The sequence below is a fragment of the Nicotiana sylvestris genome, chromosome 3 (genome assembly GCF_000393655.2).
Source record: "Nicotiana sylvestris chromosome 3, ASM39365v2, whole genome shotgun sequence".
Lineage (NCBI taxonomy): Eukaryota > Viridiplantae > Streptophyta > Magnoliopsida > Solanales > Solanaceae > Nicotiana > Nicotiana sylvestris.
Genome location: NC_091059.1, coordinates 11,130,432 through 11,202,520, shown reverse-complemented (window position 1 = coordinate 11,202,520; position 72,089 = coordinate 11,130,432). Strand labels below are relative to the sequence as shown.

The 72,089-nt window shown below is 38.5% G+C and overlaps 3 protein-coding genes across 3 annotated transcripts in view; 1 reads left to right on the top strand and 2 right to left on the bottom strand.

The window, feature by feature from the left end:
- The first annotated feature begins 25,047 nt into the window (after positions 1–25,047).
- LOC104223654 (dynamin-2A-like) lies at positions 25,048–39,524 on the top strand. The gene is made up of 22 exons (XM_009775125.2): positions 25,048–25,445; positions 27,168–27,218; positions 27,344–27,464; positions 27,611–27,700; positions 27,791–27,852; positions 27,933–28,047; positions 28,199–28,541; positions 29,557–29,704; positions 30,430–30,531; positions 30,639–30,758; positions 32,587–32,670; positions 32,782–32,909; positions 33,975–34,059; positions 34,274–34,412; positions 34,880–34,956; positions 35,374–35,430; positions 36,912–37,065; positions 37,152–37,300; positions 37,522–37,635; positions 37,725–37,792; positions 38,292–38,461; positions 38,959–39,524. The coding sequence occupies exons 1-22, from the start codon at positions 25,308–25,310 to the stop codon at positions 39,192–39,194; spliced, it is 2,751 nt and encodes a 916-aa protein (XP_009773427.1). The 5' UTR covers positions 25,048–25,307; the 3' UTR covers positions 39,195–39,524.
- Positions 39,525–69,197: 29,673 nt separating this feature from the next.
- On the bottom strand, positions 69,198–69,779 carry LOC138887040 (uncharacterized). The gene has a single exon (XM_070168752.1). It carries the CDS (start codon positions 69,777–69,779, stop codon positions 69,198–69,200), a length of 582 nt encoding a protein of 193 aa, XP_070024853.1.
- A 984-nt stretch (positions 69,780–70,763) lies between these two features.
- Positions 70,764–72,089, bottom strand: part of LOC104223653 (glucuronoxylan 4-O-methyltransferase 3-like) — a 1,495-nt gene continuing 169 nt past the window's right edge. Inside the window, exon 1 of the mRNA XM_009775124.2 lies at positions 70,764–72,089. This exon is cut by the window's right edge and continues 169 nt beyond it. Coding sequence (XP_009773426.1) covers positions 71,180–72,082 — 903 coding nt within the window. The 5' untranslated portion in view covers positions 72,083–72,089 and the 3' untranslated portion in view covers positions 70,764–71,179.

Here is a 72,089-nt window from a genome sequence, read left to right as displayed (position 1 = left end):
TGCTATGGCACCGGCAGAAAAACCCGGAAAGTTTTCCGGTATTGACTTCAAACGTTGGCAAATGAAGATGCTCTTCTATCTTACTACGTTGAGTTTGCAACGTTTCATCAAGGAGGATCCTCCGGTCATGGCTAAAAATACTCCGGATGATGAACGACTTGTTGTAACTGAAGCATGGAAACATTCTGATTTCTTGTGCAAAAACTACATATTGAGTTGTTTGGAAGACGGCTTGTACAATGTCTATAGTGTCATGGAAACTTCAAAAGCATTATGGAATGCACTTGAGAAGAAGTACAAGACTGAGGATGCCGGACTTAAGAATTCGTGGCTGCAAGGTTTTTGGATTTCAAGATGATTGACACTAGGTCCGTCATAACTCAAGTCCAAGAATTACAAGTCATTGTGCATGACCTCCTTGCTGAAGGTATGACCCGAATCAATAATTTTATTAATAAGATTTATCTTATTATTAATTATGAATTTGTTATTGAAGGTATGGTCATAAATGAGGCCTTTCAAGTCGCTGCTTTCATTGAAAAGTTACCTCCGTTGTGGAAGGATTTTAAGAACTATCTTAAACACAAGCGGAAGGAGATGACACTAGAAGACTTGATTGTTCGTCTGAGGATAGAAGAAGACAACAAAAATGCTAAAAAGAAGTCACGTGGAAACTCGACAATAATGGGGGCAAACGTTGTTGAGGAGGCGCCACAAAATAAGAAGAGGAAGAAGGCTTCCGGACCAAAGAATTACCCAAGCAGGAAAAAGTTCAAGGGTAATTGCCACAACTGTGGAAGATCTGGGCATAAGGCCGTGGATTGTCGTGCGCCCAAGAATGATAAGAAGAAAAAGAATCAAGCTAACATGGTTGAAGATGAAATGGAGGACTTATGTGTCATGTTGTCTGAATGCAATTTGGTAGGAAATCCAAAAGAATGGTGGATAGATTCTGGAGCCACTCGCCATGTTTGTGCTAACAAGGAGTTATTTTCTTCTTATGCCCCCGCAGGACCCGACGAGACAATCTTCATGGGAAATTCATCTACGGCCAAAATTGAAGGAGTTGGCAAGATTGCGTTGAAGATGACGTCGGGAAAAATAGTGACTCTAAATCAAGTCCTCCATGTTCCAGAAATTCGCAAGAATCTTGTGTCTACCTCACTTCTTGTCAAGAATGGATTCAAATGTATTTTTGTTTCTAATAGTGTTGTACTTAGTAAGAACGATGTATATGTAGGAAAAGGTTACCTAAATGAGGGCCTTTTTAAGCTAAATGTAATAGCAGTTCCTATCAATAAAGTGAATGTTTCTTCTTACTTACTTGAGTCAAACACTTTATGGCATTCGCGTTTAGGTCACGTAAACTTCAAAACATTGCGGAAGATGATAAATCTAGAAGTATTGCCAAAATTTGATTGCATTAATTCCAAATGTCAAATATGTGTGGAATCAAAGTATGCTAAGCATCCTTATAAGTCCGTTGAAAGGAATTCAAGTCCTTTAGACTTAATTCACACAGATATTTGCGACATGAAGTCAACACCATCTCGCGGTGGGAAAAAGTATTTTATTACTTTTATTGACGATAGCACGAGATACTGCTATGTTTATTTACTTAATAGTAAAGATGAGGCAATTAATGCTTTCAAGCAATACAAGAGTGAAGTTGAAACGCAACTAAACAAAAAGATCAAAATGATAAGAAGTGATAGGGGTGGCGAATATGAATCTCCTTTTGAAGAAATTTGTTTGGAAAATGGCATTATTCACCAAACAACTGCCCCTTACTCTCCACAATCTAATGGAATTGCGGAGAGGAAGAATCGAACATTGAAGGAGATGATGAATGCATTGCTAATAAGTTCTGGCTTACCACCGAACTTGTGGGGGGAAGCTATACTTACAGCTAACCGGATAATCAATCGTGTACCTCATAGTAAAACACAGTCCATTCCTTATGAAAAGTGGAAAGGAAGGAAGCCTAGCTTGAAATACTTCAAAGTGTGGGGGTGTTTAGCTAAGGTACAAGTTCCTAAACCTAAAAGGGTTAAGATAGGTCCAAAAACGGTTGATTGTGTGTTTATTGGATATGTAACCAATAGCAAGGCATATCGTTTTCTGGTTCATAAATCAGAAAATCCTGAGATTCACATTAATACGATAATAGAATCAGATAATGCTGAATTCTTTGAAACTATTTATCCGTATAAAAAGGAAAGTGAAGTGACCTGCCAAAAGTCAAAACGACCTCGGGAGGAAATAACAGATGGTATGCCTAATGAAGAAAATCCAAGAAGAAGTAAACGTCAAAGGATATCTACTTCATTCGGTCCAGATTTTCTGACTTTTCTGTTAGAAAATGAGCCTCGTACCTTCAAGGAAGCAATGTCTTCCTCAGAAGCACAATATTGGAAAGAAGCTGTCAATAGTGAAATAGAATCCATATTGAGCAACCATACCTGGGAATTGGTTGATCTTCCTCCAGGTAACAAAACGTTGGGTTCTAAATGGATTTTCAAGAAGAAAATGAAGGACGATGGTACTATTGACAAATACAAGGCAAGACTTGTTGTCAAAGGATTTAGACAACGAGAAGGTCTTGACTATTTTGACACATACTCGCCGGTAACAAGAATTACATCTATTCGGATGCTAATAGCGTTAGCCGCCTTGTATGGTCTTCAAATCCATCAAATGGATGTAAAAACAGCCTTCTTAAATGGTGATCTTGAGGAAGAAATTTACATGAACCAACCTGAAGGGGTTTGTGGTTCCGGGAAAAGAAAAAAAGGTGTGTAGACTTGTTAAGTCTCTTTATGGACTAAAACAAGCACCCAAGCAATGGCATGTGAAATTTGACCAAACAATGTTGTCAAATGGTTTTAAGATTAATGAATGTGATAAATGTGTTTACATTAAGAACGTTCCAAATCATATAGTCATTGTTTGCTTATATGTTGATGATATGCTAATAATGAGCAAAGACATTGCCGACATTCAAGCTACTAAGCGTATGCTTGCTAGTAAGTTTGATATGAAAGACTTAGGAGTTGCCGATGTAATTCTAGGAATTAAAATCCAGAGGACTCCTCAAGGTCTAGCTTTGTCTCAATCACATTACGTGAAAATGGTACTTGAAAAATTCAAACACTTGGAATTTAGAAGTGCAAGGACTCCAATTGACTTAAACCATCATCTTATGAAGAATAAAGGCGAAAGTACGTCTCAATTGGAGTATGCTCGTGTGTTGGGAAGTCTAATGTACATCATGAACTGTACACGACCCGATATAGCTTGTGCAATAAGTAAACTTAGTCGATTCACAAGTAATCCCAACAAGCATCACTGGGTGGCTATGAAACGAGTTCTGGGATATTTGGAGTATACCCAAGACTACGCTTTGCACTACAATAAATATCCTGCGGTTATTGAAGGATATAGTGATGCTAATTGGATAACCGGCTCATCAGAAACAAAGTCCACAAGTGGATATGTGTTTACTGTTGGTGGAGGAGCAGTATCTTGGAAGTCTTCCAAACAGACATGTATCGCTCGCTCTACAATGGAATCAGAGTTTATAGCATTGGATAAAGCCGGTGAAGAAGCTGAATGGCTTCGGAATTTTTTAGAAGACATTCCGTTCTGGCCAAAACCTTTGGCTCCTATTTGCATACATTGCGATAGTGAGGCTGCAATAGGACGGGCAGGGAGCGTTATGTATAACGGAAAGTCTCGTCATATACGACGAAGACATAATACCGTTAGACAACTACTTTCTAGTGGAATTATCACTATTGATTATGTAAGATCAAAGGATAATGTTGCGGATCCACTTACAAAAGGCTTAACTAGAGAGGGATTTGAGAAATCATCTAAGGGAATGGGACTATGGCCGAAGACAAGTCAACATGGCGGTAACTCTACCTAGAATTTTGGTTGTTCCGAGATCTAGGTTCAAGGAGCTCAAACAAAGTTATGATTGACCGGTTCAACATTGTCAAAATAAAAACTTTGGTCCATTCTCGTGATAAAGACAATGTTCAGTAACAAGGATAGAACTTTATACGTTCTTTAATGATTACCTAAGTTTGATGAGGTATTTATCAAATAGTGTCAATCTAAAGGATTACACGTTTAGGAATCACCTATGTAAGTGTGAAGTAGAAGTTGCTTCAATGAGAATTCTGTAAGGCCAATTCTCTATGCACTTATGAAACCAGGCGGTGTTCATGGCTAAAACGAACACAACAATGAGAACCAAAAGACGGTTAAGGGTTGGTTGTGTGACATATGACTGTCTAGGTATACACTAAAGTTCGATGATTCAAAGATATCAAATCTATCGATTGACCGAGTATATCCGACATATGTTCACTACGGAAAGTTCAAAGGGAAACCTACTTATCCAGATGCAATTAATCCTTACTTGCAAAATCACATAGCTTTCATCTATGATCTTTCTTGATACAACCATTCCCATTCATGTGGGGGATTGTTGGACTTTAAGCCATTGGGCTTTAAAAGAGAAGAAGTGTGAATTGGAAATGGAGGGAAATAAAATGGAGGGAAAATGAAAATTTGAAGAAGTGAACTTTTATCTTGCATTTTGTCCCTCATTGGTGAGGGACAATCACATTTATGTACTTATATATAGATTCACTTCTTAAAGATCTTAAAAAGAGTTGAAGAGAATGAACCCTCGCGCCGTCGTCGTCGCTCGCTCGGCTCGGCTTCAGCTTCGGCTTCGGCTTCGGCTTCGGCTTCGGCTTCGGCTTCGGCTTCGGCTTTGGATTTGGATTTGGATTTGTCAAATGATCGATAAGATTATTTTTGGACAAAATTTATTTAATTATTTAATAATTAATTAAATGTCAAATCACTGCTGAACGTTCAGAGGGCCTCGCTGGCCGCGGTTCTTCCGCGACCGCGGTAGAATCGCGGCAGTCAGATTCAGAGAGGCTCTCTGGCCGCGATCGCGGTAGAACCGCGGAAGGCCGCATATTTTCTGAAAAGGCACCTTTCCAGACACCTCTTCTGATATTTGCCTATAAATTCTGAGGCAAGGCTGCATCTTCCTCATACAAAAAACACTCTAGAAGTTCTTTCTTTCTGAATATACTGCATCCTAATTCGCAGTCTCTCTCCCTCAAATTCGTAAGTGTATTTTTGCTCCGTTCTTTGAGTTCGTTGGTATCCTGCAGTTTGTATTGCCACTGTTGCAGGAAGGTTTATTCCGTTTTATCCTGGGAGGATTTAATCCATTACCTTGGCAACGTGTGAGGGGGTTAAAATTCCTTAAGGGAAGCACAAGAAAATTGTGGACTCGGAATATTTCTGATTCTTTACTATTTTATATATTTCTTTATTCTTCTAACATTTTTTCTTATTTTTGTTTCAACTCAGTAACGATCACAAGAACTTCTAACTAGGGGTGTACAAAGGAAACCGATAAATCGCACCAATCCGATAATCCGAGTCAAACCGAGAAAAAAAATCCGACTATAGTTTGATTTGATTTGGTTTGGTGTTGAAAAAAAAACCCGACCATAATTGGTTTGGTTTGGTTTTAACTAAAGAAAGTCAAACCGAAACCAAACCAACCCGACATTATATATATAGAAATTTTAGATATATTTAATATATAAATATACTTATTGTGATGTAATTTATAAATATTTCTTAAAAGAATTCATAATTTTATCTTTTGAGGTATTATTTCAAGATTGGACCTAGAACTTTTGAATGTTCCAATAAGTTTTATAGCCATTAACATTAGTAAATTAAATAGTGCTAACAAAGCCCAAACCAAAATCAAATCAATATTAATGCTAATAAAAGACATTCAATTCAATACTATTAACGAGAATGTATTGAATATCTATTTTTTGTTTTGTATTAATTTAGATAAAATGCATAACCTATTTTTATTTTTTCTTTAGCGTTTAGTCATGTAATTAATACTCCCTTATTAGTCTACTTATTTTAGCATGACTTAGTACTTTTAGATTATATTTATTTTTATTATGACTTTTTAATTAGCAATATTTATATTACATAATTTTATTGTTGAATATTTTAGGATAATGTCGTGACATATTTCATATTTTGTATTATTTTCTTGGAAAATACTTTATATAGTTGTATCTTACTAGGACTAAAGAAATATTTTGAGCACAATTTATATGTTTTGTTCTACGAAGATTTTACCAGAAAAAAAACCCGAAAAAATCCGAATAACCCGAAAATCCGAGAAAACCCGAGAAAAACCGAGAGTGAAAAACCCGAGTTTTATTGGTTTAGTTTGGTCTTTAGATTTAATAACCCAACACAATTGGTTTGGTTTGATAATTGTAAAATCCGAACCAACTCGACGTACACCCGTACTTCTAACCATAGACCAAGAGCAAGTATCCTAATATTTCTTTTTGCAGCCACAACTTTATCACATTTGGGCTAAAAGGAATGCACGCAGGTTTCAAGCTAAAAGAACAACAACAAAGTAAGCAGAGGATGAAATAGATTTTCATTCAGGTATATAGGTAAACTACTGATACCTAAGCAAATACCAATTTTGTCGAGTTCATCGTTTTATTTTTTTTAGAACTAACTCTTAAGTTCAAAAGAGTTTAGTTGTGCATGTTGTTATATTTGGTTAAATAATTTTTTAATTGACCAGAAAAAAATTAATTCAGGAGCTTAAAATATTAGAGATTGCAATAAAGAGTAATAAATAATTGTTAGCTTACAGCTTGTTTAGATGGTTGTTAGGTATTGTTTCATAATATATCGTATATTATTGTATTGTATTACTGTATCATTTTGATGTATACAATATTTAGATAATTGTATTTTTCGTCGTTTCATGATGTCATGTACCAACAATATGAAGAATAAACTTACAATATTATTAAAAAAAAAGTAAGGTATGAGGTAGAATTATTATATAAAATGTAGGGTAAAGGATAAAATAATATTATTTAATAATATGGAAGGGTAAGATGAGAGGAAAAATAAGGTAACGATGCAACCATACCAATTCAGTCATTCCATAAAGTGGCACTTTTCGTCGTTACATAATGACAAATTTAACGATTTGATATAATAAAATTTAAGTAACAATCAAAATAAATATAGTATTGTTTGCAATAACTTTGGGCAGAAAAATAAAACTGCAATCACAAAACAACTATAAAGAAAAAAGGATTTTATTGATAAACATTGCAGGTTACACTCTGTTTATCCCTTGATTCTTCCCTCTGATTTATTCTACGTGATTCGAGGGCCTTAGTGGTGTATTTCTCGAACGTAGAGTGATATGTATCTCCTTGATGTATTTGATGATCAAGAAGCATGTAGCGGCACTCCATTTGGATCTTGAATGTTGCTAGAAATTTGAGCAAGACATATTTGACATGTCTTTGATCTCTTAATGAATATTCCTAGAGTGTCATGGAATTTCGGAGATCTCATATTTGATCTCTTTGTGCATATTCCGAGAGTTTATGGAATTATTGAGATGGTCTTTGAAGGACATATGTAACCTTATTTATATGCATGAATTAGGGTTTGGGTGGAGTAGCCACCAAGTAACCCTAATAGACTCCTAATATTTCAAGAGTTGTTTTGAATTTAGGATTTATCTTGATCTGTTAAAATTTTAGTGTCAACAAATGCCCCATACTTCAAGGTTTGTCGAGATGCAGGCTTGCTGAAACTTGAAGACGAGACTTGAAGTACCCGACCCATCACAACAGATAATCTTGAAACCTAAAGTTTTTGATTTGCAGGGGGAAGAGATGAAGGGCAGAGATGGTCCCACTGGGCGTGCCAGAATTTGTAGACAATAAATTATGTCGAGAAAATAAAATCAAGACCGAAAAATATTGCAACAATCGTAGTATTTTATTTCAAATATTTGAGTGTACAATCTCTATGAATCCTCTAATTCTTCTTTTCAATAATAAATAAATTCAAGGGCCTTTGAGCTTGATCTTGAATTTTAATTTGATTTATCCGTCGCGAACACTTTTATTGTTGTCACGAATTTTATCATGAAGAAGTAGTCTTGATCTTGAACGCCTTGTATTTGATTTGACTTTGTTCTTGATCTTGAATACTTGAATTGTTCTTCGTTCTTGAACTTGAGTCATTTTGACACGTGACATGATCCTATTGGCTCTTTCGTTTGACTTGGCGCGCCACGTCATTTGACATGTGGCACCAAACTGGGTCTCTAGGAAGATGACATCTTGGGTTTGATAAAGTGTGATCATCACTTTAGCCCAATTAAATGGGTTAGCCCAATGGATTAAGACTCATTTATTTAATTCATATATATTGGACTTATATAATTAATTTATTTATATATTAACCCATAATATTTATTTGGACCAATATATCTTGAATTAAAAATATAGTCCAAATAATTTTATGAATTTAATTTTAATAAAATTTATATGCCTACAAGTATTTAAAGTAACAATAGGATACAATACCGCATGTAACAATCATACAAACAAGCCGTTAGTGAAGCTATAATGGGGATTCCAGTGAAGAAAAAATGGGTGGATGTGGTGGGAGAGAGAAGGAGGAAAGAGAATTTTTTTTTTTAAATTTAACCTAACTTCCTGAGCTTAGTTGATTCTTGAAATAGTAGCTCTGGATCAAGAGCTGGATGCTTACCTTATTATAATGAAAATTAAGATCACGGCAAGAGAGAACTAATGTCACATGATGGACAAGTGAAAATCATATTTGACACTTTTCTTTAATGGTGCTAAAAGAAAAATAAATGCCTCGCGCTATATATTTGAAATTAAAGTATAGTACAGTCAAGCCGCTATATCATAATACTATTTATTTCGATATTGTTTAGCTTTTATAGTAAATAGTTGTTATACACTTATAACAATATTTGACATCTAAATATTTTTCAGCTGAAATTTTTTTTTCTCCTTTTTAATGTTACGTGTAAAAGATACAAAAAATTATTCAAATTTAATCTTAAAATATATGCATATTTTACTAAATAAATATTAAAGAAAGCTAATATATTATTAATAAATTCATAACTTAATATAAAAAAATTTAAACTCTAATGCACATATTTTAAAGCTATTAGAAAAAATAAATTATTTCAAGATTGATGGAAGAATTTTATAATTATTGCTTGTTTCGTAGATTCTATTATTTTACTAGCGATATAACGCTTAAATTGGCAAAGATTTATGTCCAAACTTTCAGCAAAAGGGTGTTCGCAACAAATTTCGTAGTATGGAAAATAAACTGCAACAAAAATAATAGGGATAATGGCCTAAATGGCACCTATACTTGTCCCACTTTGTCATGCCGGTCCCCAAACTTAATAATTTGCCAATTGAACACTTACACTCCTACAATATGACACAAGGCCGTCTGTGCGCATAATACAATCTCTTACACGTAGGACGCCACGTCAAGAAAATTAAACCACGTAGGCTCCAAGTCATTTATTATGGCCACATAGGAAAATAAAACAAGAAATAATTATTATCCCCCCAAACCCAAAATTTCCCCTCATTTTACACTTATCTGCTTAGTTAGGGCTTGGAAAGTATGAACCACTTATGTCTCTCCTCTCTTCTTCGTCATCTTTGCCGGAATTTTTATGTCCAAAGCCCACTTAAAACCTGTCTGCTTCTGCTTTTACCGGGCTACTAGTTTTTTTTTTTGAAAATGGAGGAAAATCAATGACGGAACAGAGAGGGGCTCGGCTCGAGGAAAATCAATGGCGGAATGGAGAGGAGCTCAAATCTAAGAAATCAATGGCAAAATAGAGAAGGGCAGTAATTATATAATTTAATTTGTCTTTTTGTCATGTTGGTAGATTTATGTGCCCCAGTATAATCCTTTTTTCACTAAATACAAAATAAAATAGTAAGGAAAGAACACAACTGCAGATTTACGACTCCTTGTTCTTTTGAAAATGGAGGAAAAGAGCCTGTAAGTGGCCAGAGAGGCACATTTGGAAATTGGTCAGCATCCACACACTATGTGTAAGCCAAAATTTGCATATTGGAAAAATAGAATAAAGTAGAGAAACAGCCAAAATTTGAGCCGAGGGTCTCCTGGAAACAGCCTCTCTACCTTTCGGGGTAGGGGTAAGGTCTGCGTACATATTACCCTCCCCAGACCCCACTTGTGGAATTATACTGGGTTGTTGTTGGTGTTGTTGTTGTAGAATAAAGTAGAGAAAATACTGGTTAGAAAATAGGTTGGTGAGCTATTTAAAAAAGGTGGGGGCGGCTTGGATCTATAACATTGAAGTCAAGGCAAGAGATTAGAGATATTGCCACGACTGCAAACATCGGTTGCTGAAGAAAAAATTATCACCACAGCCTCAGATTTTTGCTACAATTATTATTAATTCTTATTTTAATTATTTCTGGTTCAAAATGTTCATATTCATCCTCATTATCCGCATGAATTACACTCACTTTGTCCAACTCAATCATTATTTTGTCACATGTGTTTGGTCAATGGTCAGAGGGGTTTAAATAATAGGCTTTGATCAAGTTAAAGTGTTTGGATGACAAATTGTTAAGTTTGGGGACCGACATGACAAAGTGGGACAGGTATAAGTGCCATTTAGGCCATTCTGCCAAAATAATATTAAGAAAAAGAGATTTTATTGATAAAATAATGCGGGTACAATTCTATTTGTTCCCTTGATTCTCCTCTATGAAATTTTCCGTGATTCGAGGGCTTGAGAAGCGTCTTTCTCGAATGTAAGACGATGCAAACCTCCTTGTGACGTATTTAATCGCCAAGAACGTCGAGCAGTACTTTGTTGTTTCGGTTTGATCTCCGGGAAGAACTCCGTTGACCACTCCTTTGTAGAAGAACTTTGCACTTGATGATTGATCTCTATTTGCGGATGCCTTCACCAATTGCGGAATGCTCTCCTCCAACTCTGAATGTCCACTAGAGAGTTATGTAACCCCTCTATTTATAATGGTAAAGGATGGACAGTCCAGCTACATATGAACTCTCTTGCTTGATTCTAATTGGTTCATGTGAGTCATCAAACTTATCATATAAGCTATGTGATAAGCTTGCTTGTGATTGGCCAAGACATGTCATTTTTGACACTTGACAACTCTTGATTGGTCACTGTTTTAGACTAGGATAGCCACATCATTTCACACGTTGTGTCATCTTGTTGGCTTTGAGTTGACTGGACATGTCATGTCACTTGACACATGGCATGAGCCTGGGCTTAAAATGAAATGGATCTTGGGCTTGAAATTGATAAAACAGACTAATTTAATTTGTAAAGTCCAAATTAATTATTTAATCCAATTGAATTTAATTCAAATTTTGTATGAATTAGACCCAATAAATTTGATATGTCTACAAATGTCCCATACTTCAAGATTGTCAAAGCGTTGACTCGTTGAACCTTAGACGAGGCTTGAAGTACTTGTGACAATAATTACACCACATCTTTTCATCTGAAGTATTTGAGCACTTAGATAAGCAGTAACCTTTTTTTGTGTGAAAAGACGTTACATGACCTAAGCTAAGAATTCCAAATCCACGTAAAAGAAAAAATACACAGTTAACTTGAACAAAATTTTGCTTAAATAAAACAACCCTTTGAATAAGAAGAATATAATCTTTAGATACAAAGTCCATGTAGAAATTGATTACCGCTTCCTCTTGCACTTAGAATTGTGAGAGTAGTAAACTTAGCAAGATGGTAATTTGAGTCCATCTAAAATTCAATTGCTTCAATCGTCCTTTTAACTCTATAAATAGACAGGAGTTGACCCTTAAAACACATGAACAGAAAAGGATCATCATGACTTCCGAGCCGTAAAAACTTATTCTCACCGGGTGTTTACACCAAACCAATAGATACATGATATGTGTCTTGCATATGACTTCAATCATTTAATCATAGTAAATTATATGCATTCTCATCTAATTAAATTAATTAACTATGGTGAGTTAATATAGTTTGGTGTAAACACGCAAGAAACCTGCATTTCTCGAAATATCTGGCTAAATATCTGTCAAATTATTTGACATCTTTCGTTGCTTCCTTATGCTTCCTGCGCCTTACTGCCCCTAACGTACTATTCTGTTATTTATTTCCTTGTAGATTTTCCTACTAAACAACAGCATATTACTCAGAGCCATGGACGAGCCCGCAACACATTGATTACAGAGAAATGTTGCAATTGCATTGATCACAAAGGAGTCCTGAGCTTTAGATTAGCGGGTCTTACGGACACATGCTCAATCACGATAAGCTTGATATCACTAGTAACTGATTTTTTCAATAACGACGAAGCATTGAGAGACAACACCGTAGCAGGGATGTACGACGCTAGAGCAGCCCTCAAACTCAATAGAGATCAACCAGAGCCAGTGGTGAAGCCAGAAATTTCTTCAAGGGTGTTCAAACTTGAAATAAGTGGAAAATTTTTTTGACAAAGAATGTTCAATATATATTATATACCTCTAAAACCTAATATTTTAACTATATATACAGTGTAATTTTCCGACGAAGGGTGGTTAGTACTACCGCATCCTTCTCCTCCTTTTTTATTTTGCAGGTTTACAAGGATGTGATGGCACCAAGGACTCCCAAAATATTTTCTTTTGCAGGATTTTGGGAGAGTTTCCAGCGATTTTGATGTCCCTAGGAAGATGCATTGCGAGCGAATCACTCGTCTCTTCGTTGCGGCTTGGCGAGAGAGACACATGAAGTGTTCTTTCAACCTCGGCAATGAAATCCCTACTCTTGGAGGCTCGGAGAGACCATACTTCATCAGTGGCGAGTGCGACATGTACCACATCACATTGTTGCAGGCTGGCGAGGAAGACAACTGCAGTAGGCCTTTCCAACTTCGAGCAAGCACTTGGCGCATCTCCGCTGCTTTGACTTCATAGCATTTCATGCTCGCATTGAAAAAATCATCCAAACTACAATCTGCTTGGTTCTGCAGAATCACAACTCGAACCACAGTGACATATCCAAAATTTAGGGCCAAATTACATTAGGACAAGTCGGAATGAACTTTTGAAGAAGATGCACAAGTCTGTGATTTCGGCTTCACAGCACTGCATGCTATCATTGGAACGCACATATCTCAAGCTAGGAATGTCCAAATTGCTAGCCATTTGTGCCACTGGAAAGAAGACTTGGAAATAAGGAAATCCCCAAAATATCATGGAAGGATTCCTAGCAGATTAGCCGCAACAATATTTTGAAATTGACCCACTGTCTGTCACACTCGCTATTCACCTTTGTGCGCACTCGTGGAAAAAATTCATATCTCGATCTACAAGTGTCGGAATCGCAAGCCATCTGTGATGTTGGAAAGAGCACTACAATTTCTATTACACTTGAAGATATCATGGACGAAATCCTTTCGGATTCCCGCAACAGTAGTTTGAAATTGCTCCTAACGTCAGCCGCACTTGCGATCCAGCTTTGCGCACTTTTGTAGAAAACTTCATATCTCAAGCTACGGGTGTCGGAATCCCGAAAAGTCTACACCATAGGAAAGATAACTTCGATAGCTACAACACCTGGAAATATCGTGGTAGAACTCCTTTTAGATTGGTCGCGATATTACTTTGAAGTCGCTCCTGATGTCTGCCTTGCTGCTTTTCAGCTTTGTGCACTTTCGTCAAACAATTCATATCTCGAGCTACGAATCTCCAAATTGCGATTCGTTTGTACCGTTAGAAAGTAAACTCAGAGACCTGTAACACATATTAATTTCATGGAATAACTCGTTTTGATCTGGAAACAGAAAATTCTCAAAGTCCACCTAGCAGCAGTTAAACTTTCAGATTCGTATAGTTCCGCCGGAAATAAAATCATATTTTGAGCTAGGAGCCTCCAAATCACAAACGTTTTGTGTTGTTTGACACTAGGTATATGCACAACTACAACATGTAAAAAGTTAGAGGTAGAACAGACTTTAGATGAATTGCAGTGGCTTTTCGAATTTGATCGAGATGTCCGTTGAGCTCACTTTCAAACTTTGCGCACTCCTGCGGAAAAATTCCTAGCTTGGGCTACGAGTGTCTGGACTATAAATGGCTTGATTCTATGACATTTAGATGTGAATAAATATAACCATGCCGAAGATCAAGGCTCCATTCTCTCTGAGTTTTCCTATTTTGAGATTGACTCTACATTCTTGCATATAGTAACTTCAAGTACCATGCTTCACAAATCTTATCTCTTGTTTATTCCTTTTGCAGAGTCGCGAAGAAGCTTAAAGGGTCCAGATGTCAGGCTGAGGTATAATACAAGATGCGGAGTCAAACCCTTCAACAACTGTTGCACTTGATTTGTTGATAGTCTTGAAGTTCATTAATGGCGGCTCCCACGTTGATCAAAGGTTTTTTCAAGAGAGACGACTTCTCATATATGGGACCTTCAACCAACACTTGCACAAGAGAAGCAAACTATCATGCTCGAGGCCTAACAACAAGATATGTGGTCTAGAGATCATCACAATTACTGAACGCGAGAGACATACATCGGGAATGACATCAAATGTGGAGACGTCATACAGAAAAGCATTTAAGATGCGTCAGCAACAAAGCCTAGTTTATAATCATCTTCATGATTTAGGCTTTTGTATAGAAAAAATGTCTAGTTCCTTTTGTCTCTATATTTTTTAATGTATCAACCTTTGTACTATTGAAGCAATAAAACATCTTTTATATTTCAACGCAAATCGTCTTCTTTTCCTCATAGATATGTGCCTCTACACTTGGAAGAATTAATGTAATGATCCGATGACGCCAAACTTTTATTTTTTTAAAACTCATGCGACTGAACTTAGAATGAAAGTTTAAGCTGCCTACGTACCTCGGTGAAGAGGATCAAGTCATAACCTAGTTCAAAGGGATGAGTTTTTTTTTATGTCCTAATTTTTGCCTAGGCCGCCTCTCGCGAGGTTTTCAACCTAGCGAACTTATTTTTCTTTTTTTTTTCTTTTTTTTTGGTCGTACACAATTTAGACTCATGTGGGCCAGGAGTGTAGCAACGTACAGTTTAGGCTCATACATCAAGGAGCGTCATGACTTTCATGGGAAGTACTGCTTTAGAAATTTTCCATTGATTAGACCAACTCTGAAACCATCCTTATCGACAATTTTGTATGCGCCACTTGAATAGGCTTCCTTTACAACATATGGCCCATCCCATTTTGAGGTAAACTTGTTGCATATGCGTTTGTTGAGGATTATAGGTTGTCGAACAGCTAGGACTAAGTCTCCCACTTGGAATGATTGTGACCGCACTTTCTTGTTGAAGGCTCTAGCTAGTCGAGCTTGATAGCACTCCAATTTTTGTTGTGCTTCCAATCTTTTCTCATCTAGTGCCTCTAACTCTGCTAGGCGAAATTGAGCATTCTCTTCGGACGTGAAACCTTCTTGTATTGATATCCGCAATGATGGAATTTGTTGCTCCAACGGCAGGACTGCTTCTACGCCATATACCAAAGAGTAAGGAGTTGCTTGTGTAGTAGTTCTTAAGGTTGTCCGGTATGCCCACAAAGCTTCACCAATTTTCTCATGCCAGTCTCTCTTGTTCTTTGCAACAACTTTCTTCAAAAGGTTACCAAGCGTCTTGTTAAAATCTTCAGCAAGGTCGTTGGCAGGTGCATTATGCATTGAAGACTTATGTTGCTTGAAATTGAAGTTCTCGCATAGAGTCTTCACAAGCTTGTTGTCAAATGGCATTCCATTATCAGTGATTATGTATCTTGGTATGCCATACCTAAAAATTATATATGACTTGATAAAATCGACAATAGTTTCCTTTTTCACCTCCTTGAGTGGAACAGCTTCAACCCATCTAGAGAAGTAGTCTGTAACGGCCCATATGTACATTTGTCCCTTTGATGACTTTGGAAGCGGTCCAACAATGTCAAGGCCTCATGCATCAAAAGGCCATGAAGTTATAGTTGGATGAAGAGGCTCTAGAGGTTGATGGATGTAGTTGGCATGAAATTGATGCTGACATCTTTTGGCAGGCTCCATGCAATCCTTCACCATCGTCATCCAGTAGTAGCCCATCATCTTGATGCGAAAATGGAGCTTGGGACCAGATTGATGTGCTCCACATGAACCAGAATGTGCTTCCTCCATCGCTTGGTGGGCTTCTTCTTTGTCAAGGCATCGCAAGAATAGTCCTTCAAAAGAGCGGCGGAACAATGTCCCCTTATAGAAGATGAATCGTGGTGCTCTTCGTTTGATGTCTGTTCTTTGTCACAGATCCTCATGTAACTTTCCATGTTCAAGGTACTCTATCAGTGGTTTCCTCTAATCTTTCTATTCAATCACTCGAACAGACGTATGATGGCTTTAATTGATTTGAAGATTAAGAAGTCTAAGAATAACCCATCGATGACATACATATACCTTTGTTGACTCATTCTCTCCAAGTGCCATGGTCGTGGCTAAGTTAGCCAAAGCATCGGCCCTGCGATTCGCTTCTTTTAGGGTATGGTTTAAGAACACTTGTCGAATCTTTCAAGTAAACCAGAAGCATATTGATGGTATGGCAAGAGATCTTCCTTCTTTACCTCGTAACTCCCCAAAAGTTGGTTAATGATTAGCTTAGAGTCGTCGTAGATCTCCAACGGTAGAATCTTCATGTCTAACGCCATTTCGAGACCGACGATCAAAGCTTGGTACTCTGAGGCATTGTTGGAGCATGTTTCACCTAAAACAATGGAGAATGGCAAGACTTGTCTTTCTGGAGAGATCAACACAATACCTGCCCCTACACCGTTACGACATGCGAATCCATCAAGGAACATTGTCCATGGTGGTAGTTCTTCAATGAACAAAACGTCTTCATCTGGAAACTCATCCGAAAGTTCCCATTCCGCCGGAAGAAGGTGATCAGCCAAAAAATTAGCTAGTGCTTGTCCTTTCACAGCCTTTTGAGGTGTGTATGTGATCTCGTATTGGTTAAACAATATGGACCATCTTGCTAGGCGTCCAGAAAGAACAGGTCGAGTCATCACGAACTTCACGGGATCTGCTCGAGAGATGAGTTTGATGGTGTATGCTTCAAAATAATGTCTTAGCTTCTTTATCGCATAAAGTAATGCTAAGCATATTTTTTCAACAGGTGTATAGTTCAACTCAGCCCCTATCATAGTTTGACTAAGGTAGTACAAGGATTGTTCCTTTCCTTCCTCATTCTCTTGAGCAAGTAGTGCTCCAAGTGAACTTTCTTGTGCCGCCATGTAGAGTATCAATGGCTTCCCAAGCATTGGCGCCCCTAACACAGGTGGATTCAGCAAGTACTTTTTGATGCTTTCAAAAGCATTTTGACATGACTGATCCCAATGAAAAGGGATACCTTCCTCAATAGGTGATTGAAGGGTTGACACAGTCCAACCAGATTAGAGATGAACCTCCGGATGAATGCTAAGTTTCCTTGGAGACTTCGAAACTCGCTCAAGTTCTTTGGCTTGGGCATTTTCTGGATGGCGTCAATCTTTGCAGGATCAACTTCAATTCCACGATGATGCACAATGAAGCCAAGAAACTTTCCTGAGGTAACTCTAAATGCACACTTACGTGGATTCATCTTCAGGTCGAATTTTCTTAACCTTTCGAAAACAATTCTAAGGTCTTCAAGGTGGTAATGCCTACTCTTCGTCTTTACCACCAAGTCATCGAAGTAACATTCAACCCTCTTATGAAGCATGTCATCAAAGATGTTTTGCATCGCACGTTGGTAGGTAACACCAGCATTCTTCAGACCGAAAGGCATCACCTTGTAGCAATATATCACTTTTGGAGTTCGAAAAATAGTACACTTTTCATCTTTTGGGGACATTCTGATTTGATTGTATCCGGAGGACCCATTTATGAATGACATAGCTTCAAGCCCTGTTGTAGCATCGACCATGAACTCAATAACTGGTAGCAGAAAGTCATTTTTCGGACATGCCTTATTTAGGTCTCGAAAGTCAACACAAACACGTATTTGACCATTCTTTTTCTTGACAGGTACAATATTCGATATCCATGATAGGTACTTCACCTCTCGAATAAATCCCGCCTTGATAAGCTTGTTGACTTCGACTTCAATTTGTGGTACTAGCTCAGGTCGGAACATGCATTGTGACTGCATCACAGGGCGTGTTCCACTTTTGATCCCCAAATTATGAATGGCTACCTTAGGACTAAGACCAGGCATTTCTTTATACGACCAAGCGAAGACATATTTGTACTCAGTCAATAACTTGGAGTATTCCTCCTCTTCTTGAGGCGTAAGAAGTGCACTAATGAAGGTGGGGCGTGGATCTTCCGGAGTGCCTAAATTGAGTTCCTTGAGCTCATCCATCGTTGATTGTCCGCCATCTTCTAGTTGAGGGGGAGCCTCGTGTACTTTATCATCAACGTCAAGGCATGGGCTATCTTCCACAGTTATGTGATAGGTTTCCACAAAGTCTGACTTTTCTGTTTGACTTCCTTGGATAGTCGGCATGACTTCTTTCTCTTTCTCTACTTCTTTACGAGCCTGGAAAGTGTAAACAGTTGTCCTCCTTTGCACCTTTAGTGGACCATCTGTGGATATTGATAAAATAGGCTTCCTCTTCATACGTGATGGGAAAGCACTACAAATTTCTTTGTCAGCAACAACTTCAAAATGATCCCGCTCCTCATGGACTTAATCCTTATGTTTTGCTAGTATCTTTCTAGATGATGATTTCTTTATGGTTCCCAAGCAACAAAAGACAGAGGTATTTAAGTTAGTGAAAACTTCCTTTAGATTTTTGGAAGATACACGTTCACCTTTGTGAGTTAGCCTTTCAAACACTGAAACCTGAGGGGTTGAGCCTCCAATGCGATCGAACACTAAAGTCCGTTGTTTTATTTTCTTTCCCTTAACTTCCTTCATCTTCTCTACCGAGGTGTATTATTATGAAGCTATATCTTTGCTTCTCTTAGATGAAATTCGAAGAGGCTCTGCCAAACTGAATCCCAACCCATACTTTGGAGTGGCGACGTAGTGCCCTTGCTTTCTCAACTTTATTTGAGACTCATTGAGCCCATGTATCTTTTCACCAATGACTTCGCCTTTGAGTTCTCCTAGTCTTAATGGATTGGAGAAGTCGTAACCAGACTTTTCAAGCAGTATGAAGGCCTTAGGATCAAAATGCCCTTTTATCTTATCAGCTTGGAGATTGCCTTTAGCAGACTCACAATTCACAGATGGGATTTGTGCAATTAGGACAGTCATATGCTCCTTCAAATATTGTATCGCTATGTGACTCATTTTCTTCTTTGCAATACATTCTTCTAACATGGGTTGTCCTTTCTTTTGACGCTCACGTGGAACATAGCGAAAAACTAGATGCTCCTTATCAATCTTTGTTTGTATGTCACCTTCAAATAATGATAGCTTAATGGAGACTTCTTCAGTTCTTTTCTTAGACAGCTTGGCGGCAGTCTATTGAGCCTCATTTTTTTCTTCTAAATTGACATCAGCTTCGTCGACTGATGATGGTCTCTCCACTTTCGGTTCACAAGAATCTAAGTAGAATTTTGGGTCTGCAAAGTATGACTCCATCTCAGCGAAAGGCTTGATGTCTGCATCAATTTTGACTATCTCTTCATCCCTTCTGTACTTCAGACATTGATGCAAAGTAAATGATACCACCCCATTCTCATGAATCCAAGGACGTCCAAGCAACAAGTTGTATGATGTTTTAGCATCTATGATGTGAATCAGGGTGTTCGACTTCATCTCACCAATGGATAATCCCACGCGGATCATACCTATGGCTTGTTGTCCTCCTTGGTTGAAACCTTGGATTGTTAGGTTACTTTTGGATAGCTCATCGATAGAGATCCCAAGCTTTTTAGCACCATCTTTGGCATGATGTTGACAGCCGAACCATCATCAACAAGTATGCGATTGAGATGTTGTTCCCGAATGGCCCCTACAACGAACAAAGGTCTGTTATGTGGCTTAGACCCCAACAACAAGTCATCATCCGTGAAGGAAACTATTGCACAACATGTAACAACTTCTCTATTATCATGATGTTCTTGTATTTTCATTGGAGCATGCTCATCGTTGCTTTCCTTTGTTTCGTCAGTACTAGAAACTACATGAGTTTCACTAACGTTCCATAAAGGAATTTTCCAGGAAAGAATTCATGTAATGTGATGGGCTTTCAGAACTTCGGCGATAAGGCACCATTAATCTGCTTGCTAATGGAAGATTTGATAATTCTTGGTGGTTGTATCCTATCCATGTCGTTTATTTTTGCTCTTGGCTTAGGAAGTGGTAGCCTTAGAACTTCTTGATGTCTTCGTTTCTTATGAATGACTAGAGTCTAACCCTCATCGTCTTTGTCTTTGGACTGAGTGTCCAACTCTAGTGAACTTTCAAGAGTTTTCCTTGGAATATCAACTTCAACGGGCTCAAAACTTCCAAATTGTAAGAAGGCAGTGCCTGATACGTTATGCAACTTTGAACACTTCTTTTCCTTGAGCGCGATACTTGCATGATTTGCTTCTGTAGTCTCATCCATGTCTATGATGATTTTTCCTTCACTTACAAGAGTTATGATTTTCTCCTTTAAGACGAAGCATATTTCTGTAGGGTGGCTAATAACGTGATGAAACTACAGTATTTCCGATCGCCAACTTTACCAATTTCCTCTAGCCTTTTTGATTCATGGAGATCAATGACTTTCTTGGCGAGCAATTCATCAAGGATTGTGGGTACATCTGAATCTGGAAATGGAGAAACCTTCGCCTATAATTCCTTCAAAGTGGGATGACGTTTCTCCTCTTTGGGATATTAACTTGGGGTCTTATCCTCCTTCACCTTTTGCTTGGTTGTGACTTTCACGGAAGTTACTTTCACTGCCATAGATTCTTTGGTTTGGTGCTTTGATGCAATATTTTTCTTGAACTCCTTCCGATCAGCAAATGGAGGTGCCTTTCCATGACTTGCGACTCCATGTTGTGCGCTCGCGTTGCAAGTTCATTAAAAATGGTTTGATTCCTTGTAGGATGTACAAAATGCCCCAGTGCATTCCTTGAATGCACATCTCCATAGTAGATATTTTTGAAAGACGATCCTTGCCGTCCAAACTTAACGCCTTCCAACGATTAATGTAATCCACCATGGGCTCGTCCTTCCTTTGCTTAGTGCCTGTCAACTCTATCATGCTTACAGTTCTTCGGGTACTGTAAAAATGATTGAGGAATTCCTTCTCAAGTTGCTCCCATCTATTAATGGACTCGAGCTCCAAGTCAATATACCAGTCAAATGTGTTCCCTTTTAGAGAACGAACAAATTGTTTTACCAAAAGATCATTACGCGTTCCAACATTGCTACAAGTTTCGACAAAGTGGGCAATATGTTGCCTTGGGTTCCCTTTGCCATCAAATTGATGCAGCTTTGGTGGTTGATAATTGGTTGGCATGATTAGACAATCAATCCTCTTAGTATAAGGCTTAGAGTAGTACAACGAACTTTATGATGGTCCGCCATATTGAGCTCTGATGGTATTTGTTATCATGTCTTGCAATTGTTGGACAGATAAAGCCGCAACAGAAGTGGATTGCTTTTCCTTTTGAATGTTGAACTTGGAAAGTGATTCCTCAATAGCCATTTTTTGCGAGGTGGAGCCAGGTGAACGAGGAGGGACGTGGTTCGACTCTCCAAGTGCATAGGCCTCCAATTTGTTCATGAGTTGAGCGATTTGAAGGTCTTTGTCTTCAACAGATTTCTTCAAGACTTCTATACTCTATTCCATCATGGCAAACTTCTCATCCATGTTAATTGCGTCAGTCATTAAGGCGTTGACTTTTGTTGGAACTGAAGAATCCACCAAATCCTCAAATTCCCCAAGGTTAGAGGCTGTTTGAGAAAATTCGTCAAATAGGGAGAATGAGGTGTTGCCCCTAAAGATTATGGTTGCAAACGTCGTGTGAGATATGCTCTTCTTTACCATCTCCAAAACGGTGAAGTATTCGGTTCCATCCAAGTTACTAGCCTTGAACTTGCTTCGAGTGATTGATCCAACATGACTGAGCTCAGCAGACGCGACATCAGTAGCATCTTTGCATGAAACATCACACTTGCGGACGACCATTGCAGCAGTAGATCTGAAGTTTGTAGTTTTCAACTTGCAAGAAGGAGAGATAAAGAGCAAAATTGGTCCCACTGGGCGTGCCAAGATTTGTTTGCAACAAATTTTCGTAGTATGGAAAATAAACTACAACAAAAATAATATGAAGAAAAAGAGATTTTATTGATAAAATAATGCGGGTACAATTCTATTTATTCCCTTGATTCTCCTCTATGAAATTCTCCGTGATTTGAGGTCTTGAGAAGCGTCTTTCTCGAATGTAGGACAATACAGACCTCCTTGTGATGTATTTAATCGCCAAGAACGTTGAGCGGTACTTTGTTGTTTCGGTTTGATCTCCGGGAAGAACTCCGTTGACCACTCCTTTGTAGAAGAACTTTGCACTTGATGATTGATCTCTGTTTGCGGATGCCTTCACCAATTGCAGAATGCTCCCCTCCAACTCTAAATGTCCTCTAGAGAGTTATGTAACCCCTCTATTTATAATGGTAGAGGATGGACAATCCAACTACATATGAACTCTCTTGCTTGATTCTAATTGGTTCATGTGAGTCATCAAACTTGTCATATAAGCTATGTGATAAGCTTGCTTGTGATTGGTCAATACATGTCATTTTAGACACTTGGCAACTCTTGATTGGTCACTGTTTTAGACTGGGATTGCCACATCATTTCATACGTGGCGTCATCTTGTTGGCTTTGAGTTGACATGCCATGCCATGCCATGCCATGCCACTTGACACATGGCATGAGCCTGAGCCTTAAGATGAAATGGACCTTGGGCTTGAAATTGATAAAACGAGCTAATTTAATTTGTAAAGTTCAAATTAATTATTTAATCCAATTGAATTTAATTCAAATTTTGTATGAATTAGACCCAATAAATTTGATATGTCTGCAAAGGATATTCGATAACTTCCCCTTGAAGACAATCTAAGAGCTTGATAGTTGAATCTTTTATTTAAATATTTTTGGTATTTGTCAAATGAAAAAAGATATCACATGCAGATCTTCACTTCTTATGTATTATGAAGATGGAAACTTTGTTTGAGGAAAAAGATTGTGCATAAATTTTTTGAATTATTATTAGTAATCTTAGAAATTTTATATGGGCTATTATATAGAAGTAATTTTACAAAGAGCGATCTACTACTAATACAGTTGTTACTATTATATGTAAAAAAACTATTATAGAGAGGTAAAATATAACTTAAAAATTTGATTCCGTTGACGGCTTGACTTTTATAGTAAATTGCTATTATATAAGAATGTTGTTATAGGGATGTATGACTATAATTTTATTTGCTGTCTAAAGCAGTACTTCCGTTACCTAATAATTGACACACTTCTAGTTCAACACTCCCCCTCCCTCATCTCAAATAATCTTTCATATTTTTCTTTTATACGCCCCTTAAAAAAATATTATTTAGCAGAGTTTTTTGATTATTTTATTCTTATTTATATCTTAGAATATAATCTTTGTTCATTAAATATTTACTCCATAATTGAGAAGTATTCTTCAAGAATAATTACTACTATTAAAGGTAAAAGAAAAGAATTTTTTTTAACTTCTAAAATGGTAAATAATTTGAGATAGTTATTTTTAGAAAATAACAACAACAAACCCAGTATTTTTTCATAAGTGGGGTCTGGGGAGGGTAAGATGTACGCAGCCTTATCCCTATCCCTAGAAGGACAGAGAGTTTGTTTCCGATAGACCCTCGGCTAGAGAACGACTGAAAAAGAAAAGGTAATTGCAACAAGTAGGAATAACAACAAAATAAAATAAGATTGAATCCAAGAATGCAGTCAAACTCTAGGTAGTAATAACCATCGATGGATAAAAGATAACATACTAACACTAATGCTAGCGAACTGAGTATGACAAAGAGAAACGCTCGACTACCTACGAACCTTCTACCCTAATCTTTAACCTCCACACCCTCCTATCTATGGCCATGTCCTCAGTCAGCTCTACCTGTGCCATGTCCCGCCTAATAACCACTCCCAAGACTTCTTAGGCGTACATCTACCCCTCTTGCTACCCACCGAGACTAACCACTCGCACTTTCTAACTGGGGCTTCTATACTTCTCCTCTTTAACATGTCCGAACCATCTCAACCTCGCCTCCCGCATCTTATCCTCCACATGGCTCACTCCTACTTTTTTCCGAATAACTTCAGTCCTAATATTATCCAACCAGGTATGCCCACATATCTACCTCAACATCCTCATTTCAGCTACTTTTAGCTTCTGGATATGAGAGTTCTTGACCGGCCAACTATTTTTAAAAAACACTACAGATAATTTGAGATGGATGAATAGTTCAAAAGTAAGCTAATCATAGACTAATTAATCTTTAAAAATATGTTTGTTAATTAATAATGGCAAATATATGCCATTTTTGTAAGGACGAAAGCATAATGAACCCCGACTATTAATAAAGGGCATATTTAGACTATTTTTGCAAAATTCTTGGACTAATTTGATCTTTTTCCTTTTCTAAAGTGTCCCTTGGTAGGCAACTAGAGTCGAGAGCGACGGCCAGCAGCCAACTGCTTCGACTTCTGATTCTAGTTGGGGTTTTAACCGAATCCAACAGTAAAAAAGAATTAACCTTGGTATATCCAAAACTGAGTTCTTCTAAACTTTTTGTATTTTTTGGTACTTTATAACTTTTCTTTTATATTTATGATATATTTATTTTATATATAAGTTATTTATCACTCAATCACGATTAAGCAATATGAATTTATACTTTAATTTGAATTATTTTACTTGGGGTAAATATTGGGTGCGGGTAAATCGTAAATAGTTATCCATCTACTACTAGTATTACACAACACAGCTATTTCAGGAAACCTTCCTCCGCTATTTTTGAAAACTTCTCTCCATAATATTATCATTATTATTTCTTTCTTTCAAAAACTTCAAAACTTTTCAAATCTCTCTCTCTCTCTATCCGGTCGTCACGCGTTCATCGGAGTAAAAACCCTAGCAATTTCTACACATATTCTCACCGTTTTTACTTCCCTTTGACTCAGATCCTCACTCATTCTTTGCGCGAATCTAGGTTTTTTCACTTTTCAACTCCGATCTGTGACGATCGCGTTGCGTGTTTTCTGTTTTGATTTTTGAAGACAGTAAAAATGGAGGCGATCGAGGAATTGGCACAACTATCAGATTCGATGAAGCAAGCTGCGGCTTTGCTTGCCGACGAAGACGTGGATGAAACTTCCTCCAAACGGTCGTCCACTTTTCTCAATGTCGTTGCTATCGGTGGCACTGTAAGTTATTTAAGTGATTAGGTTTGCTAGTTGGTGCGTGCTGATTCGATCTGTGAAACTTGCTGTTTTGTGATTCGTATTATTCTCCGACGATCTAGGGTTGAATTAAAACCATTGGATTTCAGCTAAGAGTAGTTGATAATAAACTCGAAAAGAAGTACTAGTGGTAGTTGAGATTGCAATCTTTTCGAGGGGAATTTTACTATTAGTTGACTAGTGGAGGATCTAATGTATGAAGTTGATATTCTCTGTATTTTGTTGGCCTTTTTCGTGTTTTGTTTCGATTTGGTTTTGTAGATGCTTGCTTCAGCTTATTGTCAGCGAATGTTGCATCGAATAAGCTGAAATTATTCAATATTAAGGTGACTGACTATTTCTCTTAAAAAAATCCATTCATAGTTATTGTATCATCAAAGATGTACGCATGTGTCCAGATAGTTTCTTACTATCCTGTGTGTGAAGCAAAAATGGAGAATTGGTTCAGCCCTAAGTTGCTTGGATTCTTCATTTTGGGTGCTGCACCCGACACGACGCCGGCGTGGGTGTGGAATTCATACCGGATCTGGTCAAGTGATTTTGGTGCGGAGAAATTTGGGACATATACAATGATTTTTGAAATCAAAGTAAAAGCTAGGGTTAAATTGAAGAAAATGTAATACCTTTTATATAGAAATTTCTATGTCAGGCATTTTCTTTTTATCTCGTTCTTGGATTTTCCTCCTGATCAATATTTTCTCTTTCTCGGAATACCTTGTAAATTTTCCGCATAATGTCGCATAATTTAGACATAGTTTCAAACTTTATTTTTAGATATTTGAATTAGGTTTAGGCGAATCCTTGCCCCCGTATCCATACCCCGAATCTTAAAGTTTATATCACGAAGGATCCGACTTCTAGATTCACACACACCTGTATCGGACACCCTCACCCGAGTCCGAGCAACTTAGGTTCAGCCTGTGAAAGGGTGTACAATTAGCTTGAGCATACATTTAGAGTAATGTCTACCTTTCTAGTGTTTTATATAGAGTTGCTACTAAAAGCAATTATTCTATCACATAAAGCGATGATGTGATGCAAGTTCAGTAGTTGCAGAGCCGGGAATTTTTATTATGGGATTAAAACAATGTAAAAATGTCATAGCATAGGTAATTATGAGCCATGAAGATTTATATGAACATCATTTGATCCCATTTATATGAACATCATTGATCCCATTTCTAAGAGATGGAAAAAATGGTGAGACTTCATAAAATTTGGTAGAACCTCTTGGAGTACTATTGTTTCAGTGTCTTTCATCATAATATATGTTCACTTATACCTCAAATATAAAAGCAGAAGAAAAAATTTAATTAGTGCAGAATGGAACTTTACATTGTTTCATGGCTTATTTCATTCAATCAATTTAGAAGATATTTTGGATAATTTCTAGAGAATGTTGATTGGTATAAATTATTCTTGACTTGGCAATGCATACTCTTTTGAACTGCTTGTCTAGAGCATTAGTAATTTGATTGAGTTGTGAGATTGACGATGTGGACGATACTATTGAATGTCTGTCCATTAAAAGAAAGTCTTTTTTGTGACAGGGATATGACTGTCTGTTTAGCTGCATGGTCTTGTTTATTCCACCATGAACTTTTGTGCATGAGGTGTTAATACACAAATTGCTCTGTCAATTGTTGTGAAGATATTGATGCATTAAGCTGTGCAAACTTTTTACAGGGTGCAGGTAAATCAGCTGTACTTAACAGTCTAGTTGGACATCCTGCTTTGGTATGGTTTTCTTGCTGTGCAATTGGAATGCTATTTTTCATATCTTATTTTGCCTGGTGAACTCTTAATCCCAAGTTTCAAAATCGTAGTGCTTTTGATGCCTAATACGATCCTTATATTCACAGCCAACAGGTGAAGGTGGTGCTACTCGTGCCCCCATATGCATCGATCTAAAACGAGATAGTTCGTTGAGCACTAAGTCAATCGTTTTGCAGATCGACAGTAAATCACAGCCAGTGTCTGCAAGTAAGTTTCTTAGAGATCTTGTGGGTTTACGAGGAATGCTAGTCTTTTACATGAATGAGAAGCTGATCTCTGAAGCAAGAGAATGGATAATCTACCAGTTCTTGTGTCTAATAAATAGATTAACATTTCTTGTTTCATCTGTGCAGGTGCTCTTCGACATTCTTTACAGGATAGACTTAGCAAAATTTCAAGCAAAAGTCGTGATGAAATATATTTGAAGCTACGAACAAGCACGGGTAAGAGACTTAATTGGAGACACTTGTAAACCTACCTATACTGGGTTCCTGGCTTTCCTTTGATTTACCTTTTCTTTTTACTGCATACAGCCCCACCATTGAAGCTGATTGATTTGCCTGGGGTTGACAAGGGAAACCTTGATGATTCATTGGTGAGTATTTATACAAATATGATGGTCAAATTTGTCAGATAGCTTAGACTTCATACTTACCGAGATATCTTTTGAAACAGACTGAATATGTTGAGCACAATGATGCCATATTGCTGGTCGTAATATCTGCTGCTCAGGCACCTGAAGTTGCTTCATGTAAAGCTATCAGAATTGCGAAGGAGTATGATAGTGAATGTAGGTCTATATTTCCCAGAATGTTTTGTGTCTTCCAGAGATACGAAAGAGTGAAATGGGCATTTTCTATTTCTAGCTGCTCATCCATAATCACACTGTCTGTTATATATATGAAACTCTACACATGTTTGCTTTATTTCTGTTCCATTAGGTACCAGAACAGTCGGTGTTATTAGCAAGATAGATCAAGCAGCTTCAGAGCCAAAAGTGCTTGCGGCTGTTCAAGCTCTTTTGTCGGGTCAAGGACCACGAAGTACAGCTGATATCCCCTGGGTTGCCTTGATTGGTCAATCTGTTTCCATAGCTTCTGCCCAGTCTGGAAGTGTTGGATCTGATAACTCATTGGAGACTGCATGGCGAGCTGAGAGTGAAAGTTTAAAATCTATTTTGACAGGAGCTCCTCAAAGTAAGCTTGGTAGGTTAGCATTGGTCGAGACCCTTGCTCACCAGATACGCAATAGAATGAAAGTCAGACTTCCAAATCTGCTTTCCGGGTAATCTCACCTGCTTGAATGCCTCTATTGTTTTTTCATACGAAGATCTAACTATCCATTTAACTTTTTCTTTATCAGCAGAAGCTATTGATTGTGAAAAAATGGTGTTAATCTCTTTGTTTTAGCTACACCATAGTTTCGAATCAAACCAATTCTATTTTCAATTAGAATTTTGTCTAATTTGGAAGTAAAATTACCTTTATCATTTTCGAGGTACAGCAAATCATACTTTTATTGTTATTTCTAAAGCTGGAAAAAACTGTTATACTAATAGAGAAGTGCTTGAAAAGTAAGGCGAGCCACTTAATTTTTGAGCAATCAGGAAATAAGGTGATAGCGAGTATCTGATGGTAGTGTGAAATTTTGATTTTCAGAGAAGAATAAGATAGGTCTTTTAAGAAAGATCCGGATTATTTACATTGTCAAATAAAATAGAGAATCTAGGTTTTTTTTACTTACCTTCCTACTAATATTTGATATGATTGGTGACGCGATGCCCTTTACAAGATTTTTATTTTTATAATTTTTTAGGAAAACTATCAAAGTAATTGGATTTGTCCCAATTCCTCCATCCGTATAATGCCATTATTAATCAAACTTTCTCTCTCGAATATGGATGAATATTGGTGTGTTATGATCGTTATGCTTACTTATGTCATCTATTGACCCTTTCTTTTTCCTTAATTGATGTCAAGTTGTCAACTAATGACTCTAGATGCTTTAAAGATCGATTTAGTTCTGGACAGAAGATCAAGGTGAACTGTATATTTTTTTTCACTTTCGGTGTATAGAAGCCCTTGTAGAAGATGCAAAGTCTATAGCTGACATCATTGGGGGCCTTGTAACAACCACACATTTTTGTTCTTTTTTTGGGGCTCTTGTAACTTTATTTTCTTTTACCACAATCTTTGTGATAAGTGCTACTTTAACTTATTTGTAAAATATGTTACCGTCTCAAAAAGAAAAAAATTTGCGTGCCATCTATTCATTCATACTTGCGAGTTCGCTCCTGCAGGCTTCAGGGGAAGTCTCAAGTTGTACAGGATGAGTTGGTTAGGCTTGGGGAGCAAATGGTTAATAGTGCTGAAGGTACCAAAGCCTTGGCACTTGAGCTTTGCCGTGAATTTGAGGATAAGTTTCTGCTGCATATCACTGGCGGCGAGGTGGGTAAAATATAAGAGAACTCTTAATTTTCTTATTCAGTTTTTGCAATTGCAAATACCCAATATTTTGATACTACTTTTTGGCTGTAGATTCTCGTTGTTTGGCAACTAGCTTTTATTTATTAAGGTTTACCTGCAAAGAAATTTGGTGATACCCTTACTGTGAAAAGTACAGTGCTTGTATTATTCAATATATTGTGCTTATAAAGACTGTTGAAAATTGTGTACCTAATGTGTGCAGTTCAAAAATATATGAACACGCCGAGGAATGTCGGATTATCCATATAGATTTACTGTTTGGATTAAGAAAATCCTCTTTGGTAGATATGATAGCGATGTTCATGCTTCAATTATAATTTTTTACATGTAATTTTTGAGTTCTCTTTTTTTCTGTTTGTCTCTTTGTGTAATTATTTTCTTAATCTCTTAAATACCTAAATCAATCTGTTGCTCATCCTATGTTTTCTATGTGCTGCATTATCTATCATATATGGACTTTGTTTAATCTACTATGTTGTCCTACGTTACCCATACACCGCATGATTTGCGCTGTAGGGTGTCTTTTTTGACTAATACCCCTACCCCTTCCCCCCCTCCAAATAAAGAAGAAGGAAAGAAAAGAGTTGTCCCTTTGATATATTTGTTACAATACATCTGTTATATAGTTAGGGTTCTTAAATTCTTCACCATGCATTCAGATTTTAGAGCTCTTTCGTTTCTTTCAGGGTGATGGATGGAAAGTGGTTGCAAGTTTCGAGGGGAACTTCCCTAATAGGATAAAGCAGCTCCCCTTAGATAGACACTTTGACATAAACAATGTCAAGCGGGTATTTATTTTCCACCACTAGTTTTCAATAATGTGCATTTTCTCCTATACCGCCGACTGCAAGTTTTGCTCTTTGTTTATTTGGTAATTGTTTTTGCTTGCCACCAGATTGTGTTAGAAGCCGATGGTTATCAGCCTTACCTGATTTCTCCCGAGAAAGGGTTGAGGTCTTTGATAAAAGGTGTCTTGGAGCTTGCAAAAGAACCTTCACGTCTTTGTGTTGATGAGGTAAATTCTATTAATAAATTAACTCATTAATTTAAATACTTAATCACCAAAAATTACAAAAGTTACCACGCACAACATTAAAGAGTCTCTAACTTTTATCATTATGCAGTATGACAAAGTCTCAAAGCGTATATTCGCCTAGAAGAAATGGCAACGTCTTTTTTTTCTTTGCCTTTTGGAGTTGTCCTGATGTTTTATGCTTTTACTTTGTGAGCTTGGTTTTTTTATGCCCGTGGTTTCAAGACCAGTTTGCTGGCACCTTACGAATAATTACACGAGATACATTCTATCTCCCACCAGTAATAGATAGGAGGTAACTCTGTCCACCAAGGCTTGGACAGATGGATGCGATCGCATAGTGTTTTTGCCTACACTAGAATTTTAACCTGAAACCGTATAGTTTTCAACTCATTTCATTAGCCATTAGGCCGCACCATTGGGTGCCTGTGAGCTTGGGATATTAACATAGTAAATTGTAATTTATTATTATTAAATTAAATGAAAATAACAATAAGTGAGGTTTGATAAGAAGGATTTTCAAGTACCTTGGGTATGTAATCCAAGGTAATGAGGAGATTGATGATGATGTCACACATCGTATTGGAGCGGGATGGTTGAAATGGAGGCTTGCATATGGTGTTTTGCGGTTGGCCTTGTAGGTTTCATCCTTGGCTTCTATGAGAGTTGATGGTGTGGAGTATGGAAATCTAGAATGTGTTGTGGTTTCAAGAGTTATGGAAGAAGTTGAGAGTTTTTTCTCCAGGAAAGTTGAGCATGGAAGTTTAATTAAGCAATTTGTTGGATTCTTGTTCGACGGGGCTATGAGATGGGAGAAATGGTGCCTAGTTGATCTTTATTGTGCATAGTTTGGGTTTCTGGCGTAATTTGACGTGGATGGGATTAAAAGTGGTACTTTTTGATTGTTTTTTTTTGCTTTTTCCTTGTGTGGTAGTGGCTTTGATCATAGAGGGGAAAGAGAAGACAAATATGGAAGGATAGCTTTAGGCTTCGTATCGACAATGAACATAGTGGTTCATGTAGTTGATGGGCGAACTTGGAAGTGTTAAAGGAAGATAGTAACTGAATTTTCCAAAGCATTGGGCACCTTTCTGTATTGTGAATAGTCAATGAGAGGTGGTTGTGCAACCCATCCCTTCTTTTAAGGGATGATGACTAGTGAGAGCCAAGTCGTCGAAAACTCGGAATTCTCAAAAGTTTTTATCTGCCTTTTGGTACATGGTGGGAATAGGATGCCAAGGGGCCGATGAAAGAAGATGTTCTTTTACGAGTGTGACTTCTTTGTGACTATCCAAAAAAAGAAAGTGGTTCTCTTTGTATTTGGGCTTGTAGCTCTATGAAGACGCATGGCGTTGTGTTCTTTGGAAGGAAACGTATAGGAGAGCCTTGAAGGTGTTAAAAAGCACTCTGTACATTTGAGGAATAGCCTCATGATTTTGGTACACCCACAAGGACCCTGTTTGTATAGTTGATTGGATGTCTTTCGTAGATAACTACAATCTTTGTGGTTTCTCTATTTTTCGGCACACTGCTAGTATATGGGAACATTTCCCAAATCTATAAAATTATTACTGTCAAAAAAATATTTGGGCTCTTCTAAATGGTTGCACTCTTGAGTTCCATCTCTAATATATTTCTCTATTTTGCTATCCAAAAAGGAGAAAGAAAAATGAAAAAAATGAAGCAGCAAGTCTAACTGCTAGGTTCTTATATTGTTGGATATTTTCCTTGGCTATCAGGATGTGTTTCTAGTTTTTCAAGCTATGCAGTTTTGTTCTAATTCGAGCTCTCTATGTGAACCTTTACATAGGTGCACCGTGTACTTGTTGATCTTGTCTCCTCTGCTGCAAATGCCACTCCTGGACTTGGACGATATCCTCCTTTCAAGAGAGAGGTAGTGATGTCTAGCAACTCCAGATTCTCTTTTCTAGTTATTATGAACACATACAAATTTTTGTGGCAGCTATGACGACTTTCAGTGAAAATATTTACTTGGTTATACTAGGTTGTAGCAATTGCTTCTGCTGCATTGGATGGGTTTAAAACTGATGCCAAGAAAATGGTAGTTGCCCTTGTCGACATGGAGCGAGCTTTTGTCCCCCCTCAACACTTTATCCGCTTGGTGCAGAGGAGGTATGTTTGATGATTGTCTAAGAATTTAATACTTGTTTTCATTTCTTAAAGTATCCCTATCAAATACTTTTATAGCATGTCTACATATAATTTGTTTCAATATTTCATCATGTTGGTCCCTGTTAGATGATTGGTCCCTGTATCTTAAGCTTATTGTTTTGTGATACCAGAGTTCATGATGATCTATGAGATTGTACTGTTAACATAGATATTGTAATATCGGGAAAATTGATTGCAATAAGCAGGAAATATAATGCACTTTTGGTGTAGCTAATAGAGTTGGAATTCTGAAATAACTTTGAATGTTTTGGCTTCAATGGTTGGACACATGTTTGTGTTCTTTTTTTGTTCACTTTCATCATCTTTTTGGTGCTCAATTATTGGATGTGGTTGATACTGCACTTCACTTGCTTATAGGTTCTTGTTTCATGCAAAGCAAAGCTTTAAATCTCACAATGACAAATGCTAAGCGGAGACATAAGAATGCTTATCCTCCATTTATAATAGCCATCTGTGAACCTCCTTCAATCACTAGCAGCAATGTATCCTTTTCTTCTGGGAAAAAAAATCTTTCTCTCTGCTTCTACTCCCTTTTGCTTTCTGTATATGCTAGCTCAATGAGGCACATGGGCCAATCTGAAGATGTGCAAAACATGTTGGTGTTAGTTCTTTGTAGCTACTAACAGTTTTTATATGGCCAAATCCTGATGCACAAATTATATCGCATGTCTAAATGTGAGCGGAAAAATTGAAGGACATACAATTAATCTTTTTTTTTTTTTGCATCTTTACGGATTATTTGAGGTCAATCTTTTCATGGCACTGCTTTTCTTCCCAGGGATCATTTGCTTTGTTTTTCTTGGGTTCTTTTATTCAGTGTAGAGTGTTATAACATTGGGGAAATAAAGATGGTTGCTTCCAATGTTCTTTCCTAAAAGTATCGTCTTCTTTTCTTGAAATTGCTGTATTTGTTGGTATGGCTAGTGATTAGTATAGCAGGTAAAAACATACTCATGTTTAGCAAAATTAAAGCATTCTCATAACGTCTACACGGCTCTTTTCCAGAATGGACAGACAGAGACGAGAAGATGAGCTAAAGAATCGGGGTTCGAAGAAGGCACATGAATCAGAGCAATCAATATTGAATAGGGTAATCAAGATTCTTTTTCCCAAATGCTTAAGACTATTATCTCATTCAACTCATTATGATGTCTTGCAAAGCATTGCCTTAGGAACTTTACCTTTTTATTCTTTAAATTAGTTTGTTTTCTCCGTATGCATTTCTATGTTCTGCAATTTTTCACTTAAGCTTATTAGTTGTCTTCTCTGTACTGTCTTCTAAGTGTCTTTAATTATTGATTTAGGCAACTAGTCCTCAAACTGGAGCCCAGCAAGGTGGAGGAAGCTTGAAATCTATGAAAGAAAAACCCAGCCAGCAGGACAAGGATGCATCAGAAGGCTCGGCTTTGAAAACAGCAGGGCCTGAGGGAGAAATTACCGCTGGTATCCATTTCTTTAAATATATTTCCTGTTTTAGGAATTTTGTTTCCTGTGTTCCCTTTTAGATGAGAGTTATCATTAGTATGAATTTGCATAACTGGAGGCAAAGCCTAAATACAATACATGTCGTAGTGTCACATTTCTTTTGGTGTGAGTTCACCATGTCTGTGTGTGGGGAGCTCACAAGTATATTCAGCAAATGAATGGGGATGTTTGTGCATTCTGTTCTTTTTGAAATTGTTGTTTGACCAGCTGCCAAGGTCAAAGGTGGATCAATTCTATATTCTCCCGGTCGATTTTCTCGGAACGTGTAACATTTGTTTCTTTAATAGGTTAAAAATGGTTTTGATACCATTAGAAGCAGTAATATGTAGTAATCTTGAAAAAATTGGTGGTAATTGATCCTTACTCGTCTTCTAATTACCTTTAGTTTAAAACTGTTATTTATCAATAGCTTTTGTTACTGCCAGGTTTCTTATTGAAGAGAAGTGCCAAAACAAATGGGTGGAGTAAGCGATGGTTTGTTTTGAATGAGAAAACTGGAAAGGTCAGTAGGTGATGCTCAGCAATTTTTTACACGAATAGAGATAACTTGGCCTTCTACTACCAACTTGATACAAACTATCGACATTGTAACATAATGTTATACCTAAAGGCTTGATAAAATCTACATCCTTTAACTGCAAAGACAAGTGTGGTGAATTTTGGGATTTTTCTCTTTTATCAAAAACATATTAAAAAACTTCATCAATAATTTTGGATTTTTCTCATTCACCATAAGGAACTTAACCTAAAAAGCAGGAACATTTACATGAGGCATTAACTTTGTTGCTATAGTGTTTCCTTTTAGAGCGTTTCAGTCATATTGGTTATTCTCTTAAAGAAAATTTGAACCCGGAGTTAATTTCTGTGCGAACTATGCTTAAAGTTTTGGTGATACCTCTAATGTGAAATCTCTTTTCAGCTTGGATACACGAAGAAACAAGAAGAACGTCATTTTCGTGGTGTCATAACGTTGGAGGTATGTTATGTCTTTGATTTGCAATATGGGTTATGGCTTAAACTTAAATATATCCTTCGGCTTTTTCTTAAATGCAAATTATATTAATTTGAACGTCAGAATGGGCATAACCATAGAGAATCTGCCAGAAATTCACGCACAAAATTATGAATAGGCAAGGCCATTATGGATACTTGAGCAAAGTAGTGATAAACAAGACCATTTTTGAGTTATATCATGATTCTTCACTCCTTTCCCTTGGCTATGGTTCACATTCAAAAGTTTGTTGATTTTCTTTCCAGTGGGGTTAATACACAACAACAACAACAACCCAGTAGAATCCCACCCAGTGGGGTTAATGAAATAGCATATTCTCGAACTCCCTTTGCCTTAAGATTCTTTTTAAAGCTCTTCTCTGTTCCTTCTAATTGCTTTCCTTTTTGTTTGAATTCATTAAACAAAAAGCCTCTCATAATTTGCTTCCTTATTTAAGCTCATCAAATTTTCTTACAGTGCCACATTCAGCATCCCAAATAGGCACTCTTTAAGGTCTGCACCATTGACTCTTTCTAGACTGTCTCCATTTTCATGACCTAATTGTCAGTGATTGAAGTTGGTTTGCTTACTGCAGTCTTTGTTCACTGTAATTTGATGGACCACACACTATGATTTGGCATCACACTTAGGGGTCGTTTGGTAGGATGTATTGGATAAGCTAATGCATACATTAGCTTTGTGTATTAATAATACATTGTTTGGTAGACATTTTGAACCTATGCATTAGTTATGCAAGCATTAGTTATACATCCTATTTGGTATTATCCTATGCATAACTAATGCATAGAAAACAATGGTATTAGCAATGCAGTGGGTTTTAATGCATGCATTAGCTTAGTTAAAGACAAAATTGTCCTTCAAAATTTATGCTTGATTAAAATATGCTAGTTAGTATATTAATGCAAGTTCAAAATAATCCAAATAGTGAAAATTAAAATTATATCCCTAGTAAATAAATAAATACTTAACATATTTCCTTTTTTATGAATAAATATTTAATTTTATTTTACAATATAGGTAGACAAATAAAATAATTTTTTTAACTTTTTCATATAAAAACATTTCTCAATATATGTTTCTTTTAAAAAGTTAGAGTGTGGACTAGTTTTGAGGGCATTTTTGTAAACAAACAATTCTTTTAGAAACTGTGCAATGCTTTAATACATCAAACCAAACAATGGATAAGAAATATGTCTGCATAACTAATACCAGCATAACTAATGCAAGCATAACTAATACACCCTATTCAGCATTATTCTTATGCACCCTACCAAACGACCCCTTAGTAATTTGGCATAAACCCCTAGCAGCTGTATCATCATTTTTACCTCTGTTTTGGGTTACATAGTCCTGTGCCACTAATGCTTATGCTGCTTCTGTATAAAAAGGCTAGTATATCGAACCCCTACTAGTTTACTACAATAACATGGTCGTGTGATACACAGGAATGTAATCTTGAAGAAGTTCCTGACGAAGAAGAAGCTCCAGCACCTGCCAAAAGTTCCAAGGACAAAAAGGCAAATGGGCCTGATGTTGCAAAAGCACCCAATCTTGTATTTAAAATTACGAGCCGGGTTCCATATAAAACAGTTTTAAAGGGTATGCTATCTCTGGAAGCCTTTGCTATCTCCCTGTTTGTTTTGTTATTTTGAATAACTCAGAAGAAAAAATATAATTGGTTGCAGCACACAGCGCTGTTATCTTGAAGGCCGAGAGTGTGGCAGATAAAATGGAGTGGTTAAGTAAATTGAGAACTGTCATCAGCTCTAAAGGCGGTCAAGTTAAGGGTGAATCTGGGCCGCCTATCCGACATAGTCTTTCAGATGGATCTCTTGTAAGAAACTAGACATTGATTTCACTTGTGCTTCCTGAAAAGGGCCCTTGTTCAGCAAATAATTATCCTTTGCTTATAAAACTTTTTCCTTGTGATCTTCATGTTTGTTTTTGTACTCTTTCTGATAGTTGTATTTCAAGTCTCCTGTTGTGGTTTTCTTAAGCTGTGAACTAATTTCCCCAACCACTTGTTTTTAGTTTATTAATTTTGCTGTGTTTTAGGAAACAATGACTAGAAGACCGGTGGATCCTGAAGAAGAACTTCGATGGATGGCTCAAGAAGTGCGTGGTTATGTTGAAGCTGTTCTAAACAGTCTTGCAGCCAATGTGCCAAAAGTCGGTCTTAATCTTGCATGTCCTGTACACTTCTCCTTGTTCATTCGTGTAAAGCCATCTCACATGGTGCATTGTTTATTTGGTTTCAGGCAGTTGTTCTCTGCCAAGTAGAGAAGGCCAAAGAAGACATGCTTACTAAATTGTATAGTTCTATCAGGTAAACAGTCCAAATTTTCCGTGCGGATTTTGTTTCTCAACATCTTTCATCTGCTGTGTCATGTTGTATTTGCTTGTCTGACAGTAAGGATGCAGTTGCAAATGGTCGTAAGATAATGGCCATCATCTAAAGGACCACTTGCAACTGTGCTTTTCTTCAGCAATTTGAACAGCCATCTTTCTAAAAAATTATCAAAAGCCACATAGAACTTATTTCCTATTTCAATACGAATTTTTCCTTTTAATCTGTTGCACCACACAGCAAAGTTTCTATTCTTTTTTCAATAAATTGGTAGAAGGAAATATAAACTTTCAATTTGGCCAACAGGAGGAGTTGTAACATGGAAACCTGCAGTTGCTGCAAGAACCTGTGTATTAAACCATCATCCTTAGAGACTGTTTTTGTTTGTTTCTTCTGGGTTTATTATATTGAGAAGTTCATTTTGTCGGTATTTGCCTGGGTAAGTGTATTGATATTGTTTTGACTTATTGGATTTTAGTGCCCAAAGCACTGCAAAGATTGAAGAGCTGCTCCAGGAGGACCAGAATGTAAAACGAAGGAGAGAGCGCATCCAGAAACAATCTTCTCTTCTTTCTAAGCTTACTAGACAGCTCAGTATCCATGACAATAGAGCAGCTGCTGCTGCCAGTTACGCAAATGGTGAAGCAGGTAATCATCCCTTATAGGTTGCTCATTTGTTTTCCTTGTCTGAGGACAATTGAAGTCCCACAAGTTTTATTTGTTTTATTACTTTATTTGGGTTTGAGTGAAAATGTTTATTATCTGTTAAATTAGTTGAAACAAACTTCCCATGTACTTTTGAAAGCATTATGCTTCTTAAAGTATTTCTATGATTATTGATAGGTCTTAGTAGCTAATACTTCATGTTCAGCTAATTTCCAGTTAGTTCCTGGCTAGCTTTATGTGTCTCCCTTGTCTGGATTCTGTTACACTCAAACTGCAATTTGGGGTAAATTGATGCCGGTGGTTAATAGCACCACCTCTTTTTTATCTCCTCTCCCTGAAACCCGTGGATGCCATATCGGGTGTTGACTTATTCTTTCATTTCTGCAGGTTTTGGTTTGTGAAAGACCATATTCTTGTCTTGTTGAGGTATTTTAGATTTTGCACTTCTCAAATTCATATTGTGCGCTTTATTTCTGCAGAAAGTAGCCCAACAGCATCAGGCCCGTCATCTGGTGATGATTGGAGATCTGCATTTGATGCTGCTGCAAATGGCCCTTCTAGTCTCTCTAGGTATGGGTCAGGTGGTAGCAGTCGCCGCTACAGTGAGGCTGCTGAAAATGGTAATGCAAATACACGCTCTAGTTCTGCTGGCCGTCGCACCCCTAACAGGTTGCCGCCTGGCCCACCACAGTCTGGATCTGGTTATAGATCATAAATTAGGTAATTTTGAGAAGATTGATTCATATATATTCTTGTTGGGGGTGGTTGCTTGTTCTTGTTCTTCACGGTGAGCTCCTTTCGATTTCGAGCATGTTATACTAGTAGAATTGGTATACACATCTTTGTAGATAGATGTTGCAATTAAATGTCATCCTCCCCGTCTTTTTGTCCTGGTTGCTGGAGTTTGAATTAATACAATCAATGATTTTATTGAAAATTTCTTTTCCTCGGACATTTTCTTCTGTATTTCAAATGTATTGGTCGCTACTATATGTAATTTTCCCATATAGTAATGAAGAAAGTATATTGCTTTCTTTTTGTGCCATCTGACTAACGTAACATCTTCTGCCCTTCCTTGCCAATACCTAAATTTATTCCTAGAAGTTTTATTAGTCCCAAAGTTCCCGCTTGTTGATCTCGCCTCATACTGGATGCAGCTGTATATTATTTCAATGAGCACAGACACATGCTTTTCAAACATTAGTTGGGTATCGAAATTGAATATTGTTGAAAATGGTATTCAGTGTGTATGAAAAACCTATTAAATTACCTGTGAAAAGTTACCAGTAACTCTGGAGTGTTCACTGAAAATTTGGATACTCAGACTTGATATTGATAGTGTCCTGGCAAATGTCACGCTAAACTGAAATACACATCGAAGGTAAAATGATTGGAGCACGTATTTCTTAAACAACTTTGTAACAAGATGAAAGTTAGTCTTGCAATTTCAAGACTAATCTACTTGAAAAGTTTGTTGTACAAAATGAACCTTATGCTGTTTAGATGTTTTTTTGACTGAACACCTTAATCCAAAGGTTAGAGTTCTAGGCGATTTGTTTTTCTGAAAACCAAAATAACATGAGTAGGAAATTGAACCTAACCCAGAAAAAAGGCTTACAAACTGAAATTGTCGATAAAACACTAATCTCAAAATTAGAAAAACATGCAAACTCAAACTGAATATGATAAAGACATCGAATTATCATATAATTGGTTTAATTAAGTTTATTTTGGCTTACTACCATGTACTCCATTGTCATCAGCAATAATCATTTTAAATTTGGATTTTGCATAAATAACTCTCTAAATAAGACCAATTCTCACTATGTTACGTCATAATCACACAATTATGGCAGAAAAAGAAAGAAAATGAAAAACTTAACATTTATTGAACCCTGTTGCGAAATCTATAGAGTGTAATCTGTTGCAATTTGAATATTATTAAGTAACTATCTAAAAACCCGCTGTCTTATCTCAAATTATGACAAAAGCAAAAATAATTTATAACTTCTTGTTTGACCATTTACTCAGAAGAATAATTAGCCTGCATATATATTATTATACACAACGTGTTTCCCCTTAAAAGGGAAGATAAAACTCAGAGAAAGAGATTTTATCAACTTGTATACAAAAAACATGGGCTGCATTTTGTTCAAGCAGATTTTTTGCTTGTTCATTTTAACATTTTATTTTACACAAGAAATCAATGCTACTGGTAGGGAAGTTGTCACTGATATGAAAACCAAATCCAGACTTATACAGTTTGGTATTCCTCCTATTTCTGTTCATATAATGGACCGTATTAACGCGACGTCTCCTCAATTAATATTTCATTGTGCATCTGGAGACGACGATCTTGGATATCATTACCCCAAGTTTAACCAAGACTTTATGTTTACATTCGGACTGCATTTTTTTGTAGAGACAGTTTTCTTCTGTCATTTTTGGTGGGGTTCAGAAGACAAAGCATTTGAGGTGTTTAGAGACTCAGGGGCATGTGCAGATCATGGAGGACTTGATACATCTGATTGCTTTTGGATAGTGAAATCAGATGGCTTCTATTTTACTAATGTAGATCCAGATTCTAATCCCTCTTCTATAACCAAAATTTATGATTGGAAATAATTTATGTTCTCTATGTTAGCTATATGTATTACTCCTGAAAAAGATTATTTCTAATTTTATTCTAAGTGCTTCTCTGATTAATTAGCTGTATTACTAGTAGTTTGTGTTGATGCTAAAATCTACGGGGGATCGAGGATAAGGCACTGGCATCAAGCTCTTGATTTGTCATTTTTTATTCTAGTCCTAAAGGTGGCTATCGGGCCGAGTTGGCCCAGTTCCGGACCGGACCGGATTGGTTTCCGACCGGATCGGACTGGCGTATAAGGGGTCGGACATGGGCGAGCTGATCAGGGAATCGGTCGGTGCCGGTTGAATTTTATTATCGGTGGATCGGACCACTATAGATTGGTAATGTCACATCAAAGAGTAACCGGTTACCTAGACCCGCCTGGATTGGTTCAACGACTATAATTTCAATATTTTTAAAGGCATTTGACTGTTGGCAACGGTCAGCTCTCATTTTGACCACTGCCCAACAACTGAAATTGCAAAATAGCCCTTTTGGAGGCTTTTTTAAAATAATAGCACATTTATTATTTACTAATTTAACCTTTTGAAAAATCATAAATAGACCCCATCTTCTTCATTTTTTCACTCATCTCTCAAGTCTCAATTGTCATTCTCTCATTTCTCTACTAAATTGCTATAAACTATTTGGCTCTCATGAAATTTATGCTGTTATTTGAACTTTGAAGAACTGAAGTTTAAGAGAGTCGGAGTAGTAACGAGCAAGTTCATTTGTGGTAACATCGGAGTTGTGAATTCATTTTCAAGACTTCAAAATTCATCAAGTGTTAATTTATTTCGGAATTCGATGCACTCCTTCCAACTCTTTCTCTTATTTAATATTTTTTTGCATATTTAATTTTTTTTAGTTTTAAATTATAGTAGTTAAATTTCCACAATATGTTTGATACTGCAAAACGAGTTTGCCGGTGTAATAGGAAAATAGAAAAAGAGGTGCTGGTTCAACTTCTGATAGTAATATAAACGACTTTACACGTCTTTGAAGCATCACCTGATAATAATATAGTTTATGAACAATTACAGGAAGATTATGGTATAGAAGATAACGAATTAGCAGAAACTGAATATGAGACACCATTTGCACGTAGCAGTGTTGGAGTTGGTCAGACCCAATCTAGTAGGGATGGTGGTCGTGGCACTATTAGACCACCTGTGCCCCGACTATTAGTCATCGGAGAAGGAGAAGTAGAGTTTAGACATTTTACGAGGAAATAGTGAATTATAATAGAGTTAGATGCAAAATTTGTAAAGTTGATTTCAAACATAAGACTTGAGAGAATTTAAGGGGGACTAGGGGTACTTAGTACATAAGAGAAACACCCTATAGAATGAGGTACTTTTTAGCTGAAAATCAAGAAACACTAAACCCAACTACTGGAGGACTTTTAAAATGTGATAAAAAGAAGGACTGTGAGGAGTTAGCTGTCACAACCCGGATTCCCCACCCTCGGGAGTCGTGATGGCGCCTACTAGTGAAAGCTAGGCATTTGAACAATTTACCTTTTTCCCATTTTTAATCCTTTAACAATTATGAACCAATAGTTTATAAACAACGGAATTTAAACAAGCGGAAAAAATAAATAGAACCATTTAAATATTTCTAATACAATTTCTTAAACAAAGACTACCCAGAACTGGTGTCACAACTTCACAGACAGTCTATGAATACTACAAACAAGGTCCGAAAAATAAATACGACGCTCTTTCTGAAATACATAAATGAAACAGGATGAAAGGATAAAGGGAGACGCCAGGGCCTGCGGACGCCTGCAAGATAACCTTGGATCTCCGAATGGACTGAAGGCAGCAACCCAAAGCTACGGTCCGTATGCTCCAGTACCGGGATCTGCACACAGTGCAGAGTATAGTATCAGCACAACTGACCCCATGTGCTGGTAAGTTCCTAGCCTAACCTCGGCGAGGTAGTGACGAGGCTAGGACCAGACTACCAAACAAACCTTTGCAGTTAAATCATATACAACGAAAAATAAAAGCAGGAGTGTACAGTTAAGGATGAGAGGGGGAAACATGCTGCGGGGAAACATCAAATGAGAATAGAAGGACAGCAGGTAAATACAAGGAATACCATAACTCAATTATCAACAAGAATCATAAATCAAACAAGTGCACGACATCACCCTTCGTGCTTTTACTCTCGTCCTCACCATAAGAATTAGTATAATCTGCACGGCATTACCCTTCATGCTTTTACTCTTGTCCTCACCATAAAATCAATATAATCGGCACGGAATTGTACATCGTGTGGCACAGTATCACCCTTCGTGCTTTTACACTCTTCCTCGCAAAATCATACACTGCGTCACCCTTCGTGCTTTAACACTCTCTCACAAAAACAATGCAGGACATCACCCTTCATGCTTTAACACTCTTTCTCACCCAAACAACAAAGAAATAAGGGCAAGGAAATAAATGAAATCACAATAAAATCCCGATAAAGGAATAATAGTACAACAATAACATTCTGGCAAGGGAACAATATCAAAACATTAACATCCCGGCAAGGGAGATAGCATTAAAAGCAACAACATCCCGACAAGGGAGATAATATAATAATTCTCTTCTCCTTTTCACATTTACTTCACAACTCACTTCATAACTTGAGCCAATACTCTATAAGGTTCAATTGCCAATTATACTTCCACAATTCATTATACAATTTGAGCCGACGCTCTTCAATGTTGAATTACCACTATTACTTCAACAAGCTTTGCTCAACAATAGAAATCATCACATAAGGCATGAACAATACAAACGAAGTCACATTAATCATTGTATAAGACTCAGGGCATGCTTGACACCAACGTATAAATACTCGTCACCATGCCTATACGTCGTACTCAACAAATAACACATAGCAAATAGGACACAACTCCTATCCCTCAAGCTAAGGTTAGACTTTACTTCGATGCCATGAGCACAATTCAAGTCTCAACTATCGCTTTACCTCTTGATTCCACCACCAATTCGCTCGTATCTAGCCACAAGTTACTTAACTATATCAATAAATGCTAAATGAGTCAATTCCAATGCATGAAAATTAGTTTTCTAAAGTGAGCTAGGCAAGCCGACTGTTTGAACAATTTACCTTTTCCCCATTTTAATCCTTTAACAATTATGAGCAATAACTTAATGACAACATAATTTATATCAAGCGGAAGAAAACAATAGAACTACCGAGTATAACCAAAATAGTTGTTAAACAAGACTACCCAGTACTGGAGTCACAGCTTCACAGACGGTCTAAGAGTACTACAAAGTCTAAAAGATAAATAATACACTATTTTGGAAATACGTAAATGAAACAGGATGGAGGGAGACGCCAGGGCCTGCGGACGCATGCAAGACTATCTTGGATCTCCGTATGGACTGAAGGTAGCCACCCAATCTAAGATCCAAAAGCTGTTGCTCCGGGATCTGCACACAGTGCAGAGTGTAGTATCAGCACAACCGACCCCATGTGCTGGTAAGTGCCTAGCCTAACCTCGGCGAAGTAGTGACGAGGCTAGGACCAAAATACCAAATATTTGTGCAGTTTAACCATATACAACGGAAAAGAAGAACAGTAATGTACAGTCAAGTATGGGAAGGGGAAACATGCTGCGGGGAAACATCAATTAAGAATAGAAAGACAACGGGTAAATACGAGGAATGCCATATCTAAGTTATCAACAAGAATCAAGAATCAATAAGTGCATGACATCACCCTTCGTGCTTTTACTCTCGTCCTCACCAAAGAATCAATATAAATTGCACGGCATCACCCTTCGTGCTTTAACACTCTCTCACCAAAATAATACACAACATCACCCTTTGTGCCTTAACACTCTTCTCACTCAAACAACAATCACAAGTAAGGCAAGGAAATAAATGAAATTACAATAAAGATCCCGGCAAGGGAACAATAGATCAACAATCAAGTCCCGGCAAGGGAACAACATCGAAAACATCAACATCCCGGCAAGGGAGATAGCATTAAAAGCAACAATATCCCGGTAAGGGAGACAAATATAATAATTCTCTTCTCTTTTTTACTTTTACTTCACAACTCACTTCACAACTTGAGCCAATGCTCTAAAAGGTTCAATTACCACTTATACTTTTACATATTATTTTACAACTTGAGCCAACGTTCCTCAATGTTCAAGTATCACTATTACTTCCACAAACTTTTCCCAACAATAGAAATCATCACCAAGGCATGAATAATACAACGAAGTCATAATAATCATAATATAATACTCACGGGCATGATTGACACCAACGTATAGATACTCGTCACCATGCCTATACGTCGTACTCAACAAATACCACATAGCAAATAGGACTCGAGTCCTAATCCCTCAAGCTAAGGTTAGACCAAACACTTACCTCGATGCCACGAACACAATTTAAGTCTCAACTATCGCCCTTTACCTCTTGATTCCACCACCAATTCGCTCGTATCTAGCCACAAGTTACTTAATTACATCAATAATTGCTAATTGAATCAATTCTAATGCATGAAAATAAGTTTTCCAAAATTTTACCCAAAAAGTCAAAAATCGGGCCCGGGCCCACATGATCAAAACCCGAGGTTCGAACCAAAACCCGATTACCCATTCCCCCACGAACCCAAATATATAACTTGTTTTGAAATCGGACCTCAAATGGACGTCCAAATCCCCAAAATTTGAAAAACCTAGGTTCTACCGAAAACACCCAATTTCCCCCATGAAAATCATTGATTTTGAGTTAAAATCATGTGAAAAGATGTTGAAGATTAAAGAAAACTAGTTAGAAAAGACTTACAATTTATTTGGAGAAGAAATTTTCCTTGAAAAATCTCCCAAGAGAGTTTATGTTTTGAGAAGATGTGAAAAATACCTGAAAATGCGTCTAAGTGTTAATTAACTGGTCTCTGATGTCGCAATTGCGACCAGGGTTCGCAATTGTGAACCCTTCAGAGGACTGCAACTTTCACATTTGCGACCACCCCTTATTCCTGAGGGGTTCGCATTTGCGAAGCATGCGTCGCATTTGCGACTGGGGCCTTCCGCATTTGCGAAGTAGGCGTCACATTTACGACTGGGGCCTTCCGCAAATGCATTTGCGATCAGGCCTGCCCAGGCCTTTGTTCGCATTTGCGAAGCCTGCAGACCTGATCATACCAGCTGAAAACCTGCAAGTTTTCCAAGTGCAAATTCCACCCCGTGGTCTATCCAAAACTCACCCGAGCCCTCGGGGCTTCAAACCAAACACGCACACTAGCCCAAAAACATCATATGGACTTGCCAGTGCATTTAAATCACCAAAATAACATCAACAACTATGAATTTAGCATCAAAATCATGAAATTACTTAAGAGCATCAAATTTTCCAATTTTTCTCAAATAAGGTCCAATTCACATAATTTCAAGTCCGTTTCTTACTAAATTTCATAGGCTCGACTCAAATCATATATAAGACCTGCACCGGGCTCCAAAACCAAAATACGGGCCCGATACCAGTTGTTTCAAACTTAAATTCTCTTCTTTACTTCATAATTAATTCAGCAAAATAATTTCTTTCAAAAATTCATTTCTCGGGCTTGGGACCTCGGAATTCGATTCCGGGTATATGCCCAAGTCCCGTATTTTCCTACGGACCCTTCGGCATCGTTAAATCACGGGTCCAGGTCCGTTTACCCAAAATGTTGACCGAAGTCAACTTAAATTTATTTTAAAGTCAAAATTCATCATTTTTCACAGACTTTCACATATTGGCTTCCCGGCTACACGCCCGGATTGTGTATGCAAATCGAGGTAAGACAAATCTATGCCTCAGAAGAAGAAGAAGGAGGTACCTCAGTCGGGGAAAAGATGGGGATAATGGCTCCGCATATCGGACTCGGACTCCCAGGTCGATGCCTCAGCGGTCTGACCTCTCCACTGAACACGAACAGAAGGGAAACTCTTCGATCTCAACTGACGAACCTGTCGGTGTAGAATAGCTACCGGCTCCTCCTTGTAGGACAAGTCGTTGTCCAACTGGACAGTGCTGAAATCTAACATGTGGGATGGATCACCGTGATACTTCCGAAGCATGGACACATAAAACACTGGATGCATGGCTGATAAGCTCGACGACAATGTAAGTCTGTAAGCCACATCTCCCACTCGATCAAGAACCTCAAATGGGCCAATGAATCTAGGGCTAAGCTTGACCGTCTTCCCAAATCTCATCACGCCCTTCATAGGTAACAACCAAAGCAACACCCGCTCACCAACCATGAATGCCAAATCACGAACCTTACGGTAGGCATAACTCTTTTGCCTGGACTAAGCTGTACGAAGCCTATCCTGAATAATCCTGACCTTGTCCAAGGCATCCTGCACTAGATCCGTACCCAACAATCGACCCTCTCCCGGCTCAAATCATCCAACCGGCGACCGACCTACACCACCTACCATACAAAGCTTCATAAGGAGCCATCTGGATACTCGACTGGTAGCTATTGTTGTAGGCAAACTATGCTAAAGGTAAAAACTGATCCCACGAGCCTCCAAAGTCAATGACACAAGCTCAGAGCATATCCTCCAAAATCTAAATGGTCCGCTCAGACTGCCCGTCCGTCTGAGGATGAAACACTATGCTCAACTCAACCCGTGTTCCCAACTCTCGCTAAACTGCTCTCCAGAAATGTGAGCTAAACTGCGTACCTCGGCCTGAAATGATAGACACGGGCACACCATGAAGACGAACTATCTCCCGGATATAGATCTCAGCTAACCTCTCGAACGAATAGGAGACTGCCACAGGAATGAAATGTGCTGACTTGGTCAGCCTATTAACAATAACCCACACTGCATCGAACTTCTTCTGAGTCTGTGGGAGTGCAACAACGGAGTCCATAGTGATGCACTCCCACTTCCACTCAGGAATCTCAATCTTCTAGAACAAACCACCGAACCTCTGATGCTCGTACTTAACCTGCTGACAGTTCAAACACCGAGCCACATAAGCAACAATGTCTTTCTTCATCCTCCGCCACCAATAATGCTGCCGTAAATCCTGATACATCTTAGCGGCGCCCAGATGAATAAAGTACCGGGAACTATGGGCCTCCTCTAGAATTAACTCTCGGAGTCCATCCACATTAGGCACACAAACTCGACCCTACAATCTCAGAACTCCATCATCTCCTAAGGTAACCTGCTTGGCACCTCCGTGCTGCATCGTGTCTCTAAGGACATACAAATGAGGATCATCAAACTACCGATCTTGGATACGCTCCAATAAAGAAGAACGAGCGACTATGCAAGCTAACACACAGCTGGGCTCAGAAACATCCAACCTTACGAACTGATTGGCCAAAGCCTGAATATCCAAAACAAGCGATCTCTCACCGACCGGAATATAAGCAAGACTGCCCATACTGGTTAACTTCCTACTCAAAGCATCAGCCACCACATTGGCCTTTCCCGGATGATATAAGATGGTGATATCATAGTCTTTTATTAGCTCCAACCACCTTCTCTGCCTCAAATTTAGCTCCTTCCGCTCGAACAAATACTACAGACTCTTGGGATCCGCAAACACCTCACACGCCACGCCATACAGATAATGCCTCCAAATCTTCAACGCGTGAACAATGGCTGCCAACTCCAAATCGTGAACCGGATAGTTCTTCTTATGAATCTTCAATTACCACGAAGCATAGGAAATGACCTTGCCATCCTACATCAACACCGCACCAAGTCCAATGCGAGATGCATCACAATAATCTGTATAAGGCCCTGAACCTGTAGGTAAAACTAACACCGGTGCCGTAGTCAGAGCTGTCTTGAGCTTCTGAAAGCTTGCCTCACACTCGTCTGACCATCTGAACTGGGCACCTTTCTGGGTCAACCTGGTCATCGGGGCTGCAATGGATAAAAACCCCTCCATAAACCGACGATAGTAGCCTGCCAATCCTAAGAAACTCCGGATCTCTATAGCTGATGCTGGTCTAGGCCAGTTCTTGACTGCCTCTATCTTCTTCGGATCAACCTGAATACCCTCTACTGATACAACATGACATAGGAATGCAACTGAACTCAACCAGAACTCGCACTTTGAAAACTTGGCATACAACTGACTATCCCTCAAAGTCTGAAGAACCACTCTAAGATGCTGCTCATGCTCCTCCTGGCTACGGGAATAGATCAATATATCATCAATGAAGACTATCACGAATGAATCCAAGTAAGGCCTGAACACTTGATTCATCAAATCCATAAAAGCTGCTGGGGCATTTGTCAACCCGAATAACATCACCAAGAACTCATAATGCCCGTATCGAGTGACTGTCTTAGGGACATCGGATGCCCTAATCCTCAACTGATGGTAGCTAGATCTCAAGTCAATCTTCGAAAATACCTTGGCACCCTGAAGTTGATCAAACAAATCATCAACCTCGGCAATGGATACTTATTCTTGATTGTGACCTTGTTCAATTGCTGGTAATCAATACACATTCTTATCGATCCGTCCTTCTTCTTAACAAATAACACCAGCGCACCCCAAGGCGAGACACTAGGTCTAATGAAGCCTTTTTCAAGAAAGTCTTGCAACTGCTCCTTCAACTCTTTCAACTCAGGCGGGGCCATACAATACGATGGAATGGAAATGGGCTGAGTGCCTGGTACCAAATCAATGCAGAAGCCAATATCCCTGTCGAGTGGTATACCTGGAAGGTCTGAAGGAAATACCTCAGGAAATTCACGAACAACGGGCACAAAATCAATAGAAGGAACCTCAGCACTAGAATCACAAACATAGGCCAAATAGGCCAAACACCCGTTCTCAACCACACGTCGAGCCTTCATATATGAGATAACACTACAGGTAGAATGATCAAGAGTCCCTATCCACTCTAAATGAGGCACGCCCGACAAGGCTAAGGTCACAGTCTTGACATGACAGTCCAAGATAGCGTGGTAAGGTGATAACTAGTCCATCCCCAATATGACATCAAAACCAACCATGTCCAGAAGTAACAAATCTACACGAGTCTCAAGACCCCCAATCACAACTATACATGATCTATGGACTCGAATTACCCAATAGAATCACCTACCGGTGTAGACACATAAACAAGAGCACTCAAAGAATCACTAGGCATGACTAGATACGGTGCAAAATAAGATGACACATAGGAGTATGTAGATCCTGGATCAAATAAAATCGAAGCATCTCTACTACAAACCAGAACAGTACCTGTGATAACTACATCGGAAGCCTCAACCTCGGGCCTGGCTGGAAGAGCATAATATCGAGGCTGGGCCCCAACGCCCTGAACTACATCTCTGAGACGGCCTGCTGCTGGCTGGCCTCCACCTCTAGCGGCCTGAGCTCCACCTCTAATATCTCTACCTCCACCTCTAGCACCTCTACCCCCACCTCTAGCTAGCTGGGCGGGCTGTGGAACACTCGGTGCCTGAAACATGGCACGGGAGCCCTGATGCTAAGAGCTGCTCGATGCTCGAGGGCAAAACCTAAAAATGTGACCCATATCACCACAAGTATAACAAACCCTCGACTGCTGAGGCTGCTGACCCTGACGACATGAATGACCACCCCGAAAACTCTAGAGCGACGGTGCACTAATAGGAGCTGGTGGTGCATTGTAGGACTGCTGATCAGAATACTGTATATGAGAACCACGACCACCTGAAGCACTGTGAGAAACCTGAAGTGCTGACTGAAAAGGCCTAGGAGGATGGACTTTACCATACGAATCCCTGCCTCCATACGAGGTACCACTGAATCGGCCTGAATGATGAGGCCTCTTGTCAGACCCCTGACCAACTCCCTACGATAGAACCATCTTAACTCTCCTAGCCACATTGGACGCATCCTGAAAAGAAATCTCACTCCCCGCCTCCTTGGCCATCTGAAGTCGAATAGGCTGGATAAGTCCCTCAATGAACCTCCTCACCCTCTCTCTCGGTGGGAAGTATGATAAGAGCATGATGGGCCAAGTCGATGAATCTGGTCTCATACTAAGTAACAGTCATAGAACCCTGTTGGAGACGCTCAAATTGCCTCCGATAGGCCTCCCTCTGAGTGATAGGGAGAAACTTCTCCAGAAATAGCTGAGTAAACTACTCCCAAGTCAAAGCTGGTGATCCGGCTGATCTAGCCAAACAATAATCTCTCCACCAAGTCTTGGCGGATCCAGATAAACGAAAAGTAGCAGAATCGACCCCATTGGTCTCCACAATCCCCATGTTCCTGAGAACCTCATGACAACTATCTAGATAATCCTGGGGATCCTCAGAAGATGCACCGCTGAAAGTAGTAGTGAAGAGCTTGGTGAACCTGTCCAATCTCCACAAAGCATCGACAGACATAGTTTCTCCATCACCAGTCAGAGCTACCACACCCGGCTGAACTGCTCCAACTGGCTGAACTGCTGGAGTCTGAAACTAGGGAGCCACGTGCTTCAGAGTGCGAGTAGCAGGAGTCTGTGCTCCTCCTCCAGCCTGAGAGACGGCCGGGGCTACAAGAAGCAAGCTTGTCCGGGTTACACTCTCCATAAGGCCCACTAGATGGACCGGGACATCCTGTAGTACTGGGGTAGCAATGAACCCCTCTGGGACCTGAGCTGGGCCCACCGGAGCTACCTGGGCCGGAACCTCATCATCAAAGTCAACTTGAGGCTCTGCCGCTGGTGCCGCTGCTCTGGGCTGAGCTCTGCCCCTACCTCGGCCTCTAGCACGGCCGCGCCCTCACCCTCTGCGAAAGAACAGAGTAGAAATTCAATTAGCATTGAGAAACCAAATAGCAAGATCGGAAAGAATAAATGTGAAGTTTTTCCTAACTCTATAGCCTCTAACGGATAAATACAGATGTCTCCGTACCGATCCCTCAGACTCTACTAAGCTTGTCTGTGAACTGTGAGACCTATGTAACCTAGAGCTCTGATACCAACTTGTCATGACCCGAATTTTTTCCACCCTCGAGAGTCGTGATGGCGCCTACTAATGTGAGGTAGGCAAGCCAACTTTTTGAACAATTTACATTTTCCCCATTTTAATCCTTTAACAATTATTAGCAATAACTTAAAGACAACAGAATTTATATCAAGCAAAAGAAAACAATAAAACTACTGAGTATAACCAATACAATTGTTAAACAAGACTACCAAGAACTAGAGTCACAGCTTCACAGACGGTCTAAGAGTACTACAAACAAAGTCTGAAAGATAAATAATACACTGTTTTGGAAATACGTAAATGAAACAGTATGAAGGGATAGAGGGAGACGCCAGGGCCTGCGGACGCCTGCAGGACTATCTTGGATCTCTGTATGGACAGAAGGCAGCCACCCGAGCTAAGGTCCAAAAGCTGCTGCTCTAGGATCTGCATACAATATAGAGTGTAGTATCAGCACAACCGACCACATGTGCTGGTAAGTGCCTAGCCTAACCTCGGTGAAATAGTGACGAGGCTAGGACCAGACTACCAAATAACTGTGCAGTTTAACCATATACAGCGGAAAAGAAGAACAATAATGTACAGTCAAGTATGGAAAGGGGAAACATGCTGCGGGGAAACATCAATTAAGAATAGAAATACAACGGGTAAATAAGAGGAATGTCATATCTCAGTTATCAACAAGAATCAAGAATCACTTAGTGCACGGCATCACCCTTCGTGCTTTTACTCTCGTCCTCACCAAAGAATCAATATAAATTGCACGGTATCACCCTTCGTGCTTTAACACTCTCTCACCAAAATAATACACGACATCACCCTTCGTGCCTTAACACTCTTCCTCACCCAAACAACAATCACAAGCAATAGGGCAAGGAAATAAATGAAATTACAATAAAGATCCCGGCAAGGGAACAATAGTTCAACAATCAAGTCCTGACAAGGAAACAACATCAAAAACATCAACATCCCGACAAGGGAGATAGCATTAAAAGCAACAATATCCCGACAAGGGAGGCAATATAATGATTCTTTTCTCCTTTTCACTTTTACTTCACATCTCACTTCACAACTTGAGCCAATGCTCTAAAAGGTTCAATTACCGCTTATACTTTTACATATTATTATACAACTTGAGCCAATGCTCCTCAATGTTCAAGTATCACTATTACTTCCACAAACTTTCCCCAACAATAGAAATCATCACCAAGGAATGAATAATACAACGAAGTCATAATAATCATAATATAAGACTCAAGTGCATGCTTGACACCAACGTATAAATACTTGTCACCATGCCTATACGTCGTACTCAACAAATACTACATAGCAAATAGGACTCGACTCCTAATCCCTCAAACTAAGGTTAGACCAAATACTTACCTCGATGCCACGAACACAATTCAAGTCTCAACTATCGCTTTAACTCTTGATTCCACCACCAATTCGCTCGTATCTAGCCACAAGTTACTTAATTACATCAATAAATGCTAATTGAATCAATTCTAATGCATGAAAATAAGTTTTCCAAAATTTTACCCAAAAAGTCAAAAATCGCCCCCGGGCCCACATTTTCAAAACCCGAGGTTCGAACTAAAACTCGATTACCCATTCCCCCACGAACCCAAATATATAATTTGTTTTGAAATCGTACCTCAAATCGAGGTCCAAATCCCCAAAATTTTAAAAACCTAGGTTCTACCGTAAACACCCAATTTCCCCCATGAAAATCATTGATTTTGAGTTGAAATCATGTGAAAAGATGTTGAAGATTAAAGAAAAATAGTTAGAAATGACTTACAATTGATTTGAAGAAGAAATTTTCTTTGAAAAATCGCCCAAGAGAGTTTATGTTTTGAGAAGATGTGAAAAATAGTTGAAAATGCGTCCAAGTGTTAATTAACTGGTCTCTAATGTCGCAATTGCGACCAGGGTTCGAAATTGCGAACCCTACTGCAAATTTCGTATTTGCGAAGAAATTTATCGCATTTTGCAACCACCCCTTATTTCTGAGGGGTTCGCATTTGCTACTGGGGCTTCCGCATTTGCAAGCTAAATGGTCGCATTTGCGATCAGGCCTGCCCAGGCCTTTGTTCGCATTTGTGATGGGATTCTCGCATTTGCGAGCCAGGCTGCAAACCTGATCATACCAGCTGAAAACCTGTAATTTTTCCAAGTCAATATTCCACCATGTGGCCTATCCAAAACTCACCCGAGCCCTTGGGGCTCCAAACCAAACACGTACACCAACCTAAAAAAATCATACGGACTTGCCCGTGGCATTCAAATCACCAAAATAACATCAACATCTATGAATTTAGCATCAAAATCATGAAATTACTTAAGAATATCAAATTTTTTAATTTTTCTCAAATAAGGTCCGATTCAAGTCATTTCAAGTCCGTTTCCTACCAAATTTCAAGGGCTCGACTCAAATCATATATAAGACATGTACCGGGCTCCGGAACAAAAATACGTGCCCGATACCAATGGTTTCAAACTGAAATTCTCTTCTTTACTTCATAATTAATTCAGCAAAATAATTTCTTTCAAAAATTTATTTCTCGGGCTTGGGACCTCGGAATTCAATTTCGAGCATACGCCCAAGTCCCATATTTTCATACGGACCCTCTGAGACCGTCAAATCACGGGTCTGAGTTCGTTTACCCTAAATGTTGACCGAAGTCAACTTAAATTCATTTTAAAGTCAAAATTCATCATTTTCATAGATTTTCACATATTGGCTTTCCGGCTACGCACCCGGACTGCGCACACAAATCGAGGTGAGACAGAAAGAGGGTTTTAAGGCCTCAGAATGCAGAATTTATTTTTAAAATAAGAAAGGTCATCACAAAACCAAAACCCGATTACCCATTCCCCCACGAACCCAAATATATAATTTGTTTTGAAATCGGACCTCAAATCAAAGTCCAAATCCCCAAAATTTGAAAAACCTAGGTTCTACCCAAAACACCTAATTTCCCTCATGAAAACCTTTTATTTTGAGTTGAAATCATGAGAAAAGATGTTAAAGATTAATAAAAACAAGTTAGAAATGACGTACAATCGATTTGGAAGAGTACTTGTCTTTGAAAAATCGCCCAAGAGAGTTTATGTTTTGACAGGGTTTGAAAAATGAAGGATTTTCGGCTAAGTCATGAATTTGCAGGTCGCAGATGTCGCATTTGCGACCACTGTTCGCAATTGCGAACTCAAATTTGGGATGGGGGAGTCGCATTTGCGACAAGGGGGGATTTCTGGGCCTCTTCGCATTTGCAAAGAAATGATCGCATTTGTGATCAGCCCTGCCCAGGCCTTCTCTTGCATTTGTGATGGGTTATGCGAAGCCTACAGACCTGCAACATACCAGCAATTCCTAAGTCCAAATTTCATTCTGTGGACTATCCAAAACTCACCCGAGCCCTCGGGGCTCTAAACCAAACATGCACACTAATCTAAAAACATCATACAGATTTGTCCGTGCAATCAAATAACCAAAATAACACAACAACTATGAATTTAGCATCAAAATCAATGAAAATCTCAAGAACTTTGAAAGTTTCAAATTTTACAACTAAGGTTCCGAATCACGTCATATGACCTCCGTTTCTTACCAAATTTTATAGGCTCAACTTAAATCACATATAAGACCTGTACCAGGCTCCGGAACCAAAATACGGGCCCGATACCATCAAATTCTAAACACATTTCATTTCCAAAAACTCTCATATTTTCAGTAAAATAATTTTCTTTAAAAATTTATTTCTCGGGCTTGGGACCTCGGAATTCGATTCCGAGCATACGCCCAAGTCCAATATTTTTCTACGGACCCTCCGAGATCATCAAATCATGGGTCCGGGTTCTTTTACCCAAAATGTTGACCGTAGTCAACTTAAATTCATTTTAAAGGCAAAAATTATCATTTTTCATAGATTTTCACATAATCGCTTTCCGGATACACGCCCGAACTGCACACACAAATTGAGGTGAGATAAAAAGGTGGTTTTAAGGCCTCGGGACACAAAATTTATTTCTAAAATAAGTGATGACCTTTTGGGTCATCACATTCTCCACCTTTAAAACAACCGTTCGTCCTCGAACGGAAATAAGAAGGAAATACCTGAGTCAGGGAAAAGATGGGGATAACGACTCCGTATATCGGACTCAGACTCCTAGGTCGATGCCTCAGTAGGCTGACCTCTCCACTAAACACGAACAGAAGGGAAACTCTTAGATCTCAACTGACGAACCTGCCGGTCTAGAAAGGCTACCGGCTCCTCCTCATAGGACAAGTCTTTGTCCAACTGGACAGTGCTGAAATCTAACACGTGGGATGGATCGTCGTGATACTTCTGAAGTGTTGACACATGAAACACTGGATGCACAGCTGATAAGCTCGACGACAATGTAAGTCTGTAAGCCACATCTCCCACTCGATCAAGAATCTCAAATGGGCCAATGAATCTAGGGCTAAGCTTTCCCGTCTTCCCAAATCTCATCACGCCCTTCATAGGTGACAACCAAAGCAACACCCGCTCACCAACCATGAATGCCAAATCACGAACCTTACGGTCGGCATAACTCTTTTTCCTGGACTAAGCTGTACGAAGCCTATCCTGAATAATCCTGACCTTGTCCAAGGCATCCTGTACTAGATCCGTACCCAAAATTTGAGCCTCTCCCGGCTCAAACCATCCAACCGGCGACCGGCACTGCCTACCATATAAAGTCTCATAAGGAGCCATTTGGATACTCGACTGGTAGCTGTTGTAGTAGGCAAACTCTACTAAAGGCAAAAACTGATCCCACGAGCCTCCAAAGTCAATGACACAAGCTCGGAGCATATCCTTCAAAATCTAAATAGTCCGCTCGGACTGCCCGTCCATCTGAGGATGAAATGTTGTGCCCAACTCAACCCGTGTGCCCAACTCAACCCGTGTGCCCAACTCCCGCTGAACTACTCTCCAAAAATGTGAGGTAAACTATGTACCTCGGTCCAAAATGATAGACACGGGCACACCATGAAGACGAACAATCTCCCGAATATAGATCTCAACTAACCTCTCAGAAGAATAAGAGACTGCCACCGGAATGAAATGTGCTGACTTGGTCAGCCTATCAACAATAACCCACACTGCATCGAACTTCCTCTGAGTCCATGGGAGTCCTACAACGAAGTCCATAGTGATATGCTCCCATTTCCACTCAGGAATTTCAATCTTCTGGAACAAACCACCAGGCCTTTGATGCTCGTACTTAACCTGCTGACAATTCAACACCGGGCCACATATGCAACAATTTCCTTCTTCATTCTCCTCGACCAATAATGCTTCCGCAAATCCAAATACATCTTAGCGGCGCCCGGATGAATAGAGTACTGGGAACTATGGGCCTCCTCTAAAATTAACTCTCGGAGTCCATCCACATTAGGCACACAAACTTGACCCTGTAGTCTCAAAACTCCATCATCTCCTAATGTAACATGCTTGGCACCTCCGTGCTGCACCATGTCGCTAAGGACACATAAATGAGGATCATCATACTACCGATCTCGAATATGCTCCAATAAAGAAGAACGAGCGACTGTGCAAGCTAATACACGGGTGGGCTCAGAAACATCTAACCTCACAAACTGATTGGCCAAAGCCTGAACATCTAAAGCAAGCGGTCTCTCACAGTCCAGAATATACGCAAGATTGGCATACTGGCTGACTTCTTACTCAAAGCATCGACCACCACATTAGCCTTTCCTGGCTGATATAAGATGGTGATATCATAGCCTTTAAATAGCTCCAACCACATTCTCTACCTCAAATTTAGCTCCTTCTGCCTGAACAAATATTGTAAACTCTTGTGATTTATGAATACCACACATGACATGCCATATAGATAATGTTTCCAAATCTTCAACGCGTGAACAATGGCTGCTAACTCCAAATCATGAACCATATAGTTCTTCTCATGAATCTTCAACTGAGCGAAGAATATGCAATAAACTTGCCATCCTGCATCAACACCGCACCAAGTCCAATACGAGATGCATCACAATAAACTGTATATAGCCCTGAACCTGTGGGCAAAACCAACACTGGCGCCGTAGTCAAAGCTATCTTGAGCTTCTGAAAGCTCGCCTCACACTCATCCGACCACCTGAACTTGGCACCCTTTTGGGTCAACCTGGTCATCGGGGTTGCAATAGACGAAAACCCCTCCACAAAGCGATGATAATAGCCTACTAAACCCAAGAAGCTCCGGATCTCTATAGCTGATGCTGGTCTAGGCAAGTTCTTGACTACCTCTATCTTCTTCGGATCTACCTGAATACCCTCTGCTGAAACAACATGACCCAAGAAAGAAACTGAACTCAACCAGAACTCATACTTCGAAAACTTAGCATACAATTGACTATCTCTCAAAGTCTGAAGAACCACTCTTAGATGATGCTCATGCTCCTCCCGGCTGCGGGAATAAATCAAAATATCATCAATGAAGACTATCACAAACGAATCCAAGTAAGGCCGGAACACTCGGTTCATCAAATCCATAAAAACTGCTGGGGCATTTGTCAACCCGAATGACATTACCAAGAACTCATAATACCCATACCGAGTGCGGAAAGCTGTATTAGGGACATCAAATGCCCTAATCCTCAACTGATGGTAGCCAAATCTCAAGTCAATCTTCGAAAATACCTTGTCACCCTGAAGCTGATCAAACAAATCATCAATCCTCAGCAATGGATACTTATTCTTGATTGTAACCTTGTTCAACTACCGGTAATCTATACACATCCTCATCGATCCGTCCTTCTTCTTAACAAACAACACCGGCGCACCCCAAGGCGAGACACTAGGTCTAATGAAGCCTTTTTCAAGCAAGTCTTGCAACTGCTCCTTCAACTCCTTCAACTCAGGCGGGGCCATACGATACGGCGGGATAGAAATGGGCTGAGTGCCCGAAGCCAAATCAATGCAGAAGTCAATATCCCTGTCGGGTGGCATACCCGGCAGGTCTGAAGGAAATACCTCAGGAAACTCACGAACAACAGGCACAGAATCAATTGAAGAAACCTCGGCACTAGAATCACGAACATATGCCAAATAAGCCAAAACCCCTTCTCAACCATATGTTGAGCCTTCATATATGAGATAACACTACGGGTAGAATGACGAGGAGTCCCTCTCCACTCTAAACGAGGCACGTCCGGCAAGGCTAAGGTCACAGTCTTGGCATGACAGTCCAAGATAGCGTGGTAAGGTGATAACTAGTCCATCCCCAACATGACATCAAAATCAACCATGTCCAGAAGTAACAAATCTACACGAGTCTCAAGACCCCCAATCACAACTATACGTGAACGATGGATACGATCTACCATAATAGAATCACCCACTGGTGTAGACACATATACAGGAGCACTCAAAGAATCACTAGGTATGACCAGATACAGTGAAAAATAGGATGACATATAGGAATATCTAGATCCTGGATCAAATAGAACTGAAGCATCTCTACTACAAACCAGAATAGTACCTATGATAACTGCATCGGAAGCCTCAGCCTTAGGCCTGGCTGGAAGAGCATAACATCGGGGCTGGGCCCCACCACTCTGAACTACATCTCTGGGATGACTTGCTATTGGATGACCTCCACCTCTATTGCCTGACCTCCACCTCTAAAACCTCTTCCTCCACCTCTAGCACCTCTACCTCTACCTCTAGCTGGCTGAGCAGGCTGTGGAACACTCGGTGCTTGAACCATGGCATGTGAACCCTGATGCTGAGAACTGCTCGATGCTCGAGGGCAAAATCTAGCTAGGTGACCCATATCACCAAAAGTATAACAAGCCCTCGGCTGCTGAGACTACTGACCCTGACGACCTGAAACCACCCCGAAGACTCTGGAGCGGCGGTGCACTGATAGGAGCTGGGGGTGCACTGTAGGACTGCTGATTAGAATACTGCATATGAGAACCACGACCACCTGAAGCGCCGTGAGAAACCTGAAGTGCTGACTGAAACGGCCTAGGAGGATGGCCTCTACCATATGAATCCGTACCTCCAAACGAGGCACTACTAAATCTCAACTCTCCTAGCGACATTAGCCGCCTCCTAAAAAGAAATCTCACTCCTCGTATCTTTAGCCATCTGAAGTCGAATAGGCTGGATGAGTCCCTCAATGAACCTCCTCCTCCTCTCTCTCTCTCTCGGTGGAAAGTATAAGTAGAGCATGACGGGCCAAATCAATAAACCTAGTCTCGTACTGAGTAACAATCATAGAACCCTGTTGGAGACGCTCAAACTGCCTCTGATAGATCTTCTCTCAGGCTCACAATGTCATGAAAATCAACCAAAAATGCTGATGTGATGTATCAATTAATGGTGACAGAGAATGAGATATGATATGCAAATGATGCATATGACTGAGTATGTAATTACAATGTAAGCAAATAACTCAACAGTAGAAATGACCTCAGTGGGTCCCAACATGATAAGCATATATCCTAGACATGGTTTCTAAAATGGATCACACTACAACTACTCTAGCACATAGAGATTTCATGGATACAAATAAGATTAGGTAACTATTTATTTTTCTGTCTAATTTCTTTTGCGTTGTTGATATGTTGAAAGTACAGTAGATGGCTGGTCAGTGCCTGAGGAACAGCAAAATGAATATGCGTGGCTCAAAGAGAGGGAGAAACCTGAGGACTTCACTGTAGATGGAGCATTATACAGTGGACCATTAAAAAATAATGAGTTATCTTTTCAATGTTTTTCGGCCATTCATTTTCGTTTTGTTTCTCTTTTTGCCCTTAATCTGTTATTTTTGCATGATTTTTATTTTTTCTTCAGTCTTCTAAAGACTGCCCTTTCAATACGTTCCATCTACTCGGATTGGGGTTATAATTAATTTCAGGTATGATTTTCTTATTTTTAGCCAAAATTTCTTCCATTTCTCTTATGTCTTCCCAGTTTTATGGCTGGAGTTAGTGACAAATGCCTTTTTTTCTTTCGGTTCTCTTCGGTCTTCCCCATTTCTACTAATTCATATTCTTGGAAGTTAATATGAATTTCGAAGTTGGTACTTAGTTGAATTTGTCATCAACTAAAATGATCTCTTGATTTTAGCACATTTTAGAGACAGGATCTATGCATGTTATGTGTCAAGACAACAATTTAAATTAATTCCCGGACTTTTGAGTACAAATCTTCTTCTGCTACTTGAAATTATCGTACGGGTCCTCATTTTTTAGTTTTTTTTATTCAGGTGTATTCTATGTTTTGGAAATTTATGCATTGCTACTGTGAAAGAATTACCTACAAAATGTCATCGTTGGAATTTGATTTCTACTTCGTTGCTCTTCCAGATTTCGTATAGGCTGCTTTTTTATGATGCCCCTCTTTTGGAACTCCGAGCTTAGGCCTTTAGATATATAGCAGAGTACACATTAAAACGGAGATGGAATGGATGTCGTTGTCAATTCGTTGTCTATTTCTTTATTTGCCGATTAAATGGACTGTTGTGACAGAATTATATTCTTGGGTAATGTACTTTTTTTGAGTGTTTAATAAATTAATAAAAGGTGATAGAATGTTGCTGCATTCAATGTTTTCAGAAATACTAAGTTGTATTGATTAAGATTAACCGTTTATTACACCTAGCTTTGTAAATTCCTATCTGAACATGTTACTACAAATTCTTTTACTCATTATTACAGATAAACTGTTGTCAAAATAAAATTATTTGTTGTCTTTATTTTTAGGAACTCTGAAATATAGTTAGAGGCACTGTCACCCTAAAAAGGTAAGTTTATGCTATTTTATTTAATGGAATCAATACATAAACTATGACTTTATACAAAACTATTATTTTGTATGTGTCATTGGAATGAATGAAGTGTATTTTGTATCACTGTTAAGAATTTATGCTCTTCGTATTAGTAATACCATAATATAATTTATGTCGTTTATGTTTGCTGTGTCATGCAAGCTTTGAATGAGACTGTACTTTTTATTGTCTCTATTTGGTGTCAGATTTAAATAAACAATAAACAATAAACAAAACTTCCTTGTGAAAAGTTTGTAAACCATAATAGCTCTTTGAGCTTAGCATTATGAAGGTCAAAGTATATATGAATTCTGGGGTGAAATTAAGACAATGTGAGACATCTATATCGTCGTCTTTTTGAACATTCTATTGTTAATAATTCAAGTGGTATTTTATCGTCCTTTTATTGTCATAAGAGACCCATCTTTCTCTCGTCAAAGAGGTTATAAAGTATCAGTTCTTATTTTCAATATAGTCTATAGCACTATGTTTAATCGTGATTATGTGAACATTTGCCTAGGCTTCTACCTCATCTCAGTTGGTAATTAATTTAATTAGACAAATTTGTCAGATACATAAAGAGCTTGAAGTTACAATGCAATAATAGATACCAACTATCGTTAATCTACTTGAGTCCAACTTCCTATAATTGAAATTGGATAATCACATAAGAGAAACTACAGCCACGTACTAAATTTAGGGCAAACAACCCACTTTTTTTCTTGGCCATATTGACGTATTCCACTGTCGCCTTTACGAGTATACAAGACATCGCTATTAGTAGCAGGCTCCGATAGAATATATTTCTAGACTAAGAAGTGAAATGACAAGGACCAGATACTTTTAGCAGTTGGAATAAGTTCACTAAACAATTTTAAGTTTAGTTTTTGTTTGAATGGTAAACTATTTTTTTGCCCCTTTTCAGTTTACCGCACTTAAACTAAATCTTATCTTTTTGTCGTTTACCTTGAGTGATTTTTAAGAACCTACTCAGTGCTTAAATTTGTTCAAATTAGAGCCTTATCCCGTTTAAAGAGGTTTAAATAATACTCCCCTGAGATATCATATGATGTCGGAAATATTTGTTGTACTACCTTAATAGGAATTTTGATATGCTCTTGGGTTACTTTAATTATATTGGTCCACTTGGCAGTTTGAAACATTAGATTGTGATTCCGAGTATATCATTCAAACAAAATAAATGCAAGAGTTGCATTTTGTTTTGCTGTGGAGTTTTTAAGGTGTCAGTATAGTGTGTAAAATACTTAAGGAAGATCATGATTCAACTTTATCATGACATATTAGTTTGTGAGAATGAGATTCTATTTAGTTTAAGATTTCACCATCCATTTACTATATGAATTCCCTTCTACCAAAAGATCTTCAGTACAAAAAACAAACTTTTATATCTGTTCTCTTAAATTATATAAAAAATAATCTAGCTGAAGTAGATATGGTTTGCTTAAAAACCTCCAACATGTATTTAAAGCTGCATATGATTTCGCTGGAAATTATAGAGCATTGTTTTGTGCGCTCAAAGCGGAGGCATGTTATAGTGAATATTGAGACTTTTCATGATGGAATTTCTCTGTTGTCCAATTCAAACTATCTTCTGATGAGACGAAGAGTCTAAAAGGAGTTATCAACTTCCATGCGCTGCAACATACCTTTGCCAATGTCAAGTTAGCATATGAATATTGTTGGGAGTGTCCAAATGTGCATGTGTTCTACATGTTTACATAGCAGATGTACTAACGTACTTTAATTTAAATAATTGCACTTCTCCTAATTTGCAATTTCAATGTGAGTTTTGTCATGGGAAATACCTTGCTTTATATTCATAATGAGTTTTTTTTATTTTAGAAATATTTGTCCTCAAGATAATCTCATCTAGTAGTGATATTATGGCAATTTATTTGATCACGTCAAAAAAGTAAATTTCTTAATATTGCACGAAAATAATAGCGACAGTTGCTACCATTAAGTGAACATCTCTGGATCAATTTGATATAATAAGAATTTTGTTTTCTCTAAGAAAATAATAATAACTTGCTTTGCAAAATGCAATGTTGGCCCCGTGCTTAGCACGGACTTGCATCATCTAGTGTATGAGAAATGTTGACTATATTGTTGTCTCGGGCATGTACTTCCCAACATGTTATGTTTCAATTTAACTAAACCGATAACCGCCAGATAACCGCCCAATAATAGCTAAACCGATACCAATCTGCTCGATATCTTATCGGATGACTAGTGGATTAATACATTTAAAAGTCGATAATCGATAAGTCAAATCGTTAAGAGTAAATAATCGCCTGATCGGCCCGATAAGCACCCCTAGCTCTAACATTCAATCACCCAAAGTCCTAAGAGTTTCAGGTTTATTACCACTTCAGCAAGCAACATGCTAGACAAAATAAAACCTATCATATTAAATTTTTAATAGAGAAACAAAAATATCGTTGATATAGAGGCGAATCTAGAATTTAAAACTTTATTGGTTTAACTTTTAAGACTTTTAGTATTGAACTCATTATATTTTTAAAATTATGAGTTTTCATACTATTTATTGCAATTGTAGTAGATTTTATACATAAATTTATATTTCGCGTAAAAAATTATGAGTTCAACTAAACCGTTGTAGCTTTAATGAGTATACATGTAAAGTTTCGATAAGTAAACCAGGAAATTAGATATGTTTTTATTCCAATGCAAATTCAAGACAATAAAGTAGGTACATTCGCATAAGTATAATATTGACAGTGATATGCTTTGATTCCTATATGCAAATTCAATAAAAGAACAGTGCTACAAAATTTTGTCTGATAATTAGAAAAAAAGGCAGAACTCCCAAAATGTAGTAAACCCTACTATTGTAGGTCATTGTCAAAAATCTTGGGCCTTGGACATAACGGAGAACCTACTAGGCCTAGGCTGAAAATCGCGCGTACGCTTGAGATTATGATTATGATGATAGGAATTAGATGGCCAAATAATCAAAGCAGTAAGTTTCCTCTTTATCAATTTGCCATCTTCAACTGCTCCAATTCAAACCAGCGAATTCACCATTGCCGATAGCCATATACTATTCAAATTCAAGTGCTGATGACTCGTCGTATTGATATGGGCATATTTGGTCCAATGCTGTAATATACTAATGAATTGAAATACAAATTTGGGACTGAAATGGTGATTTTATTGAATTGTTCAAATATTACAAGTGAACCAACAAATTGAGAATTGAAAGTCACTCTAAGAACAAAGCTTCTAATCTCCATTGAATCCAAGCTATCACCTGTAGAATTAATGGAGGTTGTTAGAGAGAAGGAAAAAGAGAATGAGAAGGTTAGAGAGAGAAAGAGAGCTGGGAGAGGAAATAACATAAATTACCAGATCATAACTGTCCAATTAGTTAGGCCCAATTCCGTTATAAACTCTTTCCGCTGGCCCAAATCCGTTAGAGAGTTGATAACAAATCTAAGCCCTTTATTTTATTGATGTATCTCAGCCGTCCAATTCAGTGTGTGCCTCTCACGTGAGTTTTGTTTTATTGCCTATATCTTTTCCCTAATTTTCTTTCTTCATTTCATCCTTAGCCGACATATAACAATACCCCTCCGATGAAAACAATGACCTTGTCATCAAGGTCAGAGATTAGCCACAAACTCTGAAAACTTGCTTTTGATATATCCCCAATCTTCCCAAGTTGCATCCTCAGTCCTCAAATTAGCCCATTGAACCAAAACCTTGACACCCACTCCATTATTCATCTTCACCATCTTCCTTTTCAAGATTGCCACTGGTTGGACTAAGATACAGCCATCCTCATCGCAGATCGGAGGTTGTGGCTGTGGAATGATGTTAGGACCTACACGCCTTTTCAATTGAGAAACGTGGAACACAGGGTCGATCTGAGATCCCGACAGTAACTCCACCCGGTAAGCTACTGACCTTATTCTTTGTAGAACCTTGTAGGGACCATAAAATTTAGCACTTAGCTTAAGGTTCTTCCTTACTGTGATTGAAGCTTGCCTGTAAGGTTGAAGCTTTAGGTAAACCCAATCGCCCACCTCTAAAACCCTGTCAGATTTGTTCTTATCGGCATAAAACTTCATTCTTGCTTGGACTTGAGTGAGGTTGTCCTTAAGAATCTGTAACATTTGCTGTCTTTGTGCTATCCAAGTACCGGCCTGTGTCTGAGCTGGTTGGGGTAGTGACCCCAAGGGAATCTGAGGTGGTGCAAACTCATACAATGCCTGAAAAAGAGTAGTCTTTAAGGAGGTGTGATGGTTGGTGTTGTACCACCATTCTGCCAAGGGCAACCATTTAACCCATTGCCTAGGATTAGTAAACACCATAGCCCTTAGATAAGCTTCCAAGCATCTGTTTAACCTCTCCGTCTGACCATCTGTTTGAGAATAGTAAGAGGTGGACATATTCAGCTTGACCCCCATGGACTTGAATAGTCTCTGCCAAAACTGGCTAGTGAACACACTGTCCCTATCAAAAATAATTGTCTTAGGCAACCCATGTAGTTTTTAAATGTCTCTCAAAAACAGGTCAGCCACATCTTGTGCTATGAAGGGATGTTTGAGAGCTAGGAAATGGTCATACTTGGTAAGCCTGTCCACCACCACTAGCATAGCATTTCTGTGGCCTGATGAAGGTAACCCTTCCACAAAGTCCATGGCTATGTCCTGCCATGGTAACTCAGGAATTGGTAAGGGTTGTAAGAGTCCAGGTGTATGTATGTTTTCAGTCTTCACCCTTTGGCAAGTATCACATTTGGAAACCCATTTATAGACATAATTCTTCATATTAGGCCAATAGAAAATCATCCTCATCCTTTATAAGTGCCCTGCTACCCAGAGTGTCCTCCCAAGGGGGATTGGTACAGTGCTTCAAAAATCTTAGTCCTTAGATCTGTTCCCTTGCCAATGTAGATCTTCTGGTCATACCTCAAAATTCCCTGCAGTAAGGTATGATTGGAACTGCTGTTGGTATTTGTTATCAATTCAGTGATCAATTTGTGAGCATCAGGATCATGCTCATAACTTTGCTCCACCTCACTCATCCAAGTAGGTTCAGTAGAAGATAAGGCAAATAATGATGATTCTTCCTCCTGTCTCCTGGATAATGCATCAGCCACCCTATTTTCAGCACCCTTTTTATATTGCACCTCATAGTCAAGTCCCAATAATGTGGTAAGACCCTTCTATTGTAGAGCAGTGGTCACTCTTTTCTCTAGTAGATACTTCAAGCTGTGATGGTCTATTCTTATTATAAATGGCCTCCCTGGAGATAATGTCTCCATTTATCTACGGCTGATACTACAACCATGAATTCCTTCTCATATGTAGATAGTCCCAAATGTCTAGGAGCTAAAGCTTTGCTGAAATAAGCAATAGGTCTGCCTTCTTGCATTAGGACTGCCCCCATCCCTTTAAAACAAGCATCAGTCTCAATTATGAAAGGCTTGTTGAAATCTGCCAATGCTAGCACAGGTGCACTGGACATGACTTGTTTAAGGGCTTGAAATGAGGTCTCAGCTTCTGCATCCCAGTGAAAGCCATTTTTCTTCAACAAGTTGGTTAGGGGTCTGCTTATAACCCCATATGACCTGATGAATCTCATATAGTATCTTGTCAACCCAAGAAACCCCCTAAGGCTCTTAATAGTTTTAGGAGTAAGCCAAGAAGTCATAGCCTCAATCTTTGAAGGGTTCCTGATATTATGTGCCCCAAATATTCTACCTTGGGCTGGCCAAAAGAACACTTGGACAATTTAGCAAAAAGTTGATCCATCCTCAATATCTCTAGTACTTTCCTCAAATGTAGAACATGGTCCTCCACAGTAGAGTTGTATACTAGAATATCATCAAAGAACACCAACACAAACTTCCTAAGATAATCCTTAAAAACATGGTTCATAAGTGACTGAAAGGTGGAAGGAGCATTAGTCAGTCCAAAGGGCATTACCCTAAATTCATAATGCCCCAAATGTGTTCTAAATGCAGTCTTATAAATGTCCTTTTCCCCCATTCTTATTTGATGATAACCAGCCCTTAAATCTATTTTAGAGTATATGCATGACCCACATAATTCATCCATTAAATCATCAACTAAGGGTATAGGAAACTTGTCCTTAATAGTCATGTTGTTTAAAGCTCTATAGTCAATACAAAACCTCCAACTTCCATCTTTTTTCTTGACTAATAAAACATGGGATGAAAATGGGGAATGGCTTGGCTGTATAATACCATTGTTGAGCACTTCACTCACCTGTTTCTCTATTTCATTTTTTTGAAAAAAACTGTATCTGTAAGGTCTAATACTTACAGGATTTGCATCGGATTTCAGGGGAATGTAATGGTCATGAGCCCTCTTTGGAGGCAAGGATGTTGGTTCTAGGAAGACATCTGGAAACTGCTTCACTACCTTGTCAATAGCTGCAAGTATTATACTTGATTATGTCACTTCTTCTGCTGAAATTGTGAATAAATGAGACCATATGGCCTGCCCCTTTTTAAGTAGTTGTCTCACTCCATTGGTTGACAAGCTCTTTAGCTCTGTTTGGTTGTAAATTCCTTTAAGTTATACCCTCTTCCCCTTGTGAGTTACTTGCACTTTATACTCCACAAAGTCAAGTAGGACTGGATTATGCCTTTTCATCCAATCACTCCCTAATATCATGTCATTGCCACCCAGCCTAGTTATTCTGACTGTATCTTCAAACTCTACACCTTGTATTTTTCACCTGAATTTATGGCAAATGTGCAAACTAATTAAGTAGTTGCCATTTTCTACTGTCACTCTCATGGGCACAGCTTCTGCAATAAGACAACCTATTTTTCTGGCTGCTTCCATATCCAAAAAGCTGTGTGTGCTTCCTGAATCCAGCAAAATAGTTAGAGAATTCTTTTTGGCCTCACCTCTCAACTTGATGGTGTTGGGAACTTCAGTGCCAGATAGTGCATTTAGGCTTATTGCCTCATCCACTATCTTTTCTTCTTGTATTACCATTGTTTCTTCTTGCTACCGGGCCGCTTCTAAGTCCTCCTCAGTAGCTGCTGATATAGCATTCAGTTGCCTAGGTTTACATTGATGCCCAGGGTGATACTTTTTTCCACACTTATAACACAAACCTTGAGCCTTTCTACTCTCAAATAGCTTGTTATTAGAATAACTGGGACCCCCATTTGAACTCTTAATAGGTTGGGAATAGTAACCTGTAGTTGGTCCATTGTTCCACTGTGATTTCCCAGCCTTAGTAACAGCTTACAATAGGTTCTCCTTATGCCTGGCCTTCTCTACTAACTTGTTGAATGAATAGGGATCCAACATTTTAACTGTATGCCTAATTTCTTCTTTTAATCCTTCTATGAAGAATTCTAGGAAGAACTCTTCTGGTATAGTAGGATTCCTTATTAACACCCAAGCTTTGAGTTCTTCAAATTTCTCCAAATACTCGTCTACTGGTCCTGTTTGTTCTACTTTTTTGAATTTCCCAATTAGGTTTAATTTGCTGTTAGATGCACCCTCAAATCTACGACAAATTTCAGTAGTAAAATCTGACCATCTTACTACTCCTTTACTTATGTGATAGGAAAAGAACCAGGATTCAGCCTTACCATTGAGGTGAAGGACAACCTCCTCAAGCTTTTGTTGTGGATCAGTGATGTGGTTATGCTGGAAGAACCTTTCACATTTCCTCAACCATGCGCAAGGATCTACTCCATCAAAGTAAGGCATTTCCACTCGCGATTGAGACGAATGGCCATTGTTCCGTCCTCCTGGGTTATCCCTGTTCTCCCCCACCCATGGTCTGGTGATTGGCCTAACATTTGAGAGACTCTCCATTGGCGCACTGCTCAGAAGTCCATCTTGTGGAGGAAGCAGCTTTTCCAGGGAACAATTCTAGTTTTTTCCCCATATTTTCTAATCTTTCATCATTTGTAATCATGTACTGTTGGAATTGCGTCTCTAACTTCTTCAGAGACTCGTCTGTAGCTTTAGATCTTGTTTCTGCTCCTGTCATTTTGTACTGGCCAGGAAGAGACTCTGATACCAATTGTAATATACTAATGAATTGAAATACAAATTTGGGACTGAAATGGTGATTTTATTGAATTGTTCAAATATTACAAGTGAACCAACGAATTGAGAATTGAAAGTCACTCTAAGAACAAAGCTTCTAATCTCAAATGCATCTAATCTCCATTGAATCCAAGCTATCACCTGTAGAATTAACGGAGGTTGTTAGAGAGAAGGAAGAAGAGAATGAGAAGGTTAGAGAGAGAAAGAGAGCCGGGAGAGGAAATAACAGAAATTACCAGATCATAACTGCCCAATTAGTTAGGCCCAATTCCGTTATAAACTCCTTCCGCTGGCCCAAATTCGTTAGAGAGTTGATAACAAATCTAAGCCCTTTATTTTATTGATGTATCTCAACCGTCCAATTCAGTGTGTGCCTCTCACATGAGTTTTGTTTTATTGCCTATCTCTTTTCCCTGATTTCCTTTCTTCATTCCATCCTTAGCCCACATATAACAAATGCTTCTTTTTGCACTAGGAGGATATCTCGAATATAAGTAATCAACGATTTACCTCATACACTTAAACGATAAAAGCAAAAGCAGATTTTTCTGTTTCAAAAATTGAACGCTCCTTTTATAAGTTTAAGAGCCAAGTTGATCGTTTTGGATGACCTCAATTGGACATTCAGATCCCAAAAAAAAAATAGTAGGAAAGAAAATGTCATAGATAAATTTTTGAAGTTCAATAAGGAAGGAAGGAAATTATATAGAATTAAATAGCCTCACAACTAAAATTAAACTTCCACCATCAAAAATCAATCCCCATATTATTATATTTTTTATATCAAAGGAAATAATAAAAACAAAAGGAAGAACCAATTAAACATATCCCTCAATGTACATCCATAGGCAGATCAAGCAAGAAAAATGAAAATACATGTAGCAACCAAGAAGGGAAGGGCACTTCGGTGCACAAAGTATATATTCCGTATTCATGCAAGATCCGGGAAGAGTCGCACCTCTAAAGATGTAAGGAAGACAACCTATCCTAATACAAACATCAAAGACTGCTTTCACGGCTCAAACCCGTGACCACACGAAGACAACTGCACCATTGCTCTAAGATTCCCCTTCTTAGCCACCAATATGGGGAAAAAATTTATTCTCACGGAAATTATAGTAAAGTGGGAGAATAAAAATAAATCTTGAAATACCTCTTAAATTTTAAGGACAAAAAGGTCTACCCAAACGTGCCTTATGACTAGGAATATTGAAATGCCTAATCCTCCCTTCTTGTTCAACCAAATACCCTTCACAAAGAAAAGCCTTTGAAAATTGATCTTCAACAACTCTATCAACATCATGTACAAACACATCAGTTTCTCCATTTTCTTTATTTCTAGCAATCAAACCAGCCGTGTAAATTGCACTCATTCTACCTGGTGCACCATCATGCCAACCAGTTGGTGCATCAACCATAATTAAATCCCAATCAATTTCCAATACTTCTTTTGGCAACCCTTTTAAAGCTAGTTGACATTTAGAAAATCTTGGATCTGTTACTTTCTTGCAATCTTCATTACTCATTCCAATTTCCATTAGTTCATCAGCTTGAGTTATTCTTGTATCATAAACAACATGGTGTGATTCAAGATTTGGTAATTGGCTTTGTATTTGTTCTATCCATGACTTGTCTTCTTCAAGAAAAACTGTGCGGCCACCATGGTTAAGTGCTGTCCACATTAAACTGTCATGACCTAAGCCAAAAACCAAGAAATTACAAGGGGATTTTTTTTCAAGAACTCTTAAGGAAACTGCGATTTCTTTGATTGTTTGTTGTGGGGTTACATTTGAAGTTGCATAATGGACTAAAGCATTTGATAATGATGGGGAGATTTTATTGCATGTTTGTGTTAAAGGAACTGAAGGACAAGCTATTGAGGGTTTATCTTCAGTATTTTCTTGATCTTCTGATGAGTTTGAAGGGTGAATTAAAGATGAAGATTGAGTTTGTTGAGGAGTAGAAGGTGAAAAAGTTGATCTAAGTACTAAAAATAGTAGAAAAACTAAGAAAAAACCAATGAGAATGAGCTTATAATTAATGGGGTTTTGGCTTTTGGATCTCATTTTTTCT

Coding starts and splice junctions, on each gene's coding strand:
- LOC104223654 (XM_009775125.2), top strand. CDS start 25,308: ATGGAGGCGATCGAGGAATTGGCACAACTATCAGATTCGATGAAGCAA. Junction 28,542..29,556: donor CTTCCAAATCTGCTTTCCGG/GTAATCTCACCT, acceptor TCGCTCCTGCAG/GCTTCAGGGGAAGTCTCAAG. Junction 32,910..33,974: donor ATCCGCTTGGTGCAGAGGAG/GTATGTTTGATG, acceptor GCTCTTTTCCAG/AATGGACAGACAGAGACGAG.
- LOC138887040 (XM_070168752.1), bottom strand. CDS start 69,779: ATGGAGAGTCTCTCAAATGTTAGGCCAATCACCAGACCATGGGTGGGG.